We start from the raw sequence: 54566 nt of genomic DNA, 5'->3' as shown, positions 1-54566 counted from the left end.
AATGGACTGAGATTGCAGGCAGAGGGATAGAATTTGAATTCCAAGACATTTCTGATCTTCCTAGGTAGAAGATCTGGGATCATTGTCTCCCCCAAAGAGTCCCCTGAATGCTCTGGGCATGGGAAGGGCCAGTTGGAGAGAGGAGATGGGAGAGAAGACATCCCAGCATACCAGAAAGAAAGGGAAGGGGAGAAAAGAGAAAAAAGAGGCTCTGAAAGCATGCAGGGACAATCCTTATTTCTGGGCTCTATCAAGAGAACAGGGGCTTGCTTCTTGCAGCTAACGAACCTCTGACCAAATTCTCTGTGCGGGATTTGGCTGCTCCCAGAGGGGGGTCCTTTCTAACAAGGTGCCCCCGAGCCCTGCCCCTCCCTCCCCAGGAGCTGAAGCCGCCAAAGCTTCCTGGAATATAATGGATCATTTTCCAATTTACCAGGGTCTTAGAGATTACGCCGCTAATCCCATCAAAGACCATCTGTTTACATTGTCCCTCCTGAGCCAAAATAAATAGATCCTTTACTCCCTCCACTTCAACTCCCCTGGGGTATTGTAGTGGGAGAAAGTTCGACAAGGCCCGTCCCATTTTCCCCTCCCTCCCGCCGTGGGCAGGACAGAAAAGGAGAAAACAAACTTAGCTTGTCTGAGGTGTGAAAGGTCACGTGTGCTCCTGACCTGCATTCTTCTTGGGAGCCTGCGACGATGGGAATGGGGAGAGGGGCGGTCCCGGGGCTCTGGGGGTCTCTGGGATCAGCCCCCTGCAGAGGTGTGGGACTGGCTGTTCTCTGTCCCACCGTCCTGTCCCTGCTCCAAGGCCACCTTCGCCCCAGCCCGTTTTCAGTCTCTCCCTCTCTCTAGTCAATTTGAGTTTCTCCCACCTGTAATTGTTGGGAAATAACTATGGAAATGTAATTCTCATCCCTCCCTTGACAGAACTGTGGGGAAAAGGATGCAAAAATCTAAGTAAATGCTAATTTGATTCTATCTGATAGTCATTTATTCTATAGGCTTTTCACATTTATTGTCTTATTCCTTCTTACTCCATCACTGGAAGAGAGGCTCAGGACAAGGGATTTGGAATCTAGCCCCAGGTTGCACAGGGTTTTATGGCTAGAGCCAGGAGGAATGCATGTGGACAAACCAGGCTTCAGGAATGAGATTATGCAAGTTAAATTTTAGAAGGTGATAAGTGCTAGGGAAAATAAATGGAATATACAACAGGGCAAGGAAGTGTCAGGTGGGGCCTCATCGAAAAGGTGGCGTTTGAGCCAGACTCGAGGAAATCAGGAGAAAGAGTTCTGTACACATGGAAGTCAGTCTCTTCCCGTGGTCTCCTTGCCTCTTGGCCACTTCCCCGTTCTGTCCTTCACCCATCACTTCCAGCTCTTTTCTCACCTGCTGAAGGGCCCAGCAGCCTGTCTTGTCCTCTGCAGGCTGCACAAGCAGGACTCTCCAACTCTGCCAAATGACTGCCTGGCTGGGGTGACTCTGTTCCAGACACAACTGGTATCCGGAAGGGGCACATATTTTACTTTAGAAAAGCAATAATAGAAACCACCCAGACATCGAGGTCAGGAAGACCTCGGTTTGAATCCTGGCTCTGCCACTGATTAGCTATGTGATCTGGGGCCTGGTTGCTTGACTCTCTCCTTTTCCTCAATTCCTCATTTGTAAAACAGAGATAATGCCTGCCTCCTCGCAGGGCTGCTGCGAAAATTGAATGAGATAATGTACAGTTCCTCGTGGGTGCTCTTATGCAAAACACTGAGCTAGACAAAGAGGGGAATGAGCCCCAGACCCATAGAGAAGTTAGAAAGGATTTGCTCAAACAATTTAACAGAGATGTGTAAAGCACTGCATTTAGGGGCAAAACATGAATTTCCCGGTTACAGGATTTGTTCGCTTGACAAGTTTTTGCCCGATACCATTGTGTAGAAGGCACTAAGGGCCCTAAAGGGGAATGAGACATATGCCCTGCTTAAAGAATGAAGACAAGGACACAGATTACTGGCATACAAAGCAGAACATAAGGGCTCAGAAAATGAAATAGAAATTCTAGGGAGAGAGAAAGAGATCACGTTCAATTGGGGTAATGTGGAATCAGGAAAGGTTTCATTAAGGAAGTGGCATGAGCTGGGTGGCCCTTGAAAGATAGATAGGACCTGGGACGGGCGTAGTGACGAGAAGAGCATTTTATGCAGAGAATGAGAGACCATACCTGACGATAAAGCACATCCAAAAGAATGGAACGTTTGGGTAAGCCCAAGCTCGTTATGAGCCAATAACGTGATGTACCTGCTGAAAACTAATGCGGTCTTCACTATATGAGGGGAAGAATCACATTCAGATGAAGAAAGGTGAAGAGTGTTACTATCCTCCCAACTGCTCCATCTGAAGTGAGATAATGACATTTGGGAGTTTGGAGAAGAGAATTAATCAAGTAGGTGGGGCTCTGTGATGAAGCATGGGTTACTTCACTTTTCCTGTCTTCATTTGCCTTATCAGTAAAATGAGAATGATATTTACTGCACAGGGGTCATAGTGAGGATTAAATAAGATACAAAAATACCTACTAGAGTGTCTGGCACATGGGAAATACTTAAGGTGATTCCTGAAAAAGAGGAACTCTTCTCAAATGAAGAATTGTGAAAAAAACGATACAGGGGACATGATATCTGCCTTTAACTACTTAATGGGCCATCTGTGTAGAAGTGAGGCAGATTTATCTAACGGTGCAGAAGAGGAATCAGTGAATGGAAATGAGAAGGAAGCAGACTAGGGCTTAACATGAGGAAAAATGCCCACATGGCCAGAAAAGACAAAATATTAGAGAATGTTTGGTCAAGAATGGCCATCCACCAAAGATGTCAAAGAATGAATTTCTGTTTTGGGTAAGCGGTGGAACCAGCTGCTTTTTTTTTTAAATTTTTTAAATTCGGTTTTATTTAGATATATTCACATACCATACATTCATCCATGGGGTACAATCAACTGTCCACAGTACCATCATATAGTTGTGCATTCATCACCCCAGTCTATTTTTGAACATTTTCCTTATACCAGAAAGAATCAGAATAAGAATAAAAAATAAAAAAACACCCAAATCATCCCCCCCATCCCACCCTATTTTTCGTTTAGTTTTTGTCCCCATTTTTCTACTCATCCATCCATACACTGGATAAAGGGAGTGCGATCCACAGGGTTTTCATAATCACACTGTCACCCCTTGTAATCTAAATTGTTATACAATCTTCAAGAGTCAAGGCTACTGGGTTGGAGTTTGTTAGTCTCAGGTATTTACTTCTAGCTATTCCAATACATTAAAACCTAAAAAGTGTTATCTATATAGTGCATAAGAATGTCCACCAGAGTGATGCCTCAACTCCATTTAAAATCTCTCAGCCACTGAAACTTTATTTCGCTCCATTTTCATCCCCTTTTTGGTCAAGAAGATGTTCTCAATCCCACGATGCTGGGTCCAGATTCATCCCTGAGGATCATGTCCTGTGTTGCCAGGGAGATTTACACCCCTGGGAGTCTGGTCCCACGTAGCAGGGAGGGCAATGAGTTCACCTGACAAGGTGGCTTAGTTAGAGAGAGAGGGCCACAACTGAGCAACAAAGAGACACTCAGGGGGAGACTCGTAGGCACAATTATAAGCAGGTTTAGACTCTCCTTTGCAGTAAGAAGCTTCATAGGGGCAAGCCCCAAGACAGAGGGCTCAGCATGTCAAGCCTTCAGTCCCCAGTGTTTGTGAGAACATCAGCAACAATCCAGTGAGGAAGTCCAACACCTCCGCATCCTCCCCCAGCTCCTCAGGGGGGTCCCGAATACACATTTTAATTCTCCGCCCAAATTACATTGGGATGTGGAACCAACTGCTTTTCAATGCTAAGATTCTAATACAAGGCAGTGGGTATGTCAGATGAAGTTAAAAACCATACATTTCCTCCTTGAAAGTTCCATGAAGGCAGGGGTCATGCCCATTTGGTTCACTTCCCTATCAGAGTGCCAGACCTGTAACAGGCCCTCAATATGTATTTATTTAATCATTGAATGAATGGAACAAGACAATGCATGCCCAAGTTCTTGTAAACTGTAAAATACTGTGGAAAGTTAGAAGTGGCAATGATTATAGCTGATATTTATATGCATTATTGTAAAGACAGTAAGTGTTACAGGAGTTCAGTGAAATGTAGAGTGCAAAGTTTCCTCCTACGCCCCACCATGGGGAGAAGCGAGGTCTGGAGAAAACAGGAGGACCAGGGAGTCATGCCCGAGACCAGAGAGATGGCAGAGGATAAGGTGGTGGTCTTGGTTCTAGGGCTAAAGGAATTTGGGAGAGGTATCATTGGGCTGCACGTTCATGGATGGCTGCTAAAATGGGATTTTGAACAGAGCAGGGGCAGGGGGGGAATGGAAATTAAATAGAAAGATAACAAGACCCCCAAAATCTGAAAGTTACAAAACCCACCAGAGTGAAGCTAAGTAGAAGATGACATCTTTCTCCTGGGATTATATTCATGCCACAGAAGACTTGCATCAGGCTGGCAAAGTTTTAGCATGATGATCAACTCCCCGCAGCCAACTAGGATCACAGTAGCTTTTCAGGGATTCCTGGCTGAGGTGGGATTTTACTCAAAGGCCCCTGGCTTTTGGCAGAGCCCTTCTTTCCTCTAGCAAAGAAAATATGCTTGACGGAAAGATAAAATGAAGAGTTTCCATTAGTTACATGGCCTGATTTCTATTTTGCTCCTGCTTTGCTGAAAAAGGCTGGGGGCTCTCCCTCTATGGAGAAATTGGAGGAGAGGGCTCTGATGTATTCTGAGGCAGGAAATGACGTCAGTACCTTCCCCTGGGTACCAAAATTCCTTCCCCAACCAGTCTACATTGGGGAACCCAATCTACCTGCCTCCTCACCCTAATCTAGCTAGTGTTCCAAATTTTCGCTTTCAGGTGGTTTCTTATACCCTGCTGAGAGCTGGAGAACGCCAATCCCAGGGCTATATGAAAACGAAAAAAACAAAACAAAACCCTAGGTAATGTGTACTTAGCCGTGCCCACTCACCCACCCCCAGTGCCTGCCTCAGTGTCTTTATCATTGGAGACACTGTCATCATTTGAAAGAACATATGTAGAGAAAAGGAAGGGGTGCTCAAAGTCTGGGGAACACAGGTGAGGTCCCCTACAGCCCAGATGCTAGTCTCTTGCTTTGTTGCCTTGTGCTGCCACCTAGTGTCCCCAAATCTTTAATTACCTTAGCCTAGGGTGGGACAATATTTCTTTCATTCATTCTTTGATTCATTCATTCAGATTCATTTATACATTCATTCTCTTATTCACTGATTCGCTCAATCTTTCAACAAAAGTGTGTTCATCCTTCCCTATGGCCAATTATGGAGGCAAGTCACTTCATTCCTCCATTGGTTTTTAGGACTCTCTGCTTTCATGCTACTCTAGACTGCTCTCTCTGCTCTTTTCTTCCCCTTTAAAGAAGTTCCAGTCTTTCTCCTCTAAATGTTACAGATTACTTCATTTCCAATCCCTCTTGCTATGGTTCAAACTCATTCCCTTTTGTTATCAGAAGTGGAGACTAGGTTCTCTGTAATCCCTTCCTAACAATGAGTTTTCAACCAGCGCCATGGAGTTGATGAGAGTGTAGTGTTCACTGAAAAGACAATGGGAGGGAGAAAAGACACAATATGAGATTAGACAAAATTACAAGCTATTTTGCACTTCATAGTTAATAAAGAGTATCAGTATATGTCAGGTGATTTAATTCTCGCGGCAGTCTAGTGAGGCTCCTAGGTCAGGTATTAGTCGCCCCATTTCACAGGTGAGAAAACTGAGGCTAAAGGAAGTCAAGCAGGTAATCGACAGAGAGAGACTGAGCCGGTCAGTAGCAAAGCTGGGTGAGTCACAGGTCTTTTGGCTCCCATTCCGGGTCTGTTCCATTAGAGCAGGCTGTCGGAGAGAAGAGAATGGAACCCTAGAACTAAAGAGCTTCCTGTGTGCCTGGCTGGAGAAGGAGACATGGGGAAGGCAGTGGTGTCATTACAAAAGAGCATGTGAGAAAGCAGTGCTCCAGAGAGGAGATGAGGATACTGAAGCCAGCTCCTTCCTGCGGAGAGCTGGGACTCCTTCTGTGGCACAAATACCCCTCCTGGTGGCCATGTCAGGCTATGACACTGTCCTTCTCCACTTAAAGGGACAGGGAGGGAGGAGGAAAGGAAGGAGGGAGGGGCTGGAGGGGCCGAGCTGTGTCGGGGAGAAAGGTTAGGAATACTTTATATTGAAGTAAAAATAGATAAAACCAATTTTGAATGCACTTCATTTATTCCTACGATTACTACTAATACCTAACATCTATTAAGCTCTTAATCTTTGCCAGGCACTGTTGAAGTGCTTTCCTTGCATTATTGCATTTAATCCTCACAACTCTATGAGGTTAAGTACTCACAGAGTGACTCAGCAAGGTTAAGCAATTTGCGCCGAGTCATACAAATTTTAAGTGGTGGACCCAGGGCTTGAACCAAAATCTGTTGGACTTCAAAGAACCTCCTTGTTAAAGTAGGGAAGGTTTAATTTATATCAGAATCCAATGGAAAAACAGCTTCTCTTCTTAGAGGTGTCTCTGATCTGGCTCATTTCTAGGAATGACTCCCTCCCAGAAGGCAATTTGGTTCAGAAACGCAGTACGACACCTCTCCTGACAGAGCCTGGAATCCAGAAGTCAAAGGATTAACAAGACTGGAATAAATGTTGATTTATTGTTCATATGAGTCAAAACCAAAATTTATACACATGCCTACTCTGGACACTGTGTTTGGATACTGTGGGGATACAAAGATAGCAAAGAAATAGTCCATATCCTCTGAGAACATGAGAGTCTTGTGGGGGAGACAAACATTTACAAAAGTATCTGTGAGACAAGGAAGAATAGGATAAAGGCAAAACTGGCTAAGGCTAAGGGTGGGATTGGAAAAGGTAGAAATAAATGATTCCTTGAAGAGGATCTGAAATGGTTTTAGAAAGGTGGTGGCATCTGAACTGGGCTTTCAGGGTGGATAGGGTTTCAACAGGCAGATATGGGGGAGGGCTTAGATAGGGAAGAAGGGGAATTGAAGATGGAAAAAATAGCAAGAACACAGACGTAGAGCAGGGAAAGTGCAGGGCATGCTGAAGCCTCCTGTTCCAGGTTAGAGGGAATACAAGCTTCACAAAGGGCAATGGGAGGATGTAAGGCTGGTGTTAGAGGGTGGGCAGCCTTGGATGTGAAGCTAGAGGGTTAGAACTTCATTCAGTAACAAGAGTCAGGATTTTTACTTGAAAGGAGTGATATGTTTAAAACTATGCTTTAAATAATGGGGGGGGGGGGATAAAGGGTCTGGGATGTTTTGGGTGTTATTTTTTATTTTATTTTATTTTATTTTGAGTGATGAAATGTTCTAAAATTGATTATGGTGATGAATGCACAGCTATATGATGATACTGTGAGCCACTGATTGTATACTTTGCATGGATTATTTGGTGTGTGAATATATCTCAATAAAATTGCATTAAAAAAAGCACAAAAACAAAACTATGCTTTAGAATGAAACCTGCCAGTAATGGTTGAGGAGAGTTAGTTGTTTTCCAGGCAAAAAGAACAGTGAGGCTGACCTAAAGAGTTGGTGGTGGGCAGATGATGGGGCAGAAGTACAGTGAACAGATAGAGATCTGGGGAAACTGGAAACTGGCTGGATATGGCACAGAAGAAGAAAGAAATGATGGGGTGAAACACCATACAGAGGCTTTAGAACTAGCTGGACTCATTGAATACCACTACTTACTAGTAGTTTCCTCATCTATAAAAATGGGAATAGTAAACCAGCCTTACAGGATTGTTGTGGGAGGATTCAATTTGATTATATATGTAAAGCATCTGACATACAGCAGGTACTCAGTACCCAGCAGCTATTATTGGGATGGCCTATGGTTTTGAACATGATGACTAGAAGAGTGGTGATGACATTAATTGAAGTGGGAAATTCAGTGGGAGAGCAGGGTTTTCTTTGGGTTTGGTGGTTGGCAGGGAGAGTTTGGCTAACAAATTCAGTTCAGGACTTGTGAAATCTGAGAAATCACATCCAGGCAGAGCTGCCTAGCAGGGAACTATGTAATCCAGGTATAGAATTCAAGAGAGAGGCTGGGGATTATTAATGTAAAGGAAATAATTGAGGCCACAGAGGCAGATGAAAAAACCCAAAGAGAGAGGACAGAGCAAGAAGAGTTGAGGGTTGAGGCACACAAACATTTCAAGGGGATGCAAATCACAGAAACTCTCCTTGAGAGAGGAGAACAAGGAGAGGGCAGATTCACACAGCCAGGAGGAGAGGGCCATGGGCTGGCTGGAGGGCCCAGTCCTGAGTCACAGGCTATGAAGAGGCGAAGGAAGAGCACAAAGGCCAGGGCTTTGTGATTCCTTGGGACCTTTAAGACTGCAATTTCAAGAAAGAGAAAGAGCTGGAACCCAGAATTCAAGGGGTTGAGAAAAAATGAGAGTCAACAAGACACTTCTCGATTACTCTTTGGAGAAATCTGATGGGGAAGGGAAGGAGAAAAGACGGATAGTTGTTTGAGAGGGTAAAGGGGATGAAGGAGCTCTCTCTTTTGTATAGGAGGGATTTAAGTATATTTGTTAATATATATGAAGGGAAGAGATAAATATTCTATTAATGAGAGATAGTGCTAATATAAGACAAAGTTCAAGGGGAGGAAGGAAGGACAGGAGTGCTTTTGGAGTGTTAGCCCTAACAAGAAGGGCAAAAGCAACCTGTCATAGACTAGCGAAAGAGGGAGATAAAGAAAGATAATGAAGGGTTACTAAAGGAAAATTTTGGAAGCTTACACAGGGTGGCCTAGAAACCACTGAGAGCAAGAGCGGCAAAGGCGGTGTTAGAAACTTAAGGAAAGTGGAGAAGATTGAGAATTATCCTTATGGGAAATTTAGTGTCACTTTCTCCTCTGCCTTTCAGGTAAGTATATATCCCAGGGGAATTGTAAGGGTGTTCAGAAGGGAATGATGAAGGATTTAGGAGAAACACAGAGGCTGAGAGTTGGAGGGTCAGATATAATTTATTAAAATGGTAAAAATTAAGAATCATAACATCCAGTGTTGGCAAAAGTATAGGCAAATGGATGTTGCCATATGCTTCTGGTACAATTTTTCTGGAAGATATCTTGGCATAATGTATTAAAAGCTTTTCAAAGGTGCATACTCCTTGGCCCTCCAAACCAAATTTCAACAAGGCAGTAGAATATAGTACAGGTGGAGGAGAGAATATTATGCATGTGGAAAAGTATTTATTGACCTGATAAAATGATCATGACATTAATAAGTGAAAAGAACCCTCAATACATAAAAAATAAGTATGCTCCTATTCTTTTAAATGAGAGAGAGCGAGCTAGATCGATTGATCTAGCTCGGGCAACTGGCAAGGTAGTGTGGCCAGGATAAGGAATTTAGGAGAAATTAACAGGTTCAGTGCTGAAGATATTGAGTTTCTCTTTTCTTTGACCTGTGAACTATCCTGGGGATATATGTCACATAGGTAGCTAGATAAATAGGTTTGAAGATCAAGAGAGAGATTTAGGCTATAGACATAGATTAGGAGTCATTAGCATTTAGGCATTTGCTTCAACCTGAGGGTTGGATGACATTGCCCAGAAAATGAGTATAGAATAGAGGTCAGTCAAGGACAGACTCCCAGGAAACGATCTTATTTACAAGATGGGCAACAGGAGTATAGACAGCAAAGAATAATTTCCCAACGATCACCAACAATCTATAGATCTACTACTCCACTCCATTACTGGAGACTGTAACTTGCTTCCATCTTATTGATAAAATACATGGGAACTCTCCTACTTCCCTTCTCACCATCTCAAGGGTCTGTATATAATTATTACTCATACCTTTAACCCTTCTGCCTACCTAAGAGGAGGACACCTCTCACCTATCAGGAAAGGTCAACCAATCCCATCAATGGGATGAATTCTTAGTTCTTTTCCATCATTTCTCATGGTGTACTCGCAAGTATTCCCTTTTTCAAGCATTTTCAGCATCCCCCATGCCGCTGTTTTTGTCCCCTTTACATACAAACATGCCAGAATTTCTCAATCTTAAAATGAACTCCAATTAGCACCACTGTCTCCAATATCTCCTTGATTTTTTTTCTCTATAGTGCCAAACTTCTCCAATGCATGATCTAAACCCTCTGCCATCAGGTCACAACTCTTCCTTATAAACCATAGCCATATGTCTTCCAATTCTCTTGACCGAAACTGCCCTCTTAAGAGTTGTTAATAATCTCGTTATTTTATAATCCAGTGGTCTTCATTTGGCAATCACAGTCTTTGATCTTTCTGCAACTTTGAGGGTGCTAACCATCCTTCTTTCTTGAAGATACTTTCCTCTTCGATTCAATATTGATTGAATACTTCCTAAGTTATTTGCTAAAATAAAAAAAGGATACTACTTGATCTCTGAGTGTGAGAAGTTTAGCCTAGTTTGGGCAGTGTCAATTAATTTAGCAACAGAGATCTCTGCCCTGGTCAGTGGAGTGGTGGAGACACACCTCAGACTACAGTAAGCTGAGGAGTAAAGCCAACTTCTAAGGGGAAGAGAGGGAATGGAGACAGCAAATGCAATTGATTCTGTCAAGAAATTTGCTGGAGAAGGGAACAAGAGTGAAAGAATGGTAAGTACCTAGAAGGGATTATAGGTCAATGGAGCAGTGTTTTTAGGACGTGGAGACTTTAGCATGTTCTCAGACTGAATGGAAAGGACTGAATTTCTTCCTTTCTTCTGGACCCCGTCCTACCCCCATCCGGGCACCTCCAAGTCCGGATGTTGTGTCGACGAAGGTTGGACGTTTGGGAAAACTGCCAGGAGGCCAGAGGGCGCTATCACTCCCTCCAACTGGGCAGGGATCTAGAGGGGGTTAGATTTACGCATGCGCACCCTCTACGCGCGACTTTGATGAGACCCAGCCAAAATTGGATCGCTCGGCTCGATTTTTTCCCATATAGGGGATTAAATCTTTAGTGCACGCATGCGTCTTGTACAGGCTGCGGTTGGTTGATGATCCCATCCGTCATTGGAAGAGCCAATGGAGTGAGGCGCAAGGTCCACTTCCCGCCCGGCGGTAGGAGGCGCTGGGATCGGATTCGGGTCTTTGTGCCGCACCCACCCCAGTGTGGACTAATCGATGAGGGAGACCTTGTTAGGGGTGTGGGAGCTGGATGGGAGGTGTTGGTTGGCCCTGCTACCGAACCACTGCCTTATTTGCCATGTTATATCGGTGGGTGGGGGTGGAGCGGGGAGGAGAAGACCGGTAAGACGGGGTCAGCGTTGCTTCTGTACAGTGTCTGAGGGGTAGCCGCCAGTCAGCAAACATTTATTGAGCACCTTCTATGTGTCAGACACTGCCCTAGACACTTTGGAATAGTGTGATCTCTGTCTTCATGGGAGTTTGCAGTCTAGAGAGGTAGATTAAGCCTTACTTATATCTGCCTTCTTCCCCTTCACCTCAGATGGGGATTTTTTCTTCCATTCTCTTCCACCTCTCAGGCCTCCAAAAATTGGGGGTTCTCTTCTAGGGGACTGAGAAGCCACAGACCCCTGACTTGCCCCTTCATCTTGCCGGCTTCTGGCTGCTAGGGCAGGGGGTTGGGCACCACGGCGCCTGCGCGAGCCTCCATTTCCCACCTCTTCCCCCCAGCTGGGGATAGTGACTAGGGCGAGTAACTGGCGCCGCGGGTCACGTGAGGGTGGGGGCTTGGCGGGCGCGTGACTTCTCGGTGTGGGTGGGGCCTTTCCCCTCCCCGCCTCGGGTCAGCGTCGTCAGTCACCAACTTTTATTTGGCACGTGGCAGCTGATGCGCAGTAAATAGGAGTGACTCCGAGCAGCCACGCGGAGGCGGGGACTGCACTTTACAAGACCAAACACACTTCCCGAGCGAGGGACGCTTCCACTTGAACGTGGAAGCGAGTACAAAGCAGACTGGGGGTAAACGTAAAGCAGTCCAACTGCGAGCACAAGATCCTGGGCTCTAAGGTTGACAATGGCATCAGAACTAGACCTACCAGGGAACTGTGCGAAGCGCTGTGGAACAATCCCCGCGGGGGGCTGCGTTCCTCTCTTAACTGGCTGTGTGAGCTTCCTAAAGCCACCTCTTTCTTTTGCGCCTTGGGTTTACCAACTGTGAATCGGAGTGGGGGGTTGGACATGCCCCTTAGGTGGGTAGTGATACAAAATGATTTAAGACTGCAAACAGAAATGAGCGCAGTATTGGCTCCAGTAGGAGCCACTCTGGAGCCTGGGGTGGGGTGGCTCTGTGTCCCTTCCACATCCGCTGTTCCTGAAACAAGTTTCCACAATCACAAGGCTGGAAAAGTTACTCAGCCCATGGGATTGAGGGGTGAGTCAGAAGAACATGAGGTACAGAGAACTGGCCTGGCCTCCTTGGCTGGAAGAATCATATTCCACCCTTTGCTCCCTGCCTTTGAAAAGCCATCTCTGTGGGGATTGGAACCCAGTTCTTTGGGGACGGATAGCTGAGCCCAGGCACACTTCTTGACAGCCTCAGTTGATCTGGCATCCTTTTAGGGCCTGGTCCTGGAACTGGTCCTGGAGCTGGAAACTAGAGAAGCTGCAGAAAGTCAGGGCCCTTGCATTTAAAAACAACAACAAAAAAACCCTTGGGTGGGTAGCACTCCACAGCTTACAAAGTGCACCTTCACATGCCTTATCTTGTTTTAGCCTCAGTGAATGCATACTGTGTGCAGGGCATTCCAAGCCTGGCTCCGTGGTTCCTCAGATTTCCCATTTCCTGAGGACAGCTTCTTCACAAGTGACTGACACCATGAATGGCTTCCCTCTTCAGAAAAATCCTCTCCCTACCCACAGGATGACCATCTGTCAATATTGCACGTGGTTTCTATGTACAGATCCAACCTAGTATGTCTAGAATGAAATTCACCTCTGGACATACCTGGTACTCCTGTAACCCCTGTCTGGAGCCACTGGCCACCATCCAGTCAGTAATGCTAGCACGTATTTGAGAGGCATGGATTCTCCTCCCTTTCTTTCCTCCTTCACCCTGACCAGGCGATTTCCAAGTCATTGTTCTACCTCTTAACTAGCTACTAAATGCATCCTCTTCTCTCCATTCCTGTCCATGCTTTCCTTGGGTTTAGGCTCTCATTTTTACTTGCAGAGGATGCTGACTGGACCACTTCCCTCCAATTCAGCATTCCTTGCAACCTGGCTCTCAGCATTACTGTCAGATGGAGCTTTTTCTGCCAAGAGCTTTCTGAAATGCAGATCTGATAGTGTCCCTCCTTCTGATCTTTTGATGACCCAATATCTTCTTCAGAATAAAGTCCAAGAAATAGCAATCAAGGCCCTTCACAGTGAGGCTGCTGCCTACCTCTTCAGCTGTGTATGCCATCCCTATGAGCAGCACCACAGGATTTGAGTTTACCGAAGGCACTGTTCCCTCTCCATACCTTTCCACATGCTGTTCCTGCTATGAGGAATGCCTTCCCCTCCCCTGCCTGCCCAGAGAACTCCTACATGACCTCAAAATCCAGCACAAATACCTTCTCCACTAAGAAGCCTCCCCTTATCTCCACTAGTCTGGATTTGGGTATGCTTCATCTCTGCTCCCAAAGCCCCCTTACATCCTTCCTATGTCACATTTAACTGTTAGTTCGCTTGTCTCTTGTCCTCACTAGACTGTGAGTCTGGTAGAGGTAGGAGCTGACTTGTCCTCTCTGTATTCCTAATAGGGTTTCACACAGAATAGGGGTTTAATAATGTTACATTCAGACAGAAGGACGGCATGAGCAAACATGAATAATTCTAAAGGAATGGAATAGGTCGCTGATTTGCTTCAAGTCCAGGGATGCGCAGAGGAAGGGCATGGATTAAGCCTGAAGAAAGTGGGTGTCTTGTTGCAGGTCTTGGGAGCCAGGCCAGGGAGTCTGGACTTTGTTTGGTGGGCAGTGGAGAGCCTTGAGGGGGTATGATGAGAGTTAGGCCAGAGATAGAGAGGATGGATTGGACAAAGGGAGGCTGGGGTCAGAGAACATAGGCAGTTATTAGCTATTTTATAGTCAGTCAAACAGAGGTTCAGGGAAAATGACTTAAGGCCAAAAACGGCTGGTAAGTGGTAGAACTAGGCCTTGGACAAGTTCTTGACTATGTCAAGTCTTTGTAAAGATCTTTGTACCACACCACAGAGGGTATCTAGCTTATGGGGCTTCAAGCTTATCCAAGTGTGAGATGGATACTGCACCAGTAAGGACAGGGAAGTTATACTGTAGACACACCACCAATATCTTAACATAACACATTTATTTCCTCTTCACACCGAGTCCACCATGGGGCTGGACAGCCTTTAAGGCAACTTAGTGATCCAGGTTGCTTTGATTTTGTATCACTTTGTCTGAACATGGGCTTCCATGGTTTCCGCAACAGGAAAAGAACACTTGGAGAATCATGAACCAGCTCCTAAGTGCTTCCTTTCAGGAGGGACACACATTGCTTCCCACTACTGTCCAGTGGCTGGAACTAGGCCAGCGACCCTGCTTGAGTACAGAGGGGCTGGGGAATATAGTCTTCTGTGTGTCCAGGAAGAGAAGAGAACAGGAAATATTTGTGGGCAATAGTAATGCCTACCCAGGACACCGTAGGGTGGTGTCTGTAGGGAAGGAAGGGCAGGCCAGATAATCTGAGGAATAGATAAGAGATGACAGGAGAGAAATTTTGCTCAGGACTTGGGTGTTGGTTCAGGTTTTTTCTGGTCACCTCAGGGCAAGATCCTCTCTTCTAAGGACACGGTACCAGTGGATTCTCACCTGTTAGCAGTACCTGGGGGGAGCGTGGAAACTTTGAGAAAGGACAAAGAGAGAGGAGAACCTTACTCAAATGGCTACTGACAGGAGGCTATTCTCTGCCATGTGGGCCTCTCCAGGGGGTGCTTAAGTGTCCCATGACACAGCATCTGGAGTCCCCCAAAGCAAATGATGAGCGAGCAAGGCAGAAGCTGTGTCTTTTATGAAGTCTCGGAAATCACATCACTTCTGCTGTATTTTATGGTCGTGTAGACGAACCCTGACTACGGTGGGAGGGGACTAGACGAGGGCATGAATACCAGGCAGGGATAATTGGAGGCCATTCTGGAAGCTGCTACCACAGGCAGCCACGAGGGGCACCTTATCTGGAGGATGTCATCTTCCTAACCCTTTTCACCTTTCCTCTCTGCTCTGCAGAGGCAGACATGAGGTGCAGTCTACAACCACCCTCTGTGAGGGAGGTAGGGTTGGAAGAGATCGCTACATTTTGCAGATGAGGAAACCCAAGGCTCAAAGACTTCCTAACTTGCCTGACTCCCATGTGCTCTTGCATATGGGGCAACTGAAGCATCTATCAGGCCATGTCAATTTTAGGCATCTGTAGGCCGGTCTCCATCGCTTCTGGGCCCTTGATGCTCCATCTTTGCTTCTGTGGCACCTAACATGGGCCTGGGACAGAGGAATGGTAAAACCCCCTAGGCGTGAGCCAAGGCTGGTGCACCTCCCTCCATGGCAGAGCTGTGCAGGGTGGGGGGTGGGGGTGCGGAGTGGGGGGTAGGGAGGCAGCAGCAAGAGCAGCTTGTCCCTGCTGAAGGACATGGGGTGGGGGTGGGTGGGGTGGAGAGTGCCCTTTGGGATATGTGAGGAGGGCAGGGAGAGGCTCCCTGGTGCTGTTAACGTGCTTCATGTGGAGGAGGAAGGGTAGCCTGCCCTGCTGGCGTACACTCCATGGGAGCTGGGAAAGTGTGGAATCCATCTATGCCAAGCATCGTGCCTGGGAGTGTATCTGCTGAAGGAAGGCCTTCAGGAGGTAACAGTCCCCCACCCCACTCCCAAATGCCATCCTGTGACCTTGGGTGGGATTTCTGTTATTCTGTGGCCCAGGATCCCTCCTGCAGCTTCTAACTGGGCAACCCCTCCTTAGTCCTGGGGCTGCCTCTGCTTCTCACAGAGGCACCTGGAAGAAATTTTCACCCCAGAGAATCTCACCCCAGACCACCTGGAAGTGCCCTCCCCCAAAGGCTAGCCTCCATGTTCCCCTGCTGATGACCATGCAAGGCCACTCCCATCCTTCCCCTCAGTCGACCGCACCAAAGAAACCAGAACCCAAGCCAAAGTATCAGAAACGTGTATTCTTTTTCTTTTAATAGTAAACCTCTTTACAACAAATATAGTGAAAGAGTTTTCAAACAAAACTCATAAGAATCTCGAGGACTTTGTCTTTTCTTATTGTGTAGAATACTAAGAAAGCATCACCATACAGCACGAAAAGAAATATTGAAAACAAATCAACAGCCACACACTTGGACTCGCCCTGCCCCAGGACCCAGGAGGAGCCCCAGGAGTGTGGGTGATTGTCGGTTTGGGGGTGGGGCACCTCCACAGCCTGCCCTCCCCCATCTTGTCCCCCTCCCTTCCTCTGGGACTTGAATGGGGAATATGGAGAGAATCCAGATTCTTGGTACAACATTCCAGCCCCTCCACCCCCCATACAAATCTTATTCCTTCTACCAACTTCCTGTGGGGTGGGGAGGGGCGGCAGAGGGGAGAATGAGGAGTTCCCAGGCTCCATGACTCCTCCCCTCTGTGTAAGCCCAAACTCACCCCCCACCCCACCCCAGGGGATTCCAAAGAGTCAGTTAAAAATATATAGATATAGATATTTCTAGATACACTTTAACATCATTTCTGTCTCTCTGAACAAATAAATAATCAGCAAGAGAAGGTGCATTACTTCCTTCCTGTCCAAGATGGGGAGGGCTGGGGGTCAGGGGTAAGTCTCACTGCGTTGAGTGCATTGATGGAGGGTAGGTGGGTGACGTGTTCCACTGGGATATATGTGGGGGCGGAGGGGTATGCTCTTGCCCACTGTCCCTGAACGCTATGGGAAACCTGGGGAGGGGAGGGGCATCAGGTGACTCCAGTGGTTACTTTGGCAAATGCCCAGTTCTTCGGAGGAGAGAGCGGGTGGAGGCAAATTTGGCTTGCGAGAGGAAGAAGAAATTAAGTCCTCACTTGAGGTCTGGGTTCCCAGGGACCCATTTATCTGGCCGGCCAGGAGCCTCTACCCCCAAGAGAAACCTTGGGATACTGAATTGCAGAAATGTCACACATTCATTCACAGACTATCCCCTGCCCCCGGGACAGAGAAGGAAGGACACATGGACATCTACACATTCACACATGGTAATCAAAATCCAGGTTTGCCATTGCAAGGCAGAGGGCAAAACTGGTGAAATATTGCACCGTGAACTGCAGGGGCCCTCATCCCATCCCATGTTTACTGGTGGCTGAGCCCAGCCTAGAAAGGTGGGTAGACTGAAGGTGGGAATGGCCCCGGAAGGGAAGGCCAGTCATTCAATGTTCAGCGAGCACCCGGCATTCAGTCATTCACCATTTACTGAGTGCCTACCGTGTGCCAGGCACCAGGCAAGGCTCTGTGGATGTGTGCGTGCACCGGACTACATTCTGGCTTCTTCCAAGGCCCTGATCAAGTCTCACTGGTTCTTAAAACTCCCTCTGGGAACCTACAGTAGAGGTGGGAAGACCAGACGTGCTGAGTGCCCTGTCAGCGGGTGGGGGTTAAGCATCAAGGAAGGAAGGGTCACAGCCAGGCCAAAGAAAAAGCTTCAGGAGGAAGAGGTGCTTGGGTTCCACTCAGAGCAGGACTAGAGTGGGGAAAAGGACATATCAGGAAAGAACTGTGTGTAAAGGTGTGGGGGACTAAGCTGACAACTGTGGGTGGAGGCAAAGGTTCCTGGAGGGAAGGGCCCTGGGAAAGGTAGGGCTGCAAGGAAAGCAGAGAGGGCCACCTGCCAAGCCCACGGCACAGACATGTCGGAGCCAAGGGGGAGAACAGATGAAGAAGCACGGAAGAAGAGAGTGGGGCTCAGGAGGGAAGGTCACGGAGCTGGAAGCCAGGGCTGTGTGGCTGCAACAGCCACCAGTCCCTTTGTAAACACACGCCCAGACACACACAGGCACAGGGATGCTCTCCGTGCTCATATTACCCCCCCTGCAGGGCTCAGACACACACACCAAGGTACACCATGCAACCAAACACACACATAAATACAAAGGTACACTCACACACATAAATACAAGATGCCATCAAGAACACTCAGGTACACGTGTGGTCAAACACACTCTCCCCTCCCCCTGGCTCTGTTTCTGGTTCCTTCCCTGCGTCAAGTGTTGGAATACTGCAAGTGGCTGGGTCATAAAGGGGGGCAAAGACAGTCAACTACCATAATACCTGGCCTTGTCTAACTCTGCTCCCCAACAGGGATGAAATCCCAAGGGGAATGAAATCCCCCTTGGGCAGAGGAGCTGGGCTGGTGTGAAAGAGCGGGCAGACCCCTGCCTAACTGCCCATGTTGCCCCAGCCCAGCCCCCTTAGGGTGGTGGTGGTAGGTGGGGAGCTGGGGGCCTGCCCCCTCCAGTTTGATCTCTGATCCAGCCTGAGGTCTCAGGACCCCAGGCTTCAGCGGCCCCTGGGCCCCTGGCCTGTTGCCCCCACTGGGGAGGCAGAAGAGAGGGGCAGACTCGGGAGGGGGAGGGGAGCAAGAACAACAGCAGAAGAATCTTGTCTGTACAGTACGGGCCGTTTGAGTCATTATTATTACAATATACTTTGACAAAAATAGAATCTCATTTCATATCAATACAACAACAACAACAAAAAAAACCAGTTTCCTGGACTGTTACACCGCTAATGTTTTTTCAGAGGTCGCTATTTACAATTACAGTAGCCAAGAGGGAAGGTGGGATACGCCTGGGGGTTGAGGGACAGGAGGTAGCCAGACAGTGAGTGCTGAGTGCGCCAAGAGCAGGGAGGCAGGTCAGGAGCAAGAGAGGGGCTAGGAGGAGCAGCTGGGGAGGGGCCCGGGGAGGAATCAGGGGGCAGGCCTTGAACAGACCTCATCCAGCCCCCACTCCCACCCCCCTGCAGACCATCCCCAGGTCCCCTCCTCTGGATACATGTGCGTGCAAGGAAGAGGGTGTCCCCCCACTGACACTTGCCCCTGAATGAAAGCGTTCTTAGGGTGCACCTGCCTCCCTTCAGGTCCTCAGGCCCTCCAGGGAAGAAGCCCAAGGGCAACTCTCTCTCACTAAGCCACCTCACTAGAGTTCCTCTCCCCAATTCTCCCTGCACGTTGTGGCCAGTTTACTGGTGTCAACTGAGGGATGGGGAGCTATTGCACTGTAAATCTTAGAGAAAAAGCCGGGGAAGGGAGGGGACCTGATTTACCCCTTACACCAACCCTTCTGCCCCTCCTCAGCCCTCTCCTCATGGCTCTCTGTCTTTCTCTCCAAATGTGCTTTGAGAGGAGCCCCAACCCCAGCCCCTTCCCCCCAGCTTCTCATTCCCCGGCCCAAAAGCTTAGCCAGCACCCGTACACCTTGGGGTGCAGCACACATGAGAATCAGTGAGAGTGTGTCGCGTGTGCGTGAAGAGGCATTTGGAGGGCCAGGCTTGGTTTTCTGCCTGTGTGCCTGTGGCCACACGAACGGCCCAGAAGCCGAGACTCTTTCCAGAATCTATGCCTCCCTTTCCCCCTGAAACACAAACCCACCCATCAAGCCAACTTTGGGGTTTCAGTCTCTTGTATCGGGTTTTTGTTGTTTGGTAGTTTTTTGGTTATTTCCCTCTATCCGGGGGATGGGGAGGGAGGGCTCCACATGCAGGGTTCGGCACCTGTCCTTTCCCAAAGGCCTATCGGGCCCCCCATCCCCTCCTGCAGCATATGTGTACAACGTGCAAAGTGTCCCCCCTTCCCGCAAAAAAGAGAACCCCCCCAGCCAGTGAAAATGGTGGGGTGTGTAGGAAGAGAGGATGGGAGCATCCCCCTCTCCAAAGCGAGAGTCCAAATTAAAAAAAAATATAATAATAATATAATAATAATTATACACAAATGTAACCGTCAACAGGACACAGCACAAGAAAGGAAGTGGGGGTCGAGCGGGAGGATCCCAGGACAGGGAGGGGTGGGCGGTGAGATTGTCAACTCTTCATCAGGGAGGCTGAGAGGAGGGGAGTGGGAATCGTCACTTTAATGTCTGTGAAGAGAGGAGATGGAAAAGGGGGTGTGAGGGGGTGGCCCAGGCTATGGGATATGCACCCCCCACTCCCCTCTCCCCAGCAGGGCCACAATTCTAGTGGTGGGGCCAGCTCTGAGGGGAGGAAGTCATCGAGCAGAAGGACTGATGCTGGAGGGAGGGTGGGAGATAGGCCTTTTGTGGGGGAAAGGGATGTTGGTGCTGCCCCAAAAGGGCTAGTGGAAGTGCTAGCTGGCCACAAGGCCTCTCGGGTGGGAGATAAGACAGACTGGAGGGTACAGGGGACAGGGTGGTCCCTGGGTGTAGCAGACATTGGCAGACAGAAGGGATGATGCTACAGTACCCAGGTATCGAGCCGCATCCTCTTCACAGCTGAACCCTCAGCCTCAGGCTCTGGGGCCGGGCGCAATAGGCCCAGTGAGGGCCCGAAGTCCCCCCGTCCATCATCCCGGTCCCCCGTCTCATAGGAGCTCCCGGCCGGGCTGCTGAGACTGTCACCAGGCTCAGGGCGGGCAGCCGGGAACACAGCTGGAGGAGGAGGTGCAGGGCTGCGCTCACGGCTTGGGGACACCGGTTCCGACTTGATGCTGATGTGGGGATGGGTGGTAACTGTGAGGGCAGCGCCCACGTGGGGCAGGGGGCTGCCCGGGCTGGGGGCGGGCAGTGGAGAGGGGCACAAGGGATAGGAACAGAGGGGGTGAGAGACAGAAGAGATGACATGAGGTCGCAGAACGGACAATGAGAGAGGACAGAGAATGTGGGGGTGGGGGGAATAAGGGAAAGAGGCAGGACAAGTGGATAGAGACAGAGAGAGAGGGGAAGAGAGAGGGTCAAGTGAGGGGAAGAGAAGGGAAATAAGTAACATTAGTTTTCTTTCCATCCCACATCTTCTGCAGTCCAGGGCTGCCCCCACCCCCCACTTTGGGTTTGGCTAGGGGAACAGGCTCAGGATGAGTCTTCCAGGCCTGCACAGGGGCTGCCGGGGCTGCCACTTATTGCCTCACAGGCTGAGCACTGTACAGCCTGCACAGCCTTGTGCGATGGCCACGGATTAGAGACAGCTTGACAGGGGAGGGGTGATGGTGGTGGGAATCCCAGCTCTCAAGACAGCCCTCTTCCCCTTGCACCTCAACTCTCCCGCCCCCGCCATTCGGTGGCATGGAAAATCTCCCGAGGACTCACAGTAAGTTGCTGAGAGATACAGGGACCAGGTGGGGCTGTTGCTGAGGTGGCTGCTGCGGCTGCTGTGGCGGCTGTGGCGGCTGTGGCTGCGGCTGTGGCTGCGGAGGCTGTGGCTGTGGCGGCTGCTGGGGCTGTTGTGGCTGTTGCCAGGCGGTGACATTGCCTAGTGACAGCCCCCCGGGCGAACTGAAGGCTGGTAAGGAGGAGAGCTCTGCACTGGTCAACTGGTAATCTGAGTGGGGAAAAGATGAGAATGAGCCTGGAGTGGGAGAAAGGGCCCCTGAGGCTCCCAAGGGGCAGCCGCCTCTAGGAGGACCACAGAGATTAGGGGAGGGGTACTATTTAATGACAGGCATGAATAATTAAATAAACCCTAAAAGAAATGCAAATCATAACAACCTGAGGTATTTACTATTTATAAACCATCAGGTTGGCAAAAAGTAGAAAATGCGATAAAACCCAGTGTGGGTGAGGGATAGGGAAGTAAGCACTCTCATCCCTGTGGGTGGCCATTTACATTTTTGAAAGGTAATTTTGTAGTATATATCAAAATATAAAATGCTTGATAATAGTCTCTGACTTAGCAGCTCTATCACTGGGAATTTATGCTGCAAAATAACCTAAAAAAATAGAAAAAGATAAACATATGTACAAAGCTGTTCCTTGCAGCATTGTTTATGTGCACACATATACACAACCTCCCCAAAAAACAGAAAAAAAACAACGGGAAACATTTCCATAGCCTCAGCAATGGCACAATGGAGCCTGGTTAAACACATTACAGTCCATCCATACAACAGCATACTAAGTAGTGATTAAAGCAAATGAGGTACATTTTTAATATAAGCTAATATGAAGAAATCTCCAGATAATTATCTGAAGAAAAAAGCAAGATGGAGAGAGAGTCCATTTACATGGAGGGAAAAAAAAACACTGTGTAAACAGAGAAAATGTTCCTGCAAGGGCATACAAGGAACTAGGAATGGTTTTTATCTTGGGGATGCTGGACTGGGGGTCAGAAATGGAGGATAATGAGAGCATTGTTTTTTTTTTAATAGTGTTTAACTTTTTTTTCACACCATGTGTAATATCACTTTTATAATGACAATTTAAAAAAAAACAACAGTAAGCAGAGAAGGTCTAATATATGTCTAACTGTCATCCTTTCAGCTGCCAATCCTCAAGTGCCTTTCTGAGGCAAGGGGAGCCACAGTGAATTGGACACCAAAAGAAAATTATTTTAACTACCTTCTGCAAAATCCCCAAGTCTCCTAGAGACTGTCAATATACAAAATAAGTAGCAGCAAGGGTTTGAGAAGCTTTGCCTACACACATGAACACAGGAAGAACTCATATTTGCCACCCCATCCTGGAGCAGATGGGCCTGAGAGTGCAGAAGACTGCAGTGGACACAGGCCGGGGGCACAAGTCGCCAAGGTAGGTATCCCCATTAGGTGGTGTTCATCATTTTCAAAAATTTCCACATTAAAGAAAGAAAATGTGATGTTTACACTGTCACAGAACAAATAGAGCCATGAAATGTTTCACAATTCACGCAGCACTGCTGTTTGATGTTGCACCCTGATTTGGGCCATTTAGAACATGTCTTCCCTGAAGAAGGCAGGGAGGTGGCACCGTGATGGTGGGAGGGCATGTGTGCCAAGGGGAATGCACACTCCCCAGTTGGCCCAGCACTGTGCCACTGTGATAATATGCAAGAGGTCACTTGCTGCAGCCCCCCCATTCTTATGCAGAGAAGGCAGTATTATCTCTGCAGGACAGCAACAAGGCTAAGGGCTTGATTTATGAGGTCAATTTCCGGGCTACCTCCACTTACAGGTCATGTGACCTCGGGCAAGTTACTTACTCTCTGCCTATTAACTGGAGGCAGTAATCCCAGCTCTGTCACACAGCTCATATGAGGACTGATTCAACACACATAAAGCTTGTAGAACTGTGTCTGGCATACAGTAAATATTCAAAAGGTTTACCTATTATTATTATTGCTTCACAAATGAGGTAACTGCAGCCTCAAGTCTGAGGAACTTGCCCCAGGTTGCAGGAAAAGCCAGTGGCAGAGCCAAGACATAAGGCCTCCTTATTACCTTTCTGTCTCACCCTAGAGATGATCTACGCTTGCCTCTGATCTAGTAACAGCATTAGCCGGGAGTTCTGATGTGCTCATTTTTAAAAAGCACAGTTAAGGGTAGAACAGGCCCCCCAGGATCAACTATTTCTAACATTCATTTTACAAATAAGGAAGCTGAGCCCAGGACAGTGGAGGCCTGTGCCCCAGGTCCCCCAACGAGTGAATGGCAGAGACACCACTTCCAGTCCCATGCTGTTCCCACCACACTCCAGACCCATTTCCTGGGAGGCACAGCTCCCCATGGCCAGAAGGCATGCTGCCCACAGGTCACCTGGCAGCCCGCTTCAGTTTGCTCCCACAGTGAGCACAGCCAGTCCTCTCTAGCCAGTGCCAACAAGGAACCAGGCCCACCCCTAACCCAAGAATTTCCATAAGCCCGAGTACCCCCAGACAGAACTTGAACTGGTACCAAGGATTGTAAACAGTGACCAACTAAACAGCAATATGTTCCCTGGGCTTTTGTTTATACACTTAGGGTTACCTGAAAACACCTGCTGTTTAAACTGAGCTCTGCTTAACTACTCCCACAGCAAGAGGATGAGAGAAACCCCAGACACAGGGCACCAAGGGCAGGCCCCGAGTTGGAATCTGCTTTCACACCAGGTTGACAAATAAGTCTAAAGTCTGGCCTTGTTCTGACGGCTTGTCGCAGGTTCACTGACACCAACTAACCTTCCTGCTGTGTCACAAAGACTGGCAGCAAGACCTGAGATGGTAGCCAGAGGCCTGGCAGAAAACCCACCACTGGGGGATTCCCAAATACACAACAGCTCCTGAAAAGATGAGTGTACCACCCTCCACAAACTGCCCCCACCCCACCCTCAAGTGATGGCTCTCCTTGTCAGGCTCCAGGGCCCCAGCGCCCCAAGTAGCAGGGCTGGAAGAGGCTTAGAGACCTCCTGTCTACCCAATCCTCTTATAGCTGAGGAGACAGGCCCACAGCGGTGCAGCCATCAGAAGCAATCCTCTCTGAAGCTGCCCGAGGAAGCTGTAACCTGGGGGTGGCTGCACACGTGCATGAACATGCAAGGGACAAAGGGCTTTACAGACACCTGAATGAGACGATCTGGTCACAAACACCCAAGCCAGCTTTCTTACCTACCATAACGGGTTTTTCTAAGCACAGGACTGGGTTCTGTTTTTTTTTACACAAGGGGAAGAGGTAGGATTTTGTGGGCATCTGTACTGGTGCCTGGTACCTAGCATGCTTCAACTCTGGGGTGGGAGTTTGAGAAGGCGGGAGAAGCTCAGTGCTCTCTTGGTCCAGTCTGATCCCATTACAGGAACAGCCCTAACTAAGGCATTCACAGGTGAGGAAACCTGGGGGAAAGCAGGTCTCTTCAGCTAGAAGAACTCAGGTTCCCCAGTCACACAAACACTCTAAAAGAAGGTGACAAGGCCTTTCCCATTGGGAAGTCCTTCCTGACAGAGTGCAAGGAAGGATAACAGGGTGTCACAGACTGTTCCTGGGAAGGAGGAGTGGGTGACAGGCCAGGACAGCCCTGAGGACCCAGGACAGCCCAGGGACTGGGTGTCCTTTCTGAATTCTTCTACCCAGAAATCTTTCCCGTGCCCTTAAGGGACTCTGCCTGCAGATCTCACTCCCTAACCTTCATCAGCCTTCCTCTTTTCTTCTCCCCCATCATCATTCCTCTACCAAGCCAACATTGAACTGAGAGACCCCCTTCCTTCTCCTCCACCCTGGCCCTGGAGCCCCCACTTGGCTGCACAAATCTATCCTGACCATGCTTCTTCTCTGGCCTCTTCACTTGCCCTGTCTCTTCTCTCTCTATTCCTTCATTTTTCTCCTCCTGGAAGCCTTTCTGAACTGACCATATTCCCCGGTTCATTCCGTGACTATGCAGCCTAGAGCTCAGTCTGCCTGGATCACTGGCTCAGCCCACCTTTGTCCTGCCTCCTCCTCAGATTAGATGCTTCCTGAGGACAGTGGCTGGGCCTCCCTCCACCATTAAGAGCTAAATTAAAAAGATCAGATGCCCAGTTAAATTTGAATTTCAGTTCAAAATTAGGTAAGCCTAATTGGGTAAGGGCCTTCCCAGATCAGGGGATATCTAATATTCCCTCTCTGGTCCCTCCCCTGCCCCAAGCCCAAGTGCACACATAGACATACCACTGGAACACTCACCGGTGTTGTAGGCAGTGGGCATAGAAGAGAAGGGGAGACCCTGGCTGAGTAAACTCGGTGTTGCCACGGAAACCACTGGGGTAGTGAGTGAATGGGTAGACTGGGAGACCCCAAGGCGCTGGGCATTGTTCTGTAGGAGAAGAGAACTGTCTGTCAGAAGGTGGCAGATGGGTGGACTGCATTAACCTGGCCCTCCATCCCAAGGATGACCTATGAGGGGGTCCCTGAAACCCAAAGCCAAGGTGGGGTCCCTTAGTGTGGAGGCCCCATAGATACACAAACACACACTGGTGCACTCAGAAGGACACTGAGATCCATGGAGAGAAACATGCACACATAGATTCATTCACAGCTACACACATGCAAAGAGCAGGACTTGCATGCTGGCCCTGTGGCACCAACACCAACACTGGGCCCAGTCTCACCAGGCAGAGTGAGAGAGTGGAGAGACGGCCTTCTTCTCCTGCCTTGTCCCTCCAGAGTCTCCTCTCTGTCCATCACACCGTAACACATACCCTAGGAGAAGCGTGCTGGCATCTGTGAGGGGAATGCGGGGCCTGGCGTGGCGTGTGCCTGCGTGTATGCATACACGTGTGTGGGGCTGTCAGCTCCATCTGCCGCTGAGTCACTTGTTTATTCCAACTCCACACTGGGGCCGAAACTGCCGCCGTGTTGGCCGCCAAAGCCTGCCTGCCTTTTCCAGCTTCTCTGGCCTCCCGTCAGGGAATTGGGGAGGGAGGAGCCCCCACCCCACTCCTGGCTGAGGGTGAATATGTAAGTGTGTGTGTTGTGTGTGAGAGACAGAGAGAGAGAGAGACAGAGAGAGAAAGAGAGAGAGAGAGGAAGAGTGCCTATGTGTGCCTCTGAGTGCCTGTGAGATGGGCTGCATGCGGGAGGGAGCACAAGGAGACAGGAAATGTAGGGAAGCCCCGCACCAAGGACAACTCTGGCCTTGGTTTGGGCCTCAGCTTCTTCTGGAAAACTAATTTTGCTGTCTGAATGGCATTCCTCCTAAGGAGATCCCTGTCTTCTGTTCTGAGTAGAGTCAAAGGGGAGGTAGGATCCTGCTCCCTGGTCCAAGGGCCTAATCCAGGCGTCCTAGACACATCAGTATGGGATGTCTGAGGTCTGACCCACTCCCCTTGCACACACATCCAATATACATTCACAGAGAAAAGTATGTTTGCACGAATACAGTATCCTATAAAGGTATCTGTGTATATACATGCATGTCTAAACCCCCACCCCCAACCCGTTCTGGCAAGTAACCAAAAAAACAAACAACACACACTTTACACACTGGTAGAAGGACAGGGGCACACACATATTCCATGCTGGGTGACTGCAGAGCAATGGGCTTACGCAGAATCCAAAGCCACAGCAAACATCTCACAGCCTCACTTACCAGATCTAAATGGTCCTCAGTCTGGGAGCAGAAATAAAACCAAGGGGGTGGCTCAATCTCTGGCCTCTGTCCCCAGCCCGACACCCCTGTCCCCGTACCCCTCCTATCCACCTCTTTGCATAGGAGCTCAATGGCTCTCCTCAGCCTAGGGGACAAAGGTCCTCACTGTTCCGATTTGTAGAGGATGCTATCTTCCAAACTCCACTAGTGAGGGAACCTCACAATCTAACTACCATCCCTCCTGCTATAATGACAATCCCTCCTCTCATCCTCCCATCATAGAACCTTTTCTCCCACCTCCTATCCCTTTTCACCACCCTCCAGGCTGGTATTTGTGGGTTCCAACTTCTTGTAAGGTCCTCTGGGAAGAAGGAGCTCAGGAAAAGCCATGCTTCCATCACCTCTCTTGGGAAGTCCTAACGGCTGGTTAACCTGCATTTCCTCTTTCCCCACTCCCCCACTCCCCCACTCTCTAGCCCCTGACCCTCATCCCAGACACCCACTCACCAAGTGATGCATTAATCCCTTTCCTCCCTGGGAAGTGATGACCCTTAGGTCAGGCTTGCGGCTGGGGGCTCCAAGCTGGGCGCTGTGGGTGGGTGGGGGCGGAGACTTGGAAGGGATGACCTTGTTTAGGCTGCTGCCATTGGCCACAGGGAGGAGGCCGGGGGAAGCTCGTGCACTGACATAGCCATTCCCTGGAGAAGTAAAGAGAGGAGGGTAAAAGGAAACATACAGGCCTACCCCTCAACCTGTTAGTGGACCCCATGCCAATGCTACTGTCATCCAGAACCCCTCAAAGCAATGTGCAGGCTTTGAGTGGGTGCTGAGCTATCTGGTTTTTCCCTAAAAGCATCTTAACTTGGGAATAAGGGAAGACAACACCCCTTACTTCTGAATCACTGGGTTCACCCTCCCGCCTCTGCTGCATGTGATAGGGCTGGGTCAGGGAACCTCTGAGGTTGGTGGGAAGAAATGGAAAGCCACTGCTGCCTCTGCCCCCCAAGATGTTCTTCTGTAGCCAAACCTCTCCCTACCTCTTCTCTCCTATGGTCTTTACAGACAGGAAGCCCAGCACTCCAAGATCCCACACCCTGCTCCTGCCTGGGCCCACAATCCCCCAGGATGAAGGAGGGGTGGCAGCCTGGAATCTGGGCCCCACTGAGGATCCTGGTCACCAGAGAAAATCACTAACCACTCGGACTGCTCTCCTCCCCAGAAGCTGGGGATGCTGTGATCTGGATCAGCACACGTCAAGTCACCCACAACTCTGGGGGTGATGAGCCATTTGCTAGTGGTGGTGGTGTTATTGGCACTCAGGGAATGATAACACAGCCACCACCATAATTAGACTGGTAATAACCACCATAATAACACTCTTTTACATTTGTTCCACACTCTACCGTCTACAAAGGGCTTTCACACACACATTATCTCATTTAATTCTCACAATAACACTGCAAGACGGACATGGCATGTATCATTAGTCCTGTACACAGAGGAGGAAACTTGAGGCCTGGTTGGCAGAGGTGTGATGACTTGTCCAGGCCCACACAGCTGGCTGGAGGCCAAGCCAGGGTTCTCATCTGCTTCCCAGCTTCTGGGCCTGAGGGCATATATGTATCACTGTTTCCTTAAGATCCACGGGCATTTCTCTGTCCCTATTCTTGAAGAAGGAGGAGTATTCACCCATTCCCCCAATTTCCTGACCCCAGTATACAATTACTCCCAGGAAGTGCTATACAATCCCTAGGGTTGAGCTGGGGGATTATGAAGGCCGGAGATGTGGGGGTGACCAAAGTCAGAAGTGCCACCTTGCTCTGTCCCCTAAGAGCATGCTGTGCCCCGGAAGTGTGTGGCCGCCCCCATCCCAATTCCTGGATCACTATGGGAATGGCAGGAATGTCAGGATGACGTCAATGGTGACATTCGAAGTCACAGTCATCCAGCTAGATGACACAAGGCCAGAGGGGCTATTAGCTGCTGGGGGGAGTAACCTTCCCTTTGTGACTTATGGATACGTGATCACAAGTGCACATCTAATGTCTGGGTATTTTCATGAGTGACAATGCATGCATCTGTGTTTGTGTGTGCGTCTGTGCTATTCTCCGTCTGGGCAATGCCAAATATTCTCATCCTCCAGACCCCAAGAAGACCACCCTACTCAACTGGAAATGCCTGAACCTTTCCCCTCCAACTAGAAATGTTGTTCTATCCCCACAGTTTGCCCAGAATGTCCTGGGCCAACATCTCTCCTTATCATCCACAGCAATCACAGCTCCAGACAATAAAATCCAGGAGCTTTAAAATCAGACTCTAGATCCAATTCATGCCCCAGGATCTTCCTGTCCTCCCATTCAGGTCCTTAGGGGTCCTTGGTCCCTTGAGGCCATGGAGTGGGCAGAACCACCCACCTCCCCACTGGAAGGGCAGCTGCACTCACCGACAGGGCTGGGACAGGCTCCATTAGCACTGTTGAGGTCTCCTCCGAGCATGGCCCCTGAAGGCAAAACAGAACCATGATGAGTTGACAGGACTCCCCATCTCCAGAGGGAGTCTTGCAGACTGAGTAGAGGAGGGGACCCTGGAGGAGGAGTCCGATTCCCTTCCCTTGGGAGCTACACAAGTGGGGGAACACTGTGGTGAGGAAAAGGAAATGCTCACTGTTGAAAATGGAGTCCCCAAATCCGTACCTTGCTTCATTTCTACCTTACCTACCCAATCCCAGCAGTCCACTCACCTGCACTGGCTGGCCGCTGGGGCAGGCCAGGAGACACACTGTTTCTCTGCAGTGTTGGCTGCTGGGGGGACAGAAGCCGCGGGTCTGTGAGGGATGACGTCACCAGGGAAGGGGTGACCAGGGAGCTGCTGGGATTGCTGAACTGCAGGGAGCTCTGATTGGACACAGGCACTGTGACAGGCATGGCAAAGTTGGGGGCCGGGACGGCTGACTGCACAGAAAGATGGAGGGGCAGGGTCAGGCCAGGTCAACCCCTCAACCAAGACCCCACTCTGGAGGGCAGGCAGGGGTTCTTCTAGTTTCTGGGCTATGTACCCTAGGGCCAACAATCTAATCTCTCTGCCCTGGGCCCTCTTGGAGTCCTGTCTGCCACTTCCACCAAGAAAGACTAGCATAGAAATGCTTTGGGATACAGCTCTGACCCAGAGAATGAGAACGAGGCTCTGCTGGCTGCAGACAGGACCACGGACACCCCTGAATGGAGGCGGGTTAGTCCTCAGCCAGGCAGGACACACAGGGAGCAGGTTAGAGGCCCAGAGTACAGACCCGAACTCACACACACAGCTGTTAAAGGCCTGCACCATGAATCGGGAACATTTCACTTGCAGTATCTCGTCCATCTGGCCTGTTGCAGAGGGAGTTTACCCCCAACTGACTGCCTTCCCCTTTAGCAGGCTCTGCTTTCCCTAAACAATCCTACTGTGTGTCTCAGGCTGGGGCATCAGAGCAGGCCCAAGGGGGCCCATTCCCAGAAAAGATGTGGACAAAGGGGACTCTATTTTCCTATCATCTAAGGATCTCATGTCAACTACACATGTCTTTCTGGTGAGGGGGACACTCCAGGCTTCTCCTGGCTTACACCTCATCCAAGATGAATCCCAGCAATGGTCACAGGTTTATTAGGACCAAGGTCAGAGAATCCTCAGTGGTCACCAATAGCCCCAGCATGGCTCAGAGCGAGGCATCCACCAGAGGCAGCCGAGGGCCAGGGCAGGGCGCGAAGCCACACCATGCACCACAGGGAGGCTCTCCTCCATGCGACTACTCACGGCCAGTCTATAACTCTGCATCATTTTATCAAACTCCTCGTCTATCTTTTTATATTTCTCCTCCGTCTGGGGGGTCAGGGCAAACACCTCGTCCACCTCAGGGCTCTCACATTCCCTGTGCTTCTTGTGCAGCGCCTGGGGGGGAGGGGCCGGAAGGGGTCCAACAGAGAGAGAGTGAGTGGGGCTCACCCCATAGCGCCGGAAGAGCCCGTCGAGCTCCTCGCTGGCGCGCCGGTACTTGTCCTCCAGCAGGGGGCTCTGCTCCAGCGAGTCCTCCCCATCGGGCTCCGGGCTGTCGCAGCCGTTGAAGCCCTTCTTCCTCAGGGTCTGTAACCGCACCACTGCCCGTCAGCCAGGTGAGGTCCCTCCCCTGAGGTTCTCTGAGCCCTTCCCTAAGGGCTACTTTTTCCCAACTTCCTTCCTCAGGGTTCCCCGGCATCTCTCCCGTCCCCCACTCCTCAGTGTCACCCTCCCATCCCCAGTGACAATGCAGCCTGGGCCACTGTAAAGATCTGGTTGGTGGGGAGGCATCAGAATATTGGGATCACGCAGGAGGTGGGCTTTACCCTGGGAATGCAATTTGCATGAACACGTGCTTCTAAGGTGACGGGTGGGGAGGGGGATCCATGGGGGATGGGCTAAGGGGCTGGTGCCCTGGGCCAGGCCCTGCCTGGCCAGAAAGCCCTGAGCAGTCCCCTAGGGGAAGGTAATCAGGGCTGGCTTTGCCCATCTCTGTTCCTGGGCTCCATTCAGAAGAGGGGCTGACCCTGGTAGCAAGGAGTCCCTGGGGACACAATGTGGCAGCAACAGAGAGAGACAGAGAGAAGGAGATGGAGACAGAGAAGGGGAGGGAATTAAGATATAGAAAGGCAATGAGGAAACTAGCATTGATTGAGGCCCTACTGTGTGCCACCCTGCACGCTGCCCCTGCCCACAGCCTAGAACTTCTCATGCCATGCACTGTGGTAGTCTGAACAAAGTAGAGGCAAACTGGCACTGGAGTAGCCTCCAAAGCTACCCTCTCCATGATCAAAATATCTTTACAGATACTTGTTTTGTCTATAAAATGAATGCAAATTTTACATTCTGAAAACTAAGGGAATTTCTTCCAAATTGCTAAGTTAAATTCTCGCTCCAGGAAGATAGGGCTGTGGCTTCCCAGACACCCTCTTCCTCTGCAGAAGTCTGTATCTCCCAGGTGTGCATATTTCAGTGTGAGAAGCAGGAACTGGTCTGTCCCATTCAATTCACACAACACCCTTCAAAGCAGGCACTGGTTCCATTTTGTGGAGACACCAAGGCTCACACAGGCTGAACCACCTGCCCAAAGCCATGTGGCCAGTAAAAGCCAGAGCTGGATCCAAAGCCTGTGTCCTTCAAGAGTTCACAATGTTGGCTCTCTCTGACACAGAGAACAGAGATACAGAGACCCACAAAGGGATGCAGACAGATTGGGAGAGAAGGAAACAGAGAGACAAAGAAAGGGAGTCAGATGTGGGAGCAGATCAAAAGATGGAGAAGGGAAAGAGAGAGAAAGGGAGTGAACACAAGAGAAGACAGTAGAGAGATGTTATGCCATGCCTCACAGACATGCAGAAACTGTTGGAGAGGGCTGGAGTGGGAGTGGGCTGGGTGTGGCAGCCCCACCTGGCGGCCAGGCAGCCCTGGAACTGGCTGGTTCACCTGCACTGCCCCTCCTTCCTACTCTTTGTGTGTGCATACAGGTGGGGGCTAAAAGGAGCAGGTGTACACATATGTGTGCGTGGGCAGGTCAGTGTAGATAGAGTGCATGGGCAGGTGCAGGCATGGCTGCAGGCAGTTGGGTGCTGCCCGTGTGCGTGGGCCCACCTCGATGATGTCGGCGTTGGTGCGGCTCTCATGAGGCTCGTTGTACTCTGTGTACTTGAGCAGCACCTTGTCCATGTCGGTGCTGGCATACTGGAACAGCTTGTTGGAGTGGTTAAAGATGATGAGTGCAATCTCACAGTCACACAGCACGCTCAGCTCATATGCCTTCTTCATCAGCCCGAACTTCCGCTTGGTGAAGGTTACCTGCAGGTGGGTGGGTGAGTGGCCAACTCTGGCTCAGTCAAAGCCCAGGAGTTCCAGCCAATAGGCAGCTAGCCCCCATTCTCAGGGTGACAAAGCCCCTCCCCTCAAGAGCCCCTGGTCTGCCAACACATGGCCAAGATGGACAGAACTCCAGAACTCTGTGGTGGGAGCTGGGAAGGTCATGGGGGGAGAAGGGAAGGATTCATTTTAGAAAAGGGGGAAGTACCCAGGTGTGGCCTAAAGCTCGCATATGGCTCCTGGGTGGGGACACAGGTCCATCTGGTTGCAGCAGCAGATGAGCCTCAGAATCCTGAGACACAGCGTTCCATGGGCTGCAGGGGAGGTAGGGGCTCTTCTCCCAACTTAGCCCTTCCCCTTCCTTAACAGCTTCTAGAGCCCCTTCTTCCAGGAAGCCCTCGTGGGGTACCTGAAAGGAGTGGAGGCGGAGTCCAGCTCCCTGTCCTCACCCACTCTGTATCCCCAGCTCCCCCTCACCTGTCGGTTTCGCTCATCAGTGATTCGCTGGATCTGAATCTTTTTCCTCCCCATCTTCTCTGGGGTTCCTCAGTGGTAGGGAGGGGAGGGGCTTGCTGGGTGGTGGATCTTGGCACTCCTCACACTGTGCTCATGAACAGCCCGGGATCAGCACTCAGTTCATGGTCCGCAGGACACCTTCTGCACAGCCTCCTGCGAGGGGACAGTCACGAGAGGACTGTCAGTCCCCACAACTGCCAGCCCTGCTCCTTGGGCACATGAGCCAGCCTCACAGCACCCCTGTGAGAGGCTGGGCAAGCTCTGAGCCCCATTCTTAAAATGAGGAAATGATGGCTACCTGAAGCAATGGCCTGCCATGGTCAGGCCCAGGGTCAGGACTCTGGTCCAGGCTCTTTTCACACTGTCACTGCCATCTCTCAGGTACCAGATCAGACAGACTGCTTAAAGCTCCCCGGCTTCTAAGAGTCTGGGTCTTAGAGAGTGAACACTTCCCACTGTCTTCCCCCAGAGCCAGCCTGCAGTGGAGATACCAGGGGTCACCAACTGCCCCCCTGGCACAGAACATGTTTCCTGTGCTGACATCTGATGCCGGGATGGGAGTGTCTCTGGAGCCTCTGGTTCAAGAACATACTGGAGAACATCTAGAGTGGTGGTCCCTATGCCCACTTATGGAACCCTGGGGCTCCCTAGGGAAGTCTGGGGCTTCAGGGTCCCTATCTTCCTTCAACCTGAGCTCCTCTATACCCTTCTGTTTTACTCAGTGGGCCCTGACCTTACATTTTTCTTTGAAGAACAGGCTCTGTTGTTTTAAACAAACAAACCACCCCTCTAGACCAAGGGTTGGAAACTTTTTCTGTAAAGAGCTAGATAATAAATACTTCAGGCGTTGCAAGCCATATAGTCTCTGTTGTAATCACTGAACTCAGCTATTGTAGCAGGAAAAAAAGTTGTAAATAATACGTAAACAACTGAGTACCACTAATACTATATTTATAAAAACAGGCACAGGCCAGATTTGGCCAATAGACCCCAGTTTGCCAATTCTGGCTCTAGAGGAATAGGTCTTGAGTCTGGAACCCAAGCGCAGTCTAAGGGCAGTGCTTCCCAACCTGTTCACCTTGAAGTGCACAAGAGAAATTAAGATATACAGGGCCCACCGACAGACACTGAGGAGGCAGGTGGCAGCCAGGGGGACCCGGGCACCAGGCAGAGGGATCCCCACCTCAGCACACGTACAACCCACTCACAGACCACTGAGTGAATAGCTCCAACTCCAGAACCAGGATGGGAAAAAGGGCCCTGCATTATACAACCCCAGAGGTACAATGGAACAGAAGAGGGCACAGGGATGGCAGCCCAGCCTGAGCCAGAAAAGGTCACATGCTCTCATGCACAGGCAATGCCCACATGGGCTGGGTTAGCCCTCCAGGGGCTAGAGGGACCCAAGGTGGGAGATGGAGGCACCAGGTGACCACAGGGCCCTGGTGCTCTAAAATTCCAGGAGTCTTTGGATAAGAAGCAGAGTTTTCTGGAAGATATTGGAGGAGGGCAGTGGTCATGGGGCCCAGGCCTTCTAAAACCACTCTCGGTGGGTACTGGGAGAAGCCTGGACCACAGAAGTCCAGTCCCGCCCTCGAGAGCTCCCCTTCCACAGAGCCCCTTTTCAGAGACTCCGCTGCAGAGTCCAGGAAGGAGGGCCCCCAGCCTCTGCTGACCCCCACCCCCAACCTTGACAGAAGTGTCGCTGGGGCATATGGTGACAGAGATACCTGTAAATAGAACCCCCTCTCCACCCCCTCTAACAATGGCTGAGTTTGCCTGAAACCTTTTTAGCTCTACTTGACAAGGCCTTCAAAGTACCACAATGGATGCAAAGGTTCAGTCTTGGCATGTTGGCCACGGAGGGAGGTGGGGAGAGGGAAAGGCTGGGAATCTGTGGACTTGAGAGAAGCCAGGAACACTCCACTCATCGACTTCCCCAGCACCATGGCCATACCTCAAGCTTTCCCCAGTCTAGTTGGAAAGAGCTTCTGCTCTGTCCAGTTGTCTACAGAAAATAATGCAGCTCCCTTCCCTCTCTGAGAGGGACCCTTCCACATCCTAACCTCTACCCCTCTTGATCATCTCCCTAGAGAAGGATCCTAGCACCCTCTTCTTCTCCTTGTCCTCAAGGTACTCCATGGACCCTGAGTCTCCTATTGTCCCCCACCTCACACACACCCTGGTGCAACATCAAAGCCAGCCCAGCCAGCCCTGGATAACCCATCAGACACCTGGGCCCAGAACCAGTCCAGTCACCCTATTCCTCACCTGTGACCCCAGACCCTGCCGAACCCCACTGCAAAGGCTCCAGTCCAAGGATTTCAGCTCCCCTGCTTCCCATACAATCCAAAAGCTGTATTTTCTAGAGCTATAGTGGTGTGGGCCTATAAGGAAGGGAGAGGACACACTGGGGGCAAGGGGAGTGGCTAGGAAGGGTTGACTTTTTAAACAGATTCTCTGGGCAGGCCTTGAAAACCCCAGTCTAAATGCAGTTAACTACTGTGCTCCTGTGCTTACAGCATCTACCCTCCCTTCATCTCCCATTTTACCATCTCTCTCATCACCCTCTGTTTATAAGCAAGTTCTTGCTGAGATGTAACCACTATCGGCTTATGGCCAATAGTTCTCTTTCTACAAGCTGTGGGGGAGGGCCGTTTCTTTGCTCTCATTACCTTAGAAAATTCACTCCAGTAATCTAACCTCATTTTTTTTGGTTTCCCCAATTATTTACTCTCAAGGTACCCTGATCTTCTCTTTTTAGTACTTATCACAATTGGAAACAATTACAATTCTGTGCTTCTGTTTAATGCCTGGGCTCCCCTATGAGACTGAAGCTCCATGAGGGCAGGAACTACATCTGTTTTGTTTTGTTTTGTTTTGTTTTGTTTTTTTAACCACTCTATTCCCTATGAGGAAATGTCTGTTGAAAGGAAGGAAGGATTGTTTAATTGTTGTGACCCTGTGGGAAGTCCCTCTTGTGGTCTAACCTCCATCAGTCCTGCTGCAATACCAGCTCCTCTGACTCTATTCTCTGTGGAGGTAGAACCCTTCCTCTCCCAACTGCCCCTGAAGATTTTCCGTTTGGACATCATCTACCCTCCAACCACCCTGCCACCCTGGTCCTCAACCCTCCCCACTCTCAGGGTGCCTGGTGCAGAGGGTGAGACTCCAAAGTCTTCTAAGGAGCAGCCCTGAACACATGGAGATGGAAAGGATGGGGTTGCTCAGGCAACTGTCGCCTGGCAACCAGCTCCCTGGCTGATCTCCTACACCGCCCCCCCACCCCCGCCTCATGCTGGGGGAGCTGGGATGCAAGAGAGATCAGGGCTGAGAAGGCAGGGAAGCTACAGAGACCCACTGAGCATCCTCTGATAGAGGGAAATCAGGGTTAAAAAGATGAGGCCCCATCTATCTGCATGACCTCCTAAGGTAGCACAAAGTACTTTTTATAACCCTGTGCTTCCCAGGGCCCCTTCCCCATTGCTGCTCCTACCTCTGTTCCAACACTGCCAGAGGAGGAGATGCCCCTGCCTTGGGCAGTCCTTCCTCCTATCTAACCACCAGCCTTTCTACAAAGCAGGTTCAGTCTGTAAGTAACTCCTTTCTCCCTCTGCTATCCATTCCACATTGTTGCAGGGTCTTTGAAAGGCCTGGAGTAGGGGGACCATGAACTTAATTTTGCCTTTGGAAGACAGGGTAGCTGGGGCCTGGGTGGGCACAAAGGATCCTAAACTGACTGCTTCCAAGGTGTTGAGGCTGGTCCTGTCCAAGCATCCCTCCTACCCTATTAGACAGACTTTAATGAACACCTGGACCTCTTTAATTAACCTCTGCCTAATTACCTAACCAAATGCTAGGAGCCAGAGGCCTGGGCATCTGTTTTCCAGATGTGAGCCTCCACCCTCCTTCCTGGCCTGTCCTGGTCCTGACCTTCTCCTTCCCAGCCTGCTCCTCCTCTGAGGAAACCCTCCTAGATGATCTAGCCCTTGCTATTTCACTAATCCTCTCTCTTTGGCTATGCCTGGTGTCTGGAATCCAGGGCTTGGAGGGCATAGGGCTGCCATAGAGATAGGGAGTTGACCAGGTTGGCCTTCCTGCTCTGATGACCCCAGGGCCTACCCAATCCTGACCTCAGGCCACAGTGTGATTCTCTGGGCTGGCAGTATCTGTATCAATAAGCCCCCTTGAAGGCTACCACTGCTTCTGATTCTGATTCACCCACTCCCGGGCAAGGCTGGCAGGGCAGACCTCCTCAGGGTTGCAGGGGGGTAGGGGATAAGGCAGACAGAAGCAGGCCTGCCCTGATGAAGACCTAAGGAGCAAGGAGGGAGGGTGAAGGGCAGCTGGGCTAGGCCCCAGGGAGAATACAGGGCAGGAGATTCATCTGACAGCACCCTTGTCAAGGAGGAGGGGCTGAAGGGCCCAGAGACCATGAGGGAATCCAGAAGGACCCTACAGATAGCCAATTTTCCAAGCTGGGCTACTGACCCAATAGGAAACTGTGAGGTGAACTTACAAGTGAATGAGATGCAGATAACATACAAAAAATACCCAGAAGGGGGGTCTTGGTTTGAAAGGGGTATGGGGGAAGAAACAGGCCCCTGCCTCCCCCAATATAACACCTCTCAGTACCTGAGCAATATTCAAACCATTCTCTGGTTTCAGAATGATGCTATCTCAGTTCCTGTGTGAGGGTGGCCTGGGGCCAGGGAGGGGCGGCAGACAGGGGGAGCGGTCAGGGCAGCCTCCCTGGAGCTGTAGTTGCAGCAGGGCTGAGCAGGTCTGTCCTTCCTGGGCAGCTGCAGGAGAATTCTTTCCAATGGCTAGCCTCCATCCCCTCTCTCCTGCTGTCGTCAGGGGAGTTCCTAACCTCTCCTCCCTCCCATCCCACACTCCTCTACCCACAAATGCCCTCTGTCCTAGAGGCCCAGAGGAACTGCATGGCACCTGCTTCCAGAGCTCCCACACCAGTGCAGGTCAAAAGGGAGAGGATGCCCAGAGAGGCTGAGTGAGTAGCCCACTATCACATAGCAAAGGGCCTCACCCCTGCTCTGCCACTCAGTGCGAGAAGGTGCTCTCATTAGGCTGGTCTTTCATCCCTCCCTCCCAGGCTGCTCAGGGCTGTAAGCTGTGGACTGGAGGGGAAGGCAGGAGGCGCTGGAGACAGCTGTCATCCCCTCTCCCGCCCCTTCCCTGTGGCTGGGCTGCAGGGCATGAAATAAGCAGCAGGCGCTGGGGGAGGGGGTGACAATCCAATCCACCTGTCACCCCCACAGTCAGGCGGCCTCAAGCAGCCTGCTCACTAACGAGGGAGGAGGCGTGGGTGAGGCAGACACACAAGGGGATTGGCAGAGGGGGACAGACATACAGACGCAGGAAAAGAGAGAAAAAAGAGGCAGAGTCCAAGAGGAAGGCAGGGTGTGGGACAGAGGCAGTGACAGACAAGGAGAAGGCCAAAGGGGTGGGGGATGGAGAGGGGAGGGAGGGAGAAAGAGAGAAAGAGAGAGAGAGACAGCGGGCCAGACAGAGATAAAGGCTCAGAATAAACAGGTAGGGAACGAGAGAGAGGTTCAACTACTGCTTACAGGACCCTGACTCTTGGCTGGGCACTGGGGGCATAACCTGACAGGACACCATCCCTGCCCTCTCAGGACTTGCAGTCCAGCCAAGAAACAGACAAGGGAGGGGCAGGTCCCACCTACAGCCAAGGGTAGGGAGGCAAGGGAGTCCTCAGGGACCTTGACGGGCCCAGACATGGCCCAGAAAGGAGCATCTTGGCGCTTGTAGTCCTGGGCTCTGCTCAGGACCCAGGACCAGGACTGCCTGACTGCGTAGACATCCAGAGTCTTGGCCAGGGACCTTCTCAGTCTCCTGGGTATTGCCTTGGTTCCCCTCCCACCCCTAGGGCTCTCAACCTTCCTAGTCAGTCTCCGAACCTCAGCCCTGGGACCTCTTCCCTCAAAGAAGAGACATGCCTAGGAGCTCAAGAGGGCAGGAAGGTGAAGAGATGAGACCCAGGCAAGGGCAAAGAGTCCAGGGGCATCTTCCTGTGTTTCACAGCCCTTGGGGTATATAACTTCCTTCACAAACACTGCACTAATGGGAAGTGAGGGGCATTACTCTCCAAACTCGGAGCAAAGCAGTGGCTGCGTTTCACACTGCCCCTGCTCCCACCCCACAGAGAGACAGTCTAACACCCCCTCCGGCAGAGCATCTTCCCCAGCCTGTTCCCCACCCCCACTACCCCTTGGTCCCTCTCAGGCCTCCCTCTGACCCTGCATCCTCTCCTCTCCCTAGCCCCTGGCCCCCTCCCCCAAAATAGCTAGGGTTCTTTTAGGTTCTGCTCTACCAGCCAGGTCCTCAGCCCCAAGCCTCCTCCCTTCAAGGATCAGTCTGGCAGGCTCACTCCCTGAACCCCTGGTTCCCACCATCTTCCCCCTCCTTCTGGGACTCCCCTCTGCCAGTCCCCCAGCAGCCTCAGGGCTGGGCAGGGGCTATTTTTAGCCTGGGCACTGAGCTAATTTTAACTTACCGACAGGGGACCCGGGGGCGGGCTGGCAGGCTGGGTGGGGAGGGGAAGGCCACTTCGGGAAGGCCAGTTCAGGAAGGCTGGGCCTGGGGCGGGGGTGGTCTCAGGTCCCAGGTGCCCAAGGAACGCAAGTGGCGAGGCGGGTACTACAGCCTTAGCTTAAGGGACAGGAACTGACTTGCCAACAGGAGCACCTGGTGTGGGGAGCAGGGCTGGGAGCCATCAGCCAGCTTCCACTGGATAACTCTCCCAGCCCCACCCTAGGCTTCCCTCCCTCTTCTCCTGGCAAATCTCCTGGGATGGGGTCATCCTGATCTCTGTCCAGAAGATGCCTCAAAGAGTGGGGGGGGTCTGTCTCCTGAGCCTCCTCCACTGCTTCCCCATCCCAGCTTGTCCTTCCTGTAGTCTAGCTCTCATCCTTCCTGTGGCAGCTGAGGCTGCACGGCTCCCTGTGGAGGCGTCCCCTTTTCCCCCCAGCCCCACCTGCCCCAGCTATGGCCTTCCCCTGGTGGCCTCTGGGCTGGCTCCTAAGCACTGCCACCCTCTCTCTTAGCCCCCCAATGTTTCTGGAGCCACACAGGCTTTATCAGGAAGTATTTGGGCAACAGGAGATTGACTCCTAGCAGAAAAGGGGTGGGTGAAGTAGAGCAATGAGAAACATAGGGGCTTTAGGTTGAGATTCTGGGTGTCTGGGTTTGAGTCCTTGCTCTGGTCCTAACTTGCTATGTGACCTTGAGCAAGTCACTGGCCCCTCTGTGCTTCACCCAGTAAAATGTATGGGCTGAGGGGAAACAGGCACCCTTCCAGACTGGACATTCTGTTCCGGTGCTCTTTGGAGAGGCCCAAGAGGAAAGGAGGTCAGGATTGGGTGATTCCATGGAGAGGTAACAGAAGAGATGTCCTGGTTGGGTCCATCTTCCTATAGCTGGAAGAAGGGGAAAATGTGGAGGCAGGAGAGGACGGATGGGGCTGGTGAAGAGGGAGGTGTTTTCTGAAAAGTAACCCTCCAACAGAGGACCAAGGGGTGAAAGAGGCTCATGGACAGCCAGGACAGGTGTCAGGTGGGGCACATGAGGCCCTTGGGACAAGTGTTCAGCCATCCCAATGCCCTCAACGCATCTGGAATCACACCCAGGGCTTGGGGCCTTCTGCCCACTGGTACTGGGCAGTAACAGGCCCAAGTTTACTGTCATGGTCATCGGCAGGGCCAGTTCTGGAACCCAAGGGTAACCCTTGCTTCATGCCCCACCCCAGCAGGCCCCAATAGCAATGACTCACTGCTGCTCATTTGCATGGGGATTTGCATAGCATCCAACCTTATTCCTTTGGGCTCAGCTTCCCATTCCAGGACCTGGGCCTCCCCCACCAGTATCCAAGTGGGGTTCCTGGCCCCACTGGACTCCAGTCCCAATCTTCTCCTTCAGAAACTTCCTGAACTGATAAATACCCCCAGCAATACTGTCTAGAGCTCTCAATCCAACTGGGTCCTCCTGTCCAGGTTCCCAAGGTGGGGAATGGGTGGGTAAATGTGGCTCTGCCACTGCCTAGGGGCTCCCTGGGAGAAGATTCCCATTCCTCTCCTTAGTGCCAAGATTGGGGCAGCAGTAGGATGGGGAGTGGGCTATCCTTTGCTTCTTCCTCTTATCCCCATTTCTAAAACCCACCCCCAAGAGTGCAGAATGAGAGGAAATGGACTAGTACAGGAGGCAAGATCAATGCAAGACTACAAAGACTTCCCAGAGCTGAGTCCCTGGACTTAGAGTAGTCTCTGGAGCTCAAATTTGCTTTGTCAGAAGCCACCTAACCAAACATGGGCAGCTGGTGACATTTGTGGGGAGGGGCATGGAGGCCTGGGCATTGCATTCCAACCAACAGGAGCTGGCAGATGACTAGTCCTTTGCCTTGCTTGAAGTCTGACCTCCATTTGTCCAGCTATATTATCTATACTTCCAGTCATACTTTCTGAAACAATGAAGCCCAGCAGTGGTCTCCTATCCTGGGAAGTTCTTCCTACTATCTAACCATCATCCCTCCCACTGTTGCCAAACGTTCCACTGCAACCTAAGCCCATTTCAGTCATCTACATGAGTACTGGACATGGGCCCCTAGCCATCAGAAGCCTCAGATGATGAGAGGTGGGGGCGGTTGGGACGGTTAGTGTGTCACCTTCCACCTCCCCACCCAACTTCCCTCTGGGGTCTCAGGAGACAGAAGTGAAAGTGGCAGCTGGGGCCTTGGGGGCAGGTCAGCTCAGAGAACCGTTGGGGTGAGCATAATGCTACCAGTGCTGGGTCTGGGTGGCCTGCCACTGCAGCAGGTGGGCTGATGGTTAGATCAGGGGACGGACTTCCCATGGAAATGAGGGCATGGAGTAATAATGGGGTTTGGGCCCCTGGCCAAACAAAGAGCAGACTGAAGAGGAAAGAATGCAGAGAGGCAGGCAGTGGATAGTCCCAGAAAGGCACTCTCTCCTAGAGGAAAAGAGTTTGTCCTCTTGTTTTAAGCAGCAAGATCCCTTCTTCCTATTTACAAAACAGAGGCAGGCCTACTCTGGCTGAAGCAGATGAGGGGGTCCAAGGCCCTGACTGCTGAGACATGAGGGCAAGGAAAAAGGGGAGGGAGCATGAGGCCTGGGCCCTCAGACTGAACAGTACCAACTCGGAAGAAAGGGGAGATGGAGGGTCAGAGGGTGAAACGTCTACCTACAATTACAATAAGGGACTCCAAAGGAGGCCAATCCAATCAGGGAAAGCAAATCCTCCTAGAGACATCATGACCTCGGGAAGCCACTGAGGATTTAAAGGGGCCACTGAGGGTAGTGGCCAGGTCTCCTTCTGACTCGAAGGACAGTCCTCTAAGCCCCTGGCAGGGGAGGACGGGCAGCACCAGTGTGTGGGCCTGCTGAGGCGGTCAGCCAGGCAGCTCTTACAGGATTAGCTTGCTGCTTTCAGGAAAGGTGCCAGGTGAGGCTAAGATGCCCAGCCAGATGGAGGAGGGCCTGGCAGGCGGGGCAGGGGGTGGTTTGAGTACCTACACACAGCTATGCAAATACATGCCCTCAGTCTCACGCCCCTCACCAATACTTGGCTTCTCACCCTTTCATAAAGACACTGTGCAAAGACCTCTCTGACTGCTGCCAGCTAGGACCCCTGCCTATCAAGATTTCCCTGTCATTCCTATGTTCTGGGGCTATCCTTCCTCTGAAAGGGAAGTCCTGCCAGTTGTCTATTTTCAATCCCTGTGCTACATTTTACAATCAGGGCCCCATCCCTGGGAGCAGGTGAGGAGACTGAAGGGTTCCTCTTCCTCCCCTCCCCCTCTGCTTCCCACCCACTGTGCTGACAGGTGGGGGGAGACAAGAGGGAGCAGCTGGGTCAAGACACCTGTCCCCATTCAGCCAATACAGGCCCCATGGGCCTTTCTTGGGGTATGGGGGAGCCAGCACAGAGGCAGGCAGCTGTGGGGGCTGGAGGAAGGGGTCTCAGAGGTCAAGGAGAGACGTGAGTGGGAAAGCCTGAAGCACTCCTAAGATCTCCTCTTCCTCGTGTTCCAATGAACATCTCTCACCAAACGCATAACATATGAATGCTCTAAAGGGAAAAACCTGAGGTTCGAGGTCAACTGCTCTATTCCCTTGCCTCCAAGTTAACTTGATCCAGCAGAGTGGGAAGATCCCAGGAGAAGTCACCAACCCTCCAATCCCTGGTGTACTTTTCCTTGAGTTTTTGGGGATAGGCTTTCTCTTAATCCGCAGTCCACAGAAATGATGGGGAATAGAGAATAGGTTCTCCCAACCCTCAACCCCAAGTATATGCTGGGGTAGAGTGGCGGGTGGGGAAACCACGAGGAATAAGAAAGCCCTGCAGGAAGAGGGATTTGGTAAGACTCGTGGCAAAGGGTGAAAAGAATGGGTTCTGAAACAAGTAGACAGATGGGCAGGGCAGGCTCAGCTTCCCAAGCCTATCCCAGGGTCAGACTGAGCCCCAGGTCTGGAAGGACCCTCAGGGCCTCCTCAGTCCACTCCTTCCCCCTAACTCCCCCCACTCCCCAACACACACACATCAAGGTCCCTACCCGGGACACCAGAGAGACTGTCCACCCCCACCCCAGCTTGAGTGGCTGCCTCAGCAGATAGGTCCTGGGCTGGGCTGGGCCTGCAGATCTGGAAGGAAGGACCAAATCACTTTCTTAACACCCACTCTGAGTTTGGCACCACATATTTTCCCCCTGAACACCCTTCCATTCCCACGTGAGGCAGGTGGTGACATCTCCCTTTCACAGATACAGAAACCAATTCTGAGATCGGCAAGAACTTGTCCAAGGTCACCAGCAAGGCAGGCTGAATGCTAGGGGCAGCACTTCCCCAAGCGACCTGGACTGAGGGCAGGGAAGGACCTTCTTTCCCATCACCCCTCCTACAGTGCAGGGTCTTCCTTAACCAGACAAAAATGCCTCTTAATTGGGAAAACCTGAGCAAGTCATTAACTCCCTGAGACTCAGTTTCCCCAACTTTTGTAAAAAAAAAAGTTGTGGTTAAAAATGAGTCTTCATATGTTACCATGCCAAGCACAGAGCTTGGCACACTGGGTCATAATAAATGGAAGTTTCCTTTCTCCAGTACCAGGGATCTCAAGTTTTAGTTTTTGGTCTCCAAATTATACTGGAAATTTGGGGAGGGGGAGATTACTGCCTGGGGGTAAAATTCTCTTGACCAAGGGGGAAAAAAAGTTTCTTCTCTGTAAGCTTCCCTGGTCTGCCCAACTCCTAGGGGAGTGGCCAGAGCACCCAGCCAGAGGCACCAAGCCAAGGTCAGTGACCAGGCCTGGAGCCCATAGCCTCCTGGGAGGGTGAGTTTAAATGAGTAAATATGGTCCTGCCTGGGTGTGGCCTTCGAAAGGCCAGAACTTCTGACAAGCTCCTCCCCTCCCCTCCTCAAGAGGCTCCACTCCCAGCCTACAGAAGGCAGAGAGATCTGACAGAGACACCACCCCTCCTAGCACCCCCAACTAAGGGTATCAGGGTCCTTTGCAGAGTCAGTGAACACATCCACGGCAGCCAGGACTCAGGCCTTGGACTCAGGAAAAGGAAAAAGTTAGATGTGAAGGGCTCTGGGGATCACCTAGGGCAGGGATCTGCCCCCAAATGCAGTAGGGCTCAGACCCAATCTTGATACCTCAGAGTGGCTGTGCTTATCAGGATGAGTGGGGAGGGCAACAGAGACCAGAGACAAACCACCAAAACACCAGGTGTTCTGATCACTGCAGGGCTAGGTGAAACTCCTGTACATCTGGAAAGCTGAGGACCTGAGAAAGGGGTGACTTGCCCAAGGACATGCAGTTAGTGTGAGGTGCAAGGCCAGGCTAGGTCAGGGCCACAGAGAGGGACAGGTGGGGGGGGGGGCACAAAACAGGGATGGAAGTCAGCCAGGGCTCCTTGACTAGCAAGCCATGCTCTTTACCTCACAAACAGGGACCATCTGTGGTCTAACCTCTATCCCTCCTGCTCTAGCCAACCCTTCTCCCTTCAGAGTTGTTGCCATGTCCTTCTTCTTGCCTCTAGTGCCTCACATCATCCCCACTGTCCAATCCTTTAATCATCTGCAGGGTGACATCTGCTCTGTGGGTGTCCATACACTTGCACACCTTCATGCATATATACCACTAAATGCTGCGGACCCGCCACATGCATCTGGGCATGCCAGTCTGCACAAGGCCTTCACCAAGCCCCACTCTGCTAGGGGACAGGGGCCCAAAGACTCGCCTTCTCACAGCTTCAGGACAAACTCTCAGAATGCTTTCAGGTCCAGGCAAGGGGAGAGGAGAGAAAATAAATATTCCAGGAGCCAAACAGCACCATCCTCACTAGGCCAAAGGTCAAGGACTTTGAGCAGAGCTACCAAGAGCCACTGAAGAAGAAAGTGCTTTGAGATCTCCTCCATTCCCAGGCCAAGTAAGAGGGGAAGTTCTCCCTATAGTCTAAGCTCCATCCTGCCTGCTGCAAACATGGTCAGGGTGATATCAACCACAACACAGCCAGATGTCCAGCTTCCAGAACAGAAGTCCTAGCACCTAAAATCTTCCCCACCCTCCATGAGTTAAGTCACCAACTAGGACAGACAGACAGATGAACAGATGGTTGGCGGGAGTCCGGCCCCATGACTGGCCCATAAAAGCCACCAGCGATTACAGTGATGCTGAGGCTGCGCAGGCCCTGCCACCATCCTCTCCTTCCCTTGTAAAAGGGGAATAATTGCCTCAAACCAGTCGGCCCTAGTGAGCCTGGAGAGTCCCAGCCATGGTCCCAAGGGAGTGGGGAGAATCCACCACCAGTGTCCAAGGTTAGACGAAGGCCAGACCTAGAATCCGACCCTCGATGATCCTGACACCCACTCCGAGACTTCAGATAAATACCAACTATGACTTGTATCCAAGAGGTCTAGGACTGTTGTTACTCCCCACTCCCTTTCTAAAGGTCCTTGCCTTTCTACCCCCTCTTCTCCCGTAAAGCCCCAACCCCTGAACCAGAGGAGCAAAGAAACAAGTGGCCTGGCTCCATATAAACTAGGGAAATGGTAGATGCACCCATTTGTCCCTGGGCACCCTGCCTCTGGGAGGTACAGAGGGATTGGTGGCAAAGTATCCAACACAGGATCCACACCAAGCTGGGGTAAACACTGAGATTCCGGACCCAGTGCCAACTCAGGACAGCAGGGGGCCCAACTGGCCAGGCCTTTTTGGGGGAACAAGGAGCAGACCCCGCCCTGCCCCCTCACCCCGCAACCCCCTGGCAGAAGGACCTTCCGAGGGCAGGATCAGAGGAAGAGAGTGGAAGGGACTGTGCCACAGTGATGAAGGTCTAACCCTAAATCCTCCCCTACCCAGGCTCCCTCAAGAGCCAGAGGCTCCTTGCTGCTGCTCCCCCCCATCCCACATCTGGGGAGTCTAACCTCTGCCTTCTTCTCCCCCTCACACCTCCCAGAAAAGACCAAGGGAAGATTAAAAAAAAAAAAAAAAAAAAGAAAAAGAAAAAGAAAAAAAAAGAAACACAAAAAACCCTGCTGGGGAGAGATTATATAACAGCAGACAGAAAGACTATCGTTATCTCTGGGCCTATAAGAAGAACCAGGAGCCAAGACAGGCAGAGGGGGGAAACTCAGGCCCCTCCAGCCCAGGGGCACCAGGCACAGAATGAAGTAAGGCAGCACCTGTCACCCTTCCAAGTCCCCCATCACTCTATTACAGGAATTGGGTACAAGAGAAAGAAGCTCTAGCCCAACCCCCCAAGCCCATCCCCCAATACAAGGGTTAGGATGCTTTCTGACTGGGTCCTCCTTCTCCCCTCAGACCAGGGCCTCCAAGAGCAAGGATGGTTTTTTCCTCTCTGGGGTCTCTCCCCACTATGAAGCTGTGCTTGAAAGAGCAGACGGACTAAAGCTCTGACAGATTTGCTGTGTAATCTCAGGTAAAAAGCTCAACCTCTCTGGGTCTCTAGAGGATTATGAGTGACAGCTCCTCCCATTCCCACAAAACCAAAGACCCCTTCCTTTACAAATGCATATGCACACATATACATACATGCACATATACAAACACATGCGGGGCGTGTTGGGGGAAGGGGGTTACAACAAAGAAAAAAGGACTACTGAATTTCCAAGGGACCAAATGTCTGTGATGGGGCAAGGGGGGTAAGGACAAAACACAGGTTCCAGTGTCCCCCAATCACCCCACCATAAATGGGTCTTCAGCCACTCTCACACTAATCCCACCCCACCCCCATCTCCTGCCCAACACACTGGGAAACCACAGGAAGGAAATTCATTCCCAGGCAGGCCGTGGGAGCTGGGACAGCCAGGCTAAGTCCTGGGGCGGGTGTGACCCAGCGGCCACAGGAGGGTGGACATCTGTGAACACTGACATGTGCCTTTTCAATGCTGTCCTCAGCTACTGAGATCTCACCGTTGGGGGTTTGGAGGGCAGTGGGAAGCGGACAGCTTCCTAACTCTAAAACACCCAATCTCCTGCTGGTCTGGGCTCCCTCCTATCTCCAGGCTAGAGCAGCCCAAGGTCACCACCCCAGACGGCGAACTTCCCATAGTCCTGGCAGGCCCTGAATTGCTGCAGAGATCTAATGGGCGGGTGAGGGGAAGGGGTGGGTGCCCCTGCAACACACAAATCAAATACAACAGGCCTCCCAGGAGACCTTGGATGGGGGCCTGGGCACAGGGAAGGGGGACCACAGGATCTGCCCACTGTACCCTCCCCCAACCCACCAGCAATGCAATGTGAGGGGAGGCAGAGAGCTCTCACTCAGGACAAACCGGGGATAATGGAGTCAGTGGCCCCAGGTGTCCCACACCCAGGAGCCCCTCTTTCATGAGGAGAGGCCCCAGAAGGCTGCCAAGAGGTCAACCTAAATCCCTAAGGAGAGGGAGCCCCTTTCTCCCATTCCTGTAAGACCCAAACCCGTAAGAAGAGGGCTGACTGGCACTGGGGTAGGAAACTAAATGCATGTGTCTCCTCGACCCTCCAGGGGAAAGCCTCCCAACTCTCCCTAGACCCCCACTTCCAGCCCGACTCAGCCTGCCATAGGTGGAGAAAGGGACTGGAGGACTCTTGCCCAGATGTTGAACAGCTGTAAACTTCTGGATGGGGGTTCTCTAGCTGGGGCTGCTGACAAACCAGATCAGAGGTCTAGGGGAGCCAGACTAGGAGGTCCCGAGAAAGGATCCCCACGTGCCCACCTCTGTGCGGACTCGAGTCTCAACTCCACACGCACCCCGCAAACACGGGCCCCGGACACACACACGCCCCAACCCACTACCCCGGTGTCATCTGAACAACATCCCCCCTCCCTCCCCCGCTTCCCAAACAGCTGCGGCTCCCCCAGCCCCCACCCTCCCGCCGCCCTCCCAGGCCCCCTTCTGCACCATTTCGGGCCAAGGAGGAGGGAACAGGCGGCGCAAGAGGAGAGAGGGAGGGAGGGCCGGCTGTTAAAATGTCAGTCGCTCCCGGCTGTCACCGGAGACCCCCTCTGAGGATGGCGCCCCTTCCTAGACCCCTCGGAGGCCGTCATAACCCCCGGCCACCAAGAGGCCGGCACGCCCCCCAAGCCACACGTCCCCACCCTATACCCCCAACACCCAAGGGAATTACAGCCCACTCCACTTGTCCCCACAGCCGACTCCCCAACACAAACAGTCCCTCATGTAATTCCCCACCAACGCCGCGCAAAAACACAGCCCGTTTCGCGAGTTCCTCCCAGCCCAAGGGGCCACCCCATCCCACCCCTCAGGGGGACGGTCCAGACCACCCTCCACCCCAACCCCTGGACGGGGTGGGGGAGGGGGCCTCTTAAAGCGGCAGACGCCTTATTTTTCTCTACTCACCACCCTCGCTGGGGGAAAAGGGGTGTCGCGGAGGAGAGGGGGTGGCCCTTGCACCTCGTCCTGGGGATCGTCAACACCGGGAAGCCGCAGCTCCGGGCGGAGAGAATAATAAATGAGGCCGGCGTCCGCGCGGGCCCTGGGCGGCGCCGGGGGGCCTGGGCCCCCGTCGCGGGCGCGGGGGCGGGCAAGCGGCCGGCGGGCAGGCGGGGGACTGGGGCCAAAAGCCCGAGCCGCCTCGGCTGTTGTTGATATTTTGCTTCCTTCCTCCCTTCGGGCTCCAAAGGTAACTCCTCCAGCCCCCGGGAGTCGAGGCCGACGTAGGCACAGATCTGCCTAGCTTGAGGGGTGGGGGGAACAGAGGTGATGGACAGCCAGGGGGGGCCAATGGGAGGAACCCGTGGGGGCGGAGGGGCGGGGCCGGAGCAGGGGCGGTCCCCGGGACGCGGCCCCGCCCCTTGCTTCACTCCGGCCGGCGGGGCCGGGCTGGGTCGGCTCCCCCCACCCCTGGCGCTTGGCCGCCGCGCCGGCAGCGGCAGATCCCTCCGCCAGCCAGGAGGGAGGGAGGAAGGGACAGGGAGAGGCAGGATAGAGAGGCGAGACCGAGAGGCCTTTAAAGGGATCGGCCCGCGCTGGTGGTGCTCTTCGGAGCACACCGGACGGCCGCCTAGCGCTGCTGCCACCATGCGCTCTAGGAGGTCCTTTCCGGGGAAGGCGGGCAGCGCGCACACTCTCACATACCCACACGCTACCTCGACACCCACCCCACACCCGAAGCCCCAGGAGAGTTGAGAGGTGGGAGTCTAAGTAGGTAAATTAAGAGGAGACTGTAAGTGGTGAAACGATTCCATCTCCCCCACTTAGTGTGTGACGAAGCCCCACTTAAGGGGCCACGTTCTCTTTTTGAGGGGTTACCTGGGGAGCTCGGTTGCTCCCTCTACCTGTGACAGACCCCCTCCTCTCCTCGGGCCGGCTCGGCAGCCGCCCAGCAATTTAAAGCGACAGCTCATAGTTCTTGAGTGACCTAATCCCCAGAGCCAGCGGCCACAGAGCACTTACTGCCGAGGGGGCAATTTAAAGGGGCGGGACCCTAATTTCCCCCAGCGCAGGAAACATCCAGAAGCATCTTATAAAGAAGCAGTAGTAGCTCTTACAAAAATAAAAATTTAAAAAATCCCTGGTTGCCCCAGGGCGTGGTGAATCTTTACAGCTCTACCACTGGAGTGCGGGGGCCCGCGCTGACTGCACATGTGACCCATCAAGCTTCCTCTCCAGCATCCCTGTTACCTCCAAGTCCTGCTGCTTTCTACCTGGAACTTGAGGATGTGATGGAATCTAACTTAGATCTCAAAGCACCATGAGGGACAGAAGAGTACTCAGTTCTTCACACACCAATTTCTGTCTGGTTGGGTCTGATTTACTGGACAAGGACTCCTTTCTGGGTTAAGTACTGGAGAGACCAATCCATACAAAGCAAAGCAGCAGGAGATGGTGGTTAAAAGCATCAACTTTGGAGTCTTCAAGATGCGTTGGTTCAAATCCATACACCATTATTTATCAGCTGTGAACATGGGCTCCTATTTAACTTCCCTGTGCCTCAGGATCCTTATGGGTAAAATGGGGATGGTGATCATAGTACCTAACATGTATTCGGTGTGAGGACTAAATTAGTTCATTTAAGTAGATTGCTTATAAACTATGCTGCATTATAAAACTTGGATACTTGGACAAAGGGCTGGACTGCAAGAAAATTTTAGGCCCCTGTTATCCTCTGCAAGCCTCAAAAGAGGCAAATTCAGCCAAATTGCCCTGCAAATAGGTTGGAGGCTTATTTTGCATGTCCTAGGACAAGAGGCTTGCAGGATCCAATTTTCTTGCCCTCAGCTTCCAATCCACCCACCTGGCCCCTCCCTCAGGAAACCTGATTTTAAAAGTACCCCATTTTGTCCCCATTTAGCTTCTGAGTTCCTCATCGGATCTGGGAGATGGGGTTCCCAGCACCAGAAGATGTCAACTCTCCCTGCCAGGAAGGGCTAGCATGCTGCAGAGACTTCAGGGGAGACAAGGGGAGTCCACCTGCCCCTTCCCCAAGGACTCGGAGAAGAGCAGAGCCTTGTGCAGTAGCAGGATGGGAAAGTGCCCCCCCCTCAAAGTGGGAAACCTCCCCTCACTTGTGGCCTCTATTTTTAGTGCTTCCCCAGGCTCTAGCTGGAGAAACCGTTTAGTCATCAGGGTGTTTATTTTCTGGCTGTTTCCGACGTCGGGAAAGCAGAATGTTGAGACTGCAAGGATCCAGCGCTGTTAGAAAAGACTTCCTTAGGAACAGGCCTGGGAACTCAGTCTCAGGCCATTTGGGCCCCAGAGCATAGTAAAAAAAAATCAAAGTGGGTAGCCTCCACTTTTGAGGCTCTCCAAGACTGAAAACCCTCTGGCCCCAGCTCTACATGAAGGATTCTAAAAATAAGCTGCCCCAGAACAAATTCGTTTCCAGGGGACCCAGAAACCCCCTCCCCAACTGCCTATAGGGCTGCGTGGTGAGCCTCCCGCCAACCACAGCTCCAGCCAATCTCCAGCCCAAGGCAGGCTTGCCAGTGCTGTGATTGGCTTGCCGGTCCTCCCCTGCCTTGGAATGTTGGGTCCTTAACAAAGGAATGAGGAAGGAAGGTGAGTCACCTGGGGAGGGTGTTAAAGGACCCGGAGCTGGAAGAGGGGAGGGAGGAGCTCCGTAGGGGAGAAGGAGTGTCTGAGATGCTAAAATGGGAACTCACTGGAGTACAGAGTGGGATAGAGGTTAGAATATACAGAGAACTTCATGGGAGGGGAAAAGCAACAAACGTGAGGTCTTCATTTCCATGAAGTCGTAAGAAAAAGTCTAGGGTATAATATTGATGGGAGTTAGATCATAATAAGGACTTCTTAAAAGCAATTCCAAAAATATTTTTCTTCTAGCCCCTGGACTACCCTTTCCAGAATTCTCTGGGTAGAAAATGCTTGAGAGGGCTCAGACACTTCACCCCACCCCCACCCCCCATCCATCTATCTTTCTTGAGAAAAGTCTCCAAACAGCCTCAAACTGCTATGAAATCCTCTAGGAGTCAGGCACTGAGATGCCACCAAAGTCCTTAAAAGTGCATCAACGCCCCTCTAGGGCGTCAGCTTCATAAGTTTATATGGCAAAAGAACACCAGTAACTCCTTTTATTCACATCTCCCCCAAGCATCATGCCATAACCCTGGGAAGCCATTACTGTTGGTCTAGCCTCTGTGTCTGAGGTCCCTTTTACTTTCTCCACAACCATCTGGACAATCTCTAGCCTCGCGCCTTCCATGGGGATGATCATTTTTCCTCCAGTTTCCCTGTGATCCCAGCAAAGGCCCCCACCCTCCCCAACATCTGTCACTTTGCTCCTGAGGGAAAGGGACCAACCCACCCCTGTAAATGTATTGTTGGCTCCTCTGTATATGCTGTCTCCATGTTGACTTCTGTATCACCCTGCACCACTCTGTAGAGTGTTCTACTCGGTGTACCCACCCCATCAGTACACACCATATTGTACTGACAATTTTGGGAATTTACTTTGCCCCATGAACTCCTGAGCTCCTCCTGGCCAGCAATCTAACCAAACTTTGGGTCTTCAGGGCCTAGCAGGGCCTGGCATGGAGTGTGCTCAGCAAATGTCTATTACATGACTCTGTGTGTGTGTTTGCGCGTGTGTGTAGCTCTGAATCTAAGTTAAGGTTATCAAAATTTAAAGTTTACTGAACATCCCTATCTGTCCATTGATAAATGTGCTGGCCCCCTATGGGGCTCTCTGCCCCAGCGCCTGACAAGTCCTACTCTGGGTTAGGATAGAGGGGCGGAGTCAAGCAGAGAGGTATCTAAGCTGGGCTAGCAGAGCTGTGCCCCAGGCTCCGTGCCACGGTGCCTGGGGCCGGGGCCAGGGCAAAGGGCAGAAGCCCCACCCTAGAGCAAAAGGGGTCAGGAAAGGGGTGCCAAAATCGGGTCCTCGGTCAGTGCATCCCCCCACACGAGCTCCCTGCCCCCGGCCTGGGCAGGATGTGGTGGCAGCTGCAGGAGGGTGGGCAGGATGTGGGGGTGGGGGCAGCTGAAACGCTGGCTGACAGTCGCCTCCCCAGCTCCTCCCTCCTTCCCTCCCCCCGCACCCGCCCCCCTCCCGGTCACGTGCTCCCAGCCTCGGCACCGACGGACTATTTCCCCCTTTCCGCGGAAGGACATAATTGACATTGCAAACTCGAGTCACCACCGACTTCAGCTGTACCACGCCTTTTTCTTGCCCCATTGTCCAGGACAGAAAGTTTACCAGGTGCACATTTCCTTAAATCCTTGATCACGAACCCGGAAGTGGCCCCTTTAAATGCAAATGAACCGCCTTCAATTTCGCCCCCCACCCCCATCCCAACTTTTCTCCTCGTGCCCAGACTCCGCCAGCTGCCATTGACGTCACGCGTGCGTCAGCGTCGCCAGCCCAACCAGACGGCACGTGGGGGGAAGAAGGTGGTCTTAAAGGGCTAGACGCTTATGGCTTGCCGGGATACTTCTGTGAGATTTAGCCTTGGAAAGAGAAATGAGAATGGGGGTGGGGAAAGCTCTTGGAGCAGAAAAAGATGCAAGGTAGAGGTTAGGAAGGATTTCCCGGAGTAGGAGAGTGTATTCTAAGTCAAGCCTTTCCTCTAGATTCCCCAGAAGTTTGGGTATTTGCGCTTCGGAGAGAAACCCGGAAAGAGGAGAACAACTCTTAGTGGAAAGTAAAAGAGGCTTGGCAGTTAAGACCGCCCGATGATAAATGCAGCCTTCCCTCTTATGGGCAAGGACTTCATTCACTTCTGCATCCCCCCAGCATCTAGAACAGTGCCTGCCATGTAGTAAGTGCTCAGTTTAAGCATTTGTAGGATGAATTAAGTAATCCATTAAGTCCAGTAAAAAGCCTATTCCTTTAAAGAGGCTTTCCCTGGTTGCCGGTCTCAGCACACATAGCATATACAGGAATAGCTAGAGAAAATCTTACTCTTTTTAACTCCCACGGCATTTAATGAATCTTGTCTCTTCCTTCCGTGCATTAGAGACCATAGGGCAGTGGTTAAGAGTGCATAACTTGGAATCATGTAAATCTGGTTTCAAATTCCGTTAGTACTGTTTACTAGCTGAGTGTCCTTGGGCTAGTCTCTTCACTTTAATATCTATCAACTGATGCT

General features: G+C 51.5%; 1 protein-coding gene across 6 annotated transcripts; it reads right to left on the bottom strand.

Moving 5' to 3' along the window:
* Positions 1-16234: 16234 nt before the first annotated feature.
* MEF2D (myocyte enhancer factor 2D) lies at positions 16235-49696 on the bottom strand. 6 transcript variants are annotated; one of them, XM_037825727.1, is made up of 14 exons: positions 49357-49696; positions 33738-33915; positions 33401-33592; positions 32702-32905; positions 31043-31180; positions 29805-30015; positions 29508-29564; positions 28515-28670; positions 27572-27762; positions 27065-27085; positions 25660-25789; positions 21365-21596; positions 20526-20832; positions 16235-20182 (listed from the first exon to the last, which is right to left on the bottom strand). In XM_037825727.1, the coding sequence occupies exons 3-14, from the start codon at positions 33452-33454 to the stop codon at positions 20171-20173; spliced, it is 1713 nt and encodes a 570-aa protein (XP_037681655.1). In that variant the 5' UTR covers positions 33455-33592; positions 33738-33915; positions 49357-49696; the 3' UTR covers positions 16235-20170. The 6 variants fall into 6 exon arrangements, with proteins under 6 accessions (XP_037681655.1, XP_037681654.1, XP_037681656.1 ...); XM_037825726.1 differs by lacking the exon at positions 33738-33915; XM_037825728.1 differs by lacking the exon at positions 33738-33915 and having other exon boundaries at positions 49411-49696.
* Between the last annotated feature and the right edge of the window lie 4870 nt (positions 49697-54566).

This window comes from Choloepus didactylus, chromosome 2 (assembly GCF_015220235.1).
Source record: "Choloepus didactylus isolate mChoDid1 chromosome 2, mChoDid1.pri, whole genome shotgun sequence".
Lineage (NCBI taxonomy): Eukaryota > Metazoa > Chordata > Mammalia > Pilosa > Megalonychidae > Choloepus > Choloepus didactylus.
Note: the sequence above shows the minus strand (reverse complement) of the source record. Positions and strands in the feature narration are given on the sequence as shown.

Excerpts from the sequence above, each read along its gene's own strand:
- MEF2D (XM_037825727.1), bottom strand. The coding sequence starts at position 33,454 with ATGGGGAGGAAAAAGATTCAGATCCAGCGAATCACTGATGAGCGAAAC. Across the intron at positions 31,181-32,701 it reads CCAACGCCGACATCATCGAG|ACCCTGAGGAAGAAGGGCTT; the intron begins GTGGGCCCACGC and ends GTGCGGTTACAG. Across the intron at positions 20,833-21,364 it reads GTATCTCTCAGCAACTTACT|CCCGGGCAGCCCCCTGCCCC; the intron begins GTGAGTCCTCGG and ends GCCCGCCCCCAG.